This window comes from Ambystoma mexicanum, chromosome 4q (assembly GCF_040938575.1).
Source record: "Ambystoma mexicanum isolate Mex_15411 chromosome 4q, UKY_AmexF1_1, whole genome shotgun sequence".
NCBI classification, from domain to species: Eukaryota; Metazoa; Chordata; class Amphibia; order Caudata; family Ambystomatidae; genus Ambystoma; species Ambystoma mexicanum.
This window is the reverse complement of record NC_090928.1, coordinates 481,723,397-481,795,485: the sequence shown is the minus strand read 5'-3', so window position 1 is coordinate 481,795,485 and position 72,089 is coordinate 481,723,397.

Here is a 72,089-nt window from a genome sequence, read left to right as displayed (position 1 = left end):
GGTATCACCCAGTAGTCTGGTGGTACAACTGGGGAATCAGGAGCATGTATACAGCGCAAATCAGACTTCAATATGCGATGCACACTAACTCTTTGTCCATTATACATTATTCATTATGTTTAAATGTCCACTAGATGTGTCCTAATTGTTCTTTAATAGTATTCTGAAATACTCAAAGTTAAGGCCACATATGCATGCTTCTAAGGCACAGGTTGACCTGGGGAGCAAAATGAAACTCCTTGTAGCTGTTGGGTTCAAGCTAAACAGGCTCTCTTGGGCTAGCATGGACCAGAACTCCCTTTTGGTTTGAATTAACATTGGAAATTATTTCAATGTATTCCGATATAAGGCCATGCCTCATCTTGTGAAAAGAGTGCATTTTGCTTATGTTGATGACCTTTTAATCAAATCTAAAACTGTTGAAAAACATCTGCAGGAGATCTGCCATGAGTTAACCCAACTAAGAGATGCAGGCACACAGTTATCTCTCAAGAAAGCACAGTGATGTAAGGACAAAGAAAACATACTTGGGCATCAAATCACTACCAAGAGTCTTACTCCTCAAAGTTAAGGAATCAGCGCCCCTGCAGAGACACGGTGAACATAACAACCAGGCTCTCCTGGGCTAGAAGCAGGAGCTAAATAACTCCAGCTCCCCTCAATTTCGAACCCTGCTAATGGATGTTGGTACTCTGAGAACACCAACATAAAATTGCCTTTACGTTTGGGGGGAAGCAGTATGCCTGGACCAGAACAACCTTTTAGATTGAATTAACAGTGGAAATAAATTCAATGTTTTCCGACATAAGGCCATGCCTGATCTTGTGAAAAGCGTGAATTTGCCTTATGTTAATGACCTATTAATCAAATGTAAAACTGTTGAAAAACACCTGGAGGAGATCGGTCATGTGTTAACCCAACTACTAAATGCAGGCACACCGTTATCTCTCAAGAAAGCACAGTGGTGTAAGGCCAAAGTAAACTTACTTGGCCATCAAATCACTACTGAGGGTCTTACTCATCAAAAGAAGAAGATTAGGAATCTACTAGAATTGAAGAACCCCACAAAACTGCAGTCATAAAATTCATAGAGGATTATGCAGTAATCCACAACCACTGCTCCATCTTTTGAAGGAATGGGCCACGTAGCAGTGGGGGGACTCCCAAACAGGGACTGTGAAACAACTGAAAAGATGTTTCGCCCAAGCTCCATGCTTGGCTTATCCCATAAAAAATAGGAAGTTCTTCCAGGAAATAGGATTTTCCAACACCTGTTTAACAGTGGCCTTATAGCAGGAGCAAAACCAGGTCAATAAAGTGATCTCTTACGTAAGCAAATAATTGTCACCCATGGAATAGAAAGGGTGTAGAACAGCTACCATCCATTGATCCATGGGGAATTCTTGCAGAGCGACTGGATACAAACTGGGAATGTCCATAACCTAAGGATTACTTCCTGGATTCCTTCAATGCAGGGTTACCCTGTGGAAATCAGATTTGGTCAAAATAAGAAAAGAGTCCAACGGCACAATGATTAGCTGATCTAGTGGTTGTGTCCAAGACACTTGTTGAGAGGATGAAGAGTTAAAAAACAATAATATGGAGGAAGATCTAGCTTCTCATCATAAGGTATGTGACAAGAAAACTAGTCAGTGATTTCCCATAGTTTATATGGATGGCCGTTACCACCTCAAAGAAAATGAGAAAAACAATGCAAAAGTGAAAAACACACCATTTTTCGACCCCTTATATCTTTTGAAAAGTAATATGGATGTGTACGAAATTATCAGTTTTGGGGGCAGACCAGGCATCTTCTTTGGAGAATTTCGTGCTGATCTGTGGTATGACTCAAAAGCTTTTATAGATTGAATGTTCACATTTTCTATACATGTGTATGTATATACGTTTATCGTTTTTTATTTGGTTCTTTGGATATTATGAGTTGTTTTTGTATTATCACTGTTATTTGCTTACTCTAGATGGAAGTGGTGCCACTGACACTTGCCTAATACACACCCTTAAAACAAAACGCTGAAACACTGTATTAAAACCGTGTTAGTCCTGTCTTCTGCAATTCATTTCACAGACCTTCTAGTTATAGGTAGTAGGACACGTACTCTTGCATTGCTATCAGAAGGCATTAAAATCCAAGTTCAGGACGTCCAATTTGCTAGCGTGACGCACTTTAAATCTGAAATACATTTAGGCGGGGGTACATCCAGCACAATTTTAACGCATAAATATACGTGTGTGCTTCTGAAATACAAATCAATATTACATGGGGAAGTTGCTGAGAAACAGTTGCGATATCGCAGTCACATTAATCAATTCGAGCTCTGTTGACAACATACTGCCACAGCCTTCCCATTAGGCTTTACTTGTTAGCAAATCCCTCCGGCAGCAGAGCCCGCTGTCGTGCAGCCGCTGCTCAAGATGCCACTCTTGTTTAGGATGTCTGTCATTTGATTAGTCACCGCTATCCTCCATGGGCACCTGCGGCAAAGCGTATTTCTGACCCGCATGATGGCAAGCAGAGGGTTGGCAATGCGATCCTGACATTCATTTTCACTCAATCTCCTTTTTATCTTCATTGCTGAAACTCTTCAGGTTGGTCACACATGCACGATGTTGTATCGTCTTCATCCAGAAAACATTCACTGTAGTGTAACATTTCTCAAACATAGAACCAGCACATGTCTAAATCGGCGACATCAAGCTGTGAAGAAATACATGGTCAAACGTTGTGCTTTAAGGGCATTCTTTGTTTCTAATTTCATGCCACTTGGAAACAGCTTGACACAGTTTTATCTGACAGAGCACTAGACACTTAAAAATCAGTGGGCATTAGCTCCAAATATAAAAAAAAAACGTTCTGGCTAAAATACTCCAAAAAAATATCAATTTACATAGATTACCATATCTTTCTGCTGCTCCTTCATATTCAGAATAGTGTGTGGAAATGATTAGAGGAGCAATAGAAAATACTACAGGATCTCAAGCGAGCAAAGGAGCATGCACATAAAATATGAAAGACAAGACGGTATGAGTCCTTAGTAGTCTTTTGAGCAAAACTGGGCACATGTGGCTGACAGTGCTACGATGCAAGTGGCCAGATGTTTGGCAGGTAGTGCCTTGCTCAGAAATGCTACCTTTGGATTTACAAGCTCTTATGGGCTTCATATCAGTTGAACATAAGCTAGTGCCACGCCTGTCTAGATTTGCTACTCATGTCTGACATGGCCTTTCAGGCTTGAATACCAAGGCTCGACAGGTACTCACAATAATGGACGCCTGAGTGGTGAAAATTCTCTGAGTAAATGATATGATATGATTGGTTATTTATAACGCACTTAATACCCAGAGGTTTCTAAGCGCAGACCCGGGGATCGGACCTGTAGTGCTGTGTGTCATCTTGCTTCCAAGGTGAGCACGTTGCCCCAGGGCTATCCTCCCAAGACTAAATGACATTGTTGGGATCAGTGCAGAAGGTGGAGTCTTCTAATCAGGAAAGGTCCTCTATAGTATGTTCTTGCAGATGTAGTACTTTTCAAAACACAGTTCTTTCACTGGGTTACTGATTCAAGACATCTTCAAAATGAACACCCTTAAAATGGTTGTACAGGAGCCATTCTGAGAAAGGACAGACTTTTGGAAGCAGGTAAGTTATAAACTCGAAGCAGGTTCTGAATTATTCTAAAGTCATCTTGATAACCTTGACTGGACATGATGGCTATTTGAGAGGAAGAGGTTAATTTAAGATGGCATTGAAAGTCAGCATGAACTGACTTTAGAGCCCGAATGCTAACACCAGTGTAGATGGCTCAAATGGCTGAGTGGCTAATTGTGAGTTCCTAGACAACAAAACTGGCTTGTTTCTCTCTCCATGGGCTAGATTGCATATACTTTGCACCAGTGTAAGTGCAATGTTGCAGGGTATTAGCAGGAGGGCAAAGTTTGCACTAGTGCAAAACACGTTGGGCCATATTAGAAAACCTTTGCACAATGGCAAAGGCATAGTTTACCCTAGTGTTTGAACTTGGGTAATGTTTTCCCTTGTGCTTTTCCCCCATGTAAAATAGTCCGTGTTACGGTGCATACGTTTTCCAATATGGCCCCAATAAGGGATTATCTGGAAAGATTTTTGTTTGAACTGGGGGCTTTCATTTGCTAATGGTCAATTGGATGGAGATATTCTGTGTAGGCCCACCTGGTATAGGGATGGAGGTGTCTCCTGGATGTACTATGTAACATTGTCGGAGCCATTGTTCTTACTCTGTATGAAATTTGAAGTAACACCTGGTAAGGCAAGTGATCATTTGATCTTAACATCATACTTTAAGATTGGTACAAAGATGGTAGAGCAGACGTTGTGTGAAGATATTTTAATAACCTGGGAAATTGACAATCTATCATGGATTCCTAGACGTGCAGAGGCCTGTAATGTCGAGATGGCAACTTTTTGGAATTGTACTACTCTAAGCTTTGAAGGGATGGTAATTTCAGTGGATTCATATTCTAAATTTATAACTAGAAAGCTGTTGGGAATTGGCAGCAGTAAGTCTATAATGATACCATTTTATCGCTGCCATAAATATAATGAGCAAATCCAAATAAGGAAATAGAAAATTATATGCCATCTTGACATTGAAAGCAAACCCTTTGGATACCGAGATCAGAATGTGTATGATCAAAAAGGAAAAGTTAATGTACAAAACTGCTTAAGGGCTCATAGATTGGTATTGGCTCAAAAGGACGGTGAACGTATGCTCTAGGCTGTGGCAAATAATGATGGTTAGAACCTTTGGCCTCTAGTCCTACAGAAAGAATCATTGAACGATTTGGCTTGGCTAAATCCAGCTGCATCTATGGAGAGATCGTTTTGGAGATTTACATAGCAGTCATTCAGTGGATTGTAAATGGAGCTATGATGGTCCATGGAATTTGCAACTGTCTATTGAACAAAATGTATGACATAATTAACATGGCTTCAACTTCTTGAGCACCTGGGCTGAGTGGCCTATGTAACATGGTTCCAAAATCCGTTCTTCAAACATGGGCACTGCTTTTATATATCCTGTTTTCAAGCATTATTAGATTGAAGAGTATTCCATATTTGTGGGCTATTTCCATTATTGTTTCCAATCTTCAAGTAGGGAGACTTCACAAATACTTTGAGCTATCATCCAATCGCCCTTCTTGACGTTGAGTATAACATCTTTTTGGCTTGCATATTGAACTTAATAGAGTGGATTAATAAAACTATAAATAGAATCTTGAAAATTCAGATAATTTTTGGGAGGGGGGCAGGAACTGACGCCAATGGTCTGTTCAAAAATTCTTTGATCAAGCAGGCATCAAAAAAATATGCTGCTGCACTGTTTGTAGCCTCGGTGGATCTTAGCTTGGCATTTGATTTGGTGGATAGGCCTCGGCTCTGGAGCAAATTGTGTGAATGGTATTTCCTAGATTACCTGTTGGATATTCTAATCCAGATTCATTCTGATACACGAATTAAGGTTACAATTAATGTGTAAGGCAGAGTAACTGAGCCAATCAAAACTGCTAGGTGTTTGAGGCAGGGTTGTGAATAGGCCCCCTGCCTATTTAACCTATATATATGAGATTTTGTTAATTATCTGGAACCATCAGCATTTGTGCCACCAATGTTTTTAGGAGAGAAATATGGTATTGGGTTAGTTACGCGAATGACAGTGTCCTATTAAACAGAACCCAATTTGGACTCCAGAGGCTGTTGACTAGATTTTCTGAATATATTTCAATCAACAAATTGAAAGAAAACCCCTTAAAACGAATATATTTTGTTTTTTTTTTGCTGGAGACAGAATTATGCCCCCAAAGTTCAAATGGTTGCTGGGTGGGAAAGTGGTCCACTCGATGAAGTACTTGGGCTTTAATTTAGTGAGGGCATGGCAAAAAGTATTATTTTGGAAGACAAACAACATGGAGTGGGATAGCAGTTGGGTGCCCACATGTAGAACATATTTAGGAAATATTGTCAGTTTTCATTAACACCGCTATTGATATACTATAATTTAAAAGTGCTGCCAACTATGCTTTACCGGATGGAGGTAAGCTTTCAGTCTGGAAACCTGGATTGCAGAAAGATAGAAGGTAAAATATGGGGAAAGTGTGTCCCTGTAGCCATAATGCGGTAGGAACTAGGATTAATATCTATGTCTGGTATTTTTTTGTGGAAAACACTAGCTCTGTACAGGAAACCTATGACCCTATGACAGCCAGCACTCTTTTTTTTAGATTCTTTGATCTGCAGGCAAATGGAGCATAGTACTCTAGGTTGCTTTGCTGATCTTAAAAAGAAACACCTGGAGATTATGGAAGAAAGACATCTCTAGAATTTTATTGTTCAGCAATCCAGAAACTGCAAGGGATTTCTTTTAATGTTTTTGATTGGATATCGAGCTGTAATGCTCTTGTAAGGCACCTATTGATTGTATCCAGAGTTTTGCAATGAAAATTAGAATAGAGGGGCTGCTCAAGCATATATGTTGCCAAGCCCTGCTGGTAGAGCCTTACGAACTTTAATGAGGTTTAGGCTCAATCTGATTCACATACAGGAGATTCTATACATTAGAGGGCTCCGTGTGAATAATGTGTTTTAATTGTGTCAAAAGTATACAGAGTCATTAAAACACTTTCTTCTACAATGTCCTATCTTGCAGGCAAACAGAGAAGATTTTTTAAAGAAATATGTCTGAAATATGTCTATAGAGAAGGTTTTTGGTATAGAATTCGATCGGGCCAACCAAGATGACTGGTGATAAAGGTAGTGACTTTTTTGAAATGTTTAAAAGTATGTTATGATTTTTAATGTATGGGATGTTTGATGAAATCATTGTATTATGTATTTGACATGTAGATTGTAAATTGTATTTATTAATTGTGTTCTGTATGCTATGTATGTATAAGGGTTGTAACAAGCCATGAATTAGAAATATATATGTAAATATGGTCCCAATGTTTTTTGTTCTAGGGCAAATGTTAACCTTGTGCTAATACCATGCAACATTGCACTTGGACTGGTACAAAGTTTCTGAAATCTGGCCTATGTTGTTCTTTTAGGCCTTTTGAAGAATAGCTTGTAAGTTCTCTCTCGACTAGAGTAGTTGTAACACTATTGCTAGCAGCCCTTAGCACGCCTTGTGGTGGTACTAGCCACTTAGGAATCTCAGAACATCGGCTGTATTTACTAATCCAAACCCTAGTTCTGAGTTGCCTGTCAACTGCACATTCGTCATCCAAAGAGCTCATCCCTGTAATGGCTTCCATCATCTCATCTCCAGCAGCCACCACCAGAATGCACAATTGCAATCAGGCACACCAGACATACAAATAATGAAAATGACCCTTTTTTATCTGCAAGCGCTCACTCCACTCTTCTGAAGTCAATTTACTTTGCTGAATACATCATCCTTATCAACTCAGATTATAGACTTTAAAAAAAAACATGGTGGCTGCACATATGCAAAGGTAGGTTTTATTGATTGATTGATTGAATTAAGACAAATCACCTATCTCTGTGTTAATGGCAATACATTGAGGTTGTCCAGCCCTGTCAGGTATTGCCTCATTGTTATTCAGGGCGTCTCCAGTAGCATGCCACCTTCCATGAAACCAACAACCAAGAAGATATATTTCCTTTGCCCTGATCTTAGGTAAGGAATGTGCCATACCTGCATTGTAAACCATTTTTTCTTCTGCAAAGCCTCTTGGCAAGGCAGGCGAGCTAACTTAGTGTGAGGCAGCGACCACCAAGATATTAACAGTTATCGACTCATTCTTCAGCAGTGTAAACATAAATGGTAGAAACCTAAGAACTTCAGTTGTAATTGTGTTGAAATGATACCACTCTCACACTTCTAATCAATCCAAGCAGGATTTACTTCCTGCAAAATTTCACAAGTCGTTGTGGAAATTAATTAGAAACTTTTTCAAACATATAAAAAACATAAAATGGCACACGTCTGCAAAAATAAAGTTTATATAGTGTGCATAGATATAGTTTTCCATTTAAATTAAACACTCCTAAAGTTTAACGCAACCCATAGTTGGATAAATATAAATGTTTGCATAGCAATTTTAATACATCTCAGCCGCCCGGAGAGCTGTACATTGGCTCCTGGTCAAAGAAAGTATCACCTTTAAGACACTTTCTATTACACACAAGTGCACCACCAAATCCGCCCTACCATATCTGGCTCAAGGAATCTCCAAATCTCAGTCAACCAGGCCCAATAGAACCCCCTATAGCTGCAGGGTGGCTCAACCTAAAGTCAAACGTATGAAAGCCAGTGGCTCAAGTTTCCCTGTCATTGCTTCTAAGCAATGGAATGCCCTCCTGAATGCTCTAAGAGCAGAAGACTCCTATTGTGTCTTCCACAAAGCCCTCAAAACGTGGCTGTTCAATTAACTTACCACTGTCGCTCTGCAATTTACCTGTATCCTTGTTGCAACTGTTTACACAACCACTATGTAACCATTATGTAACCATGATCTATGCCCTGCTCTCACCTGGGAGCTCCATGTAACTGTTTTTTAGCGCCCTGATGCCTGAGGGCTTGTGTGCGCTTTACAAATGAAAACAAATAAACTCACAGTTACCAATGACCACTAACATGATGATTTATTCAGGCACCTTGAATCGTTATTTACAGCAAAAGTAAGATTATATTGCTTGAAGATCCAAGTTATTGTAAACATTCAGCAACGTTTCACAGTTAATTTATTTTTAATTATAATGACAGAATTTATGAGGAATTGTTTGTGTCTGATACTCTATGTGTGAGTAGCCTAGTTTCAGCGAGATGTGACTGATTACGACAGAAGTATTATAATAGGTGGTTGATTTCACTTGGTGCTGGTTGTTCAGGCAGGTTTGGTGGGTTCAACCAGTCATGCATTGCCGGTGTAGTTGAAATACCACAAGCCACTTCTCCTCCCTCCTTCTTTGCCTTTCCCCTGTTCTCCCCAGACAAGGTTTCCAGACAAGTCTGATCAATGAAAGTCTTGTCAAAACAGGTTCATCCCTGCTCGTCCAAAACCATCAAGGACCACATTGACTCCCCAGCTCCTCCTCTGGCCGATCTCTGCAACCACTCCTCTACCACTGGAGTCTTCCCTTCCCCCCTGAAGAACTCCCTTGTGCGCCCTATTCTTAAGAAACCCTCTGCCGACCCGTCTTGCCCGGCTAACTATCGCCCAATCTCCATCACTTCTTTCCTGGGCAAACTCCTGGAAAAGCTGGCCTGCCTTCCTGGCAACCCCCACACGTGGGGACTGACTGTATCCCTACAGTCCCACCACCAGCACTTGACACTGGATGTCTTTTTTCGTTTAAACTCTTTATTGGTGGTCACAGAGATATACAACACAATCACATCATTACAATTATAGTGGTATCACACTTAATCGAGGTATCAGAGTTATATAGTGTCATCATCTGAAATCATATCACACAAGTACATTCGAAAGGGTCCCCATATATCCTTGGGTCTGCTCGCCGATGGCCGTGTTAGGACAAACTGTTCCTCAACTTCATTTACATGAGTTAATTCCTTAAGGAAATGTTTCATGCTGGGTGGTCCAGCGCTCTTCCACTGTTGTAAAATGCATTTTTTAGCTACTGCACATGAAACGTTGAACAGTCTTCTGATCCTTTCAGAGCACTTGCCTATATCACCAAACAAATACTTCTGCGGGGTCAATGCCGGGGGGGATTTGTGTAATTTCTTCCAGCATCTCTGCCACCTCCCTCCAGACCTGCCACCATCAGACACCCCCAGTACATATGGAATGCCCCAGCCTCCCTCGCCTTGCATTTGAGACATTCTCCAGACACATCTGGCGTAAACTTTGCTATTCTGGCTGGACACTCGTTTGGTGAGCAAGCAGTATCTCTCCCAGGTTTGATCATCTATTGGGGTCTGTAGGTCTCTTTCCCATTTGATTTTAACCAGATTGGTTGAGGGGGAGTGTGATTGGACAGCAGTGTATAATCTTGAGATCCCCAAGTTGTCCCCGGACGTTATCATTTGTACACAAGGATGAGTAGGGGGCTCATCAGGGAAGGAAGGCCAGTGCCTCTGAAAGGCTGATCGTACGTACATGGTAGTATTGAAGCACTCTAAGTGGGCCCCTGCCTAACAGCCTTGTTTTTTCCTCCAGGGTCGCAAACCTCTCTTCAATAAATAGGTCACCCAGTTTCATCTCCTCATTGGGGTCCCAAGATTTGCGCAACCCGCTGTCATGAGTTGGTGGTATACCAGGGTAGTTCCACAGGGGAATCGCGGGGCTATAGGGAATCTCAACTCCCAATTTCTTAAATATGGCTTTCCACGCACCCACTGTGCAGCTCACTGGGTTGAATTCACATGTGTCTCTATACCAGGGGTCTCAAACCTTTACGTTAGCTAGAGCTACTTGTCTTGGAGGTCAACAGTGGAGAGCTACTAACGGGCAATATCGGAGTGGGGATATTTATAAACATCAGAATTTTTACCAATATTATTTTGGCCCAATTATTTCCTCTCTATAAACAGATGGAATAACATATGCCTTCACGATTATATTACGAACTTCAAAAACCTCTTTGTTGCATTATTATTTATTAGTAGCTGTCTCAAAAAGACAGATATTTGTTGGACTACCACACAAATATCCTGTAATTTTTGTGCCATTCTTTTGTGCTTTATGCAGGCTTTCTACATGCTAGGCACTTTTTTGTTTTCCAAATGTGCATTTCACACTTCCATAAATAAAAATAAAAAGTGATTTCCAAATTGAAAAATGCTGCTTGCATTCACTAGTTTTCATTGAAATGTTTTTTTTGTCGGACACCACACATACTCTGTTGTTTGGGTGCCCCTCTGTGTTTTAGCACAGGTTATATTTATAAAGATGTTATATGCTTGTCAAACTGGTTAATCACAAATAAATTCTTCTGTTGTACTGACAGCAGTTTTTACGAAATTAAACTGGGGCTCATGGGTGCCAACTTTTGATTTTCACTACAGGGGCAGAAATATCCCCTCCTCCGTCCTGAATATAAGCAAGCAACCAGCCCAACCCATACCCTGGCCAAACACATTTTATAGCACTTTTCTATGCTTTCAGTGCTATGCGGACGACACTCAGCTCATTTTCAGGCTACCCTCAGCCACCTCTTCTCCCTCCCGCATCTCTGACTGCCTGTCCGCCACCCACGAGTGGTGTGCCGCCAATGATCTCTGCCTTAATACCAGTAAGACAGAGATTCTCCTCATTGGAACACCTGCTCCCTCCTTTCCTGTCACTCTCTGGCCGGCCTTCCTTGGCCGTCTTCCTGCTCCCACCTATGAGGCTAAAAACCTCAGGGTCATCTTCGACTCCACACTCTCCTTCTCTCCTCACATCTCTGACATCTCTAAGAAGTCACACTACCAGCCGCACCTCCTCAGAGGTATTGTTCCTTTCCTCTCCTTCCCCCAGAAGCTCACTGTCTCCAGAGCTCTGGTTCTCTCTAGGCTGGACTATTGCAACAGCCTCTTTCTAAATCTGCCTGCTTCTACTCTCTGCCCTCTGCCCTCTGCAACTCATCCAGGACAGGACTGCGAGACTTGTCCTTGGCCTCAATCCAGGGATCGTATCTCTCCAGGACAGAAATCTCTGCACTGTCTCCCAGTGGCTGTAAGGATTAAGTTCAAAACCCTCTCTATTGTCCACAAGGCCTTCTGGGGGCTGGGGCCTCAATACCTTCAGCTCTCTTCCAAAATATCTTCCTTCTTGAGCTCTTCGCTCATCCGCCTCCAACTCCCTCAGGGTCAGTCGCTTCTCCAAGCAATGAGTTGGTGGTAAATCTCTTTCCTCGGCTGGGGCCTCCATCTGGAACAGCCTCCCTGAAACTCTAGGAGAATCATCTCTGGTTCCAGAAGCACCTCAAAACCTTTCTCTTTGCTTCTGCCTTTTCTCCTCCTCTCTGCTGGTGACTTCCTGGCCGCTACTGAAACTGCACTGGTCACCTGGCAACCCCCCCTGCTCTCAAGCCCAGGCCCCCCACCCCAGTCCACACCTGCACTGCCTTCCTGGCAACCCCCCGCACTTCTAGGGACTGTTCTTTACCCCTACATTTCTACCACTAGCACTTGACACCTGATGTCTGCACTACCCTTGTACTTGCCACCAGCTGGCCTGACGCTACTTATTATTTATTTATTATCCCATTTACTGCACTGTACCCTTCCCTCACCCTGCACTTTCCTCCTTCCCCCTTCCCATGCACTTGCGCGATCTGAATTACACCTGGCCTAGTAGTATCATTGTCTGTCTTCTCTCTGTTCCCCTTCCCTTGCCTCATTGCGCCTTGAAACACTTATGATATGATATGATACAGCATTTAGTTTTGAATATATAACATCTCAGCATTGGTCTGTCAACCTGCTGAGCTACCCTGGTAGGCTTCTACTGAACAGCGTGTCTATGGATCGCTTAATGTACTAAAAGTGGGTTTTGGAAAGAAGCCACATGAAAGAAATTGCACCATTTTAAAAATATTATTTTGAACATTTCCAGGCGAGCGGCAGTGCTACTGTGATATTTTCATTGCGTGGTCACAATGATCCTGCCCCAACCCCTCTGACATCTCTGGCAAACAAGAGCAGCTTACTTAAGCAAGACAGTGTGTGGGGGTGGGGGCGCACAAGGCCAACTCTGGTACTACAGGAGGCTTGCAGGAGCAGAAAGTGATATTGACATCTGTCAAGGAATTTACAAGCAGTTCCATGTGGCACAGCAGCCAAGCTCCCTGCCTTCAATTGGGAGGACCAGGGTTCGGATCCTGATCAAGGAAAATAGCTGCAAAACACAGCATTGAATAAATTAACTTATAGAAGTTTATTTTTCAGTGTTTCCAGCCCGGGTGACTGAAGAGGCACAGGCGAGCTACCGTGATCGACTGTTTGGCGACCTCTGCTCTGTACCGCGTAACAAACATCACAGATTGTATGTTAGTGGGATGGGTGGTGAGTTTCTCTATCTCTACGTGTGGGGATCCATTGGAGTCATAATACCAACACCTAGGGAATTGGGCTTGGGCAGTGTAGTAATATAATTCAAAATCTGGTACAGCTATGCCTCCAGTAGAATACGGCTCAGTCATCTTTTCCCATCCTATTCTAGGGGTTTTACCATTCCAAAGAAAAGTCATGGCTATTGATCTGAGCTTATTGAAAAATGGCCGGCCCGGCCATATGGGGATATTAACAAAGAAATATAGCAGTTTGGGCAATATTATCATTTTGAGGACCGCGACTCTCCCATGCAGTGAGATTGGCAGGCGGTCCCACATCAGTAGTTTAGTGCTCAGGGCTTGTAGTGCGTTTGTGATTGTCAGAGTATAAAGTGTGTTTATTTTTGGAGACCACTATTCCCAAGTATCTAATGGATTGTGCAGCCCATTTGAGTCCACACGTGTGGTCAGGGCATGTGGTTGCTAGTGTTAGAGGGAATATTTCGGACTTCCCCTTATTTATGGAGTACCCTGAGTGAGCCGTGAATTCCTGGATCTTTGCCATAATAGGCGCAATATTGTTTTCAGGCTCGCAAACGTATAGAAGGGTATCGTCCGCATATAGCGATATCAGCTAGGTGGCCCCTTTTAAGTTGATACCCCTGTTTGAGTGTCGAAGTCTAATGGCAATCGCCATCGGCTCTATTGTTAACGCAAAGAGTATGGGCGAGAACGGGCAGCCTTGCCTGGTGCCCCTTCCCAATAGGAACAGGTCACAGATGGTTTGGTTGGTCAGCACTCGGGCACCGGGATCCGTGTATAATAAATGCACATATGCAATGAAGTTGGCGCCGATGCCAAATGCCTCCAGTACCGCCAGTAGATAGGCCCATGAAACCGAATCGAAGGCCTTTCCGGCATCTAGGGATATGGCCACCACCTTCCTCCCCTGGTCAATTTGAGTCATGATGCCAAAATGTCTACGGAGATTGAGGGCCGTGGACCTAGTGGGAACAAAGCCGTTTTGGTTGAGGTGTACAAGCCTCGGGATCTCCGGCAGAAGCCTATTGGCCAACACTTTGGCGAATATTTTGGCATCAGTGTTTATCAATGAAAGCGGCCTATAGGATGATATGTCCTGCGGCGGACGTCGAGGTTTAGGGAGTACAGTTATTATGGCTTCCCTCATCGAGGGGGGGCAGTGATTTACTCTGAAGTGATTCCTCCCATACCTGTAACAGCACTGGGACTAGCTCTTCATGGAATTCTTTGTAAAATTTCGCCCCTATACCTTCGGATCCCGGAGCCTTATTTGATGCCAAGTCTTTAATCGCCTCGTTGATCTCCTCAGCCGTAACCGGCTGGTCCATGGCCAGTCGTGTCTCATCGGGAAGTGTAGGCAAACGCAGGGTTTCTAGGTATGCTTTAATTTCGGCCACTGATTTGGTATCCCTGTTACTATATAATTGCTGATAAAATTTAGTAAACTCATCATTGATCTCCTTTTCCCCTAGAAGGACCTCCGCTTGTGGTGTCTGTATGTTCGTGATCCGGTTGGGGTGTCTATCCTGTTTTAATAGATTAGACAGAGTCCTACCAGCCTTGTTCCCCTCTCTGTATCTACAGGCTCAGATCGGGGCAGCCATATACTGCACTTCCCTAGCAGCCAATTTACCAAATTATTGTAGGTGTTTCTGTATTTCAGCTAGAGTCGCCTTATCTTGAGTATGAGTGTAAGCCTCTTCTAGTTTCCTCAAGGTAAGTTCAGTTTGGGTCAGTTCAGCACGGGCTCCCCTGAGGAGTCCCACAGATTTGGACAAGAGGGTCCCCCTAATCCACACTTTGAGGGATTCCCATACCATGGAGTATCTATCAACAGAGCCTATGTTCCTTTCCAGGAATTTTGCAATTTCAATGTGCAGTCCCTCGACCACCCCCGGATCGCACAGCAGCCCACCGGGCATTCTCCATCTTTTAGCAGACCTAGGGCAGTCATGGCAATCAACCTCCAACACCATCAGGAATGATCAGACAGTGTGCGGGGCAGCATCTCACACGACTGTACCGCAGTGATAACCGTGGGGGAGACAAACCAGTAATCGATTCTGGACTGCGAATCATGCACCGACAAGTAGTATGTATAGCTCCCATCATTCGGATGAAGCACCCGCCAGGCGTCTTTGAGGGAGAGTTGAAATAGGATATTTTTCAGGGTAAGGGTAGTTTTACTAGGCTGTCTAACATCCGTACTGGACCTGTCCAATCCAGGATCAAGGGCCACATTGAAATCCCCTCCTCCCCCCATATTATGGTGGATACGTCAATACCAGTAATCATCTGGTTTATACCGGTATAGAAGGCCGGGTCATCGATATTGGGACCATACGTATTGACCAGTAGGACTTGTCGATCCGTGCCCTCCCCCCAAACAAGGACATACCTCCCAAGGGGGTCTATTTTCTGACCTGCCAGCTTGAATCCCAGACCTGGGTGTATTACGGTGAATATCCCCCTGGACTGAGATGAGTAATCTGTATAGAACCTCGACTTGCCCCAGCCAGGGAGTACATATTAATTATTGACATCCATAGCATGTGTTTCTTGTAACATGACAATCTGTGCACCATGCCTGACAATGTAATTCCCCACCTTCCTAGTTTTAGACCGATTATTTAGACCCCTAACATTCCATGTCAATAGTTTCAATTGCAGACCGCATCCCATGTTCACAAAGAATTGTACGGATAGCCACATACATCACAGTTATGTACCTCTCGTGGAGCATGTATCGTGTCATAAGCTCAGTGACCACTTGTGTAACCAACAACCTACCTCCCTCTTCCCCTTGCCAGGCCTTAGATCTGCAACATCAGACCTACTACCCGCTTCAGACGGCCAGGTTGTACAACAATAACAACCTGTCCAACTCGCTTCAACCCCCCCCCCTCATCGTCATCCCCAATCTGACGATGGTCCCTTCGTAACTTGTGGAGCATTCCAGGGGTGGACATGTTGCCTCACATGACCGACAATTCCGGCTCCCCAATACCCCACCTTAAATAAATTGTGAGGCCAACTGTAGCACTACCAGGCGCCCAGGACTGAGACAAATCAGTACAAATCTGTATCACAAAACACATATTTCAGTCAGTTGGACGGGGTCTGTTTTGAGCGGGTCTGTCTCCTCTGGGAGGAAGGGGTATAGAGGATTCTATGTATTGCAAGGCTTCAGCCGGGCTTTCGAAAAAAAAAATGCGCTCTCCCAACGTGCTGGATCCTCATTTTTGCCAGGAATATCAGGGCATACGTGATCTGGCGTGCCTTCAAAAGTTTCTTTACCGGTTCGTATGAGCGCCTGTTCGCCTGAACCGCAGTGGAGAAATCTAGATAGATGTGTATTCGACTTTCCTCAAATTGTAGCGTACCAGCTTCCCTGGCCAGCCTAAGGATCGTGTCCCTGTCTCTATAATTCAAGAGGCGAGCGATTATCATACGCGGAGGTGCCCCAGGCTTAGGGACCAGTGCCAGCATGCGATGCGCCCTCTCAACTAGGAAATGTTCTGAAAAGGCAGTAGGATCAAATAGGGATCGGAACAGGTCTTCCAATTTCTTCTCCATCTGATTTTTCCTGAAGGATTCCGCCACTCCAACTACTCGTACGTTGTTTCTTCTCGATCGGGATTCGAGGTCTTCACATTTATTCTGTAACTTACTGACCGTTTCTTTAATCCGGGATATATCTTGGCTATGGAGAGCGATAGAGTCTTCATTAACGGATATCCTATTCTCGGTTTCTGTAATTCGAGCGATCTCTTTATCAATTCTGGCCCTCATGGAGCCTATGGTTGCCACCATTTCATCCAGTTTCACATTCACTGCCAAGAACCCATTTTGTACCAGCGTTGCCAGCTTATCCTTGCGGTCTCCCAGTCCATGTTCCTCACACACATCGGGTGCCGGCTGTGTGCCCGTCGATGTAGTCTGGCTTGGAGTATTAGTATAGGTATCCATTGGACCCTTCATTTTGCCACTGGGGATCTTGGATGATTTGCCTGATCTGTGTGGCTCCCCCATATCAGCAAGAACCATATACGACTGCCTCCGGCTCTAGTGTTAATTGAGTCGGCACCACCACGTCCACCAAAACGCAGCCTGTACATGCGGAAATTAAACCCAGATATATCCGTGACTCGCTGCACTCTGAAGCGCGCCAGCGAGTGATAATAAGGATGGACTGTGCCCTTCACGTATTCAATCTGACAATGTGTTATTTTCTGCTTCTCAAGTGGACCTGTGTATGGAGTTCAGGTACTATATAGGAGTGTTCCCCAGGGGGACCCAGAGCAGGGGGGCTTAGGAACTGCCCTTTGCGTTTATTCAGTCAATCAAATGGTGCTTCTCCAGCCGTGCCATGTGGACATAGGGGATGCAATCCGTGGCCACCGAAAGCTGTGACACACTCCTCAAGTGTGCTCCACAATGTACTAGGGCTGGGAGGAACAGCAGGTCTCCAACAGTTCCACATTCGGCGGATCACGGCGTCCCAGTGCCCGGAGAGCCCTCAACGTGGCAGCAACCGCAGTTCCCCGCAGTGACACCCGCGATTCACCAGTTATACTGGTCGGGCAAGCCACGGTAAGGGTGGAGGAGCAAGGGCTAGCCAGTCCAAGTGCACATCTGAGGACCCCGCCCGCCTGATCCCGTCTACCTTATGAACCAGGTCCAGGCAGTCTAGTAGGGTGCACACGCCGCCAATCAGGTTCCGCCGTCAATCGTGTCTGAGAGGCGAGCCGGGGGGGAGAAGGAGCCCTCCCAGCACGATCGTCTGTCTCACGCAGTCCGAGACGCCGTGGCCGCTCAGCAATGAAGATCTACACGGAAGCCAAGGGCCGACGCCTCCACAGCTCTTCTTATTCTCGGCCTGATCACAACTCAGGCACGGAGCCGCCGCTACAGGCTCCTTCCACCTGTGGCCTGTTGCACATCCGTGTCCCCGGCACTCGGGTGAATGCATGCGGTACAGAACGCCGGCTCATTACTGTGCCAGGCAGCGGCCAATCTGCACACAGCCGTAAGTTAGCGAAACGGAGCCGTTTTCAACCAGGATTTTTACCCGCTGTGCCCGAGAACCAAGGCCTGCGGTAGCACAATCCCTCAGCTTCCCAGTCAGACTTGATGTGGATATATATAAGCAGGATATTTAGGTGAAGCAGGAGCCCCGGAATCAAGCGGCCATCTTGGTCATGCGCAACAGCGCCCCCCTGACACCAGATGTCTGCACTTACCCTTCTACTTGCCGCCAGCTGGCCATACGTTTACTTATTGATATTTATTCTATTATCCCATGTACTGCACTATCCCCTCCTGCCTCTCCCTTGCACTTCCCCATTTCGCTTTCCCATGCACTTGCACAATCTGAATGACACCTGGCCTAGTAAGATCACTGTCTCTGTCTTCCTGTCTTCTTTGTCTTCTGTTCCCCCACCCTTGCCTCGTCACGTCTTGAAACGCTTGTGTATAGGTGTGTTATAAAAACCATATCAATCATATCACAAACAGCCTACCGACTCTGGTGGGAACCCTCTTGGGCTTGTTTTCTTCTCTACTCCAATATCCTTCTCTGAACTCTGCCACTCTAACCCTGACCTCTCCATTGTTCACTTTAAAATCATTTTCCCTCCACCATTTACTCCTACTCTCCCATCTTCAATGACCAAGAGGAAATTCAAGCCCCTCTCTTGCCCCTTACTTTGATGATTGGAGGGGCTCTCTCCTATTTTTCTCCCTTCTACATGTCTCTTTCATTGACCATGCTTTTTCTTCCTTTCACTGTGCACTTAAGTGTGTTGGTCAAAGGAAGACATAGTCATAAGTGCCACTTATGACTATGACTTCTTTGGACCAACACAATCCTGCACAGCATTCACACATTCCCCTCACCATCCTCACCCCTGGATCACCTCTAAGAATCGTCAGACCCTTAAAACAAACATACACCATACACTTCTAATGCGGTCACAAAACGCATCCCCCATCCCTGCTCCTAACCTCTAAAAATGTCCTTTATCCTCTCACCTTTTCATTGGACTATGCTTAATACTTGCACTTCATTCACCTAATCTCCTCCCTTTTCATCCACCACCCCTTATATTTCACTTACCCCTTTATCTTTGCTTACACCTCCCAAACCAATATGTGTTGCCCCATCACTCTATGCTAATGACTTTCCCCACTAATGTTCCCCCAAATTCTCTAACATGTATGACAATCTCTATCCTTCTTTCTCCTTCTCCTCCCTTACTTCTGTACACCACCTCTCCTTACCACTTCTGAGACTACTTCTCCCCTTCCTCTCCTACAAAATTAGATTCCATCTATCTTGCTACCAACCCATCTTGTGATAGGATTGTCCTGTTTGCTCCTCAAACATTCACAGATATGACCTCAATTCCCTGCCCTCATCTCACAGAGCTCTTTAGACTCTATCTCTTTGCTGGACACTGCCCGATCTCATTTAAATTGGCAACTATTCTACTGCTTCTCAAAAAAAACTCCCTGCTGACCTAAACATCACAGCAAACAAGTGCCCAGTGTCTATCCATCGCCATTATTCAAATGGCCTTGAGCTTGTTGTCTTCGTCCTGATCACCAAGTTCTTTGATCTTAATGGCTTCTGAGATCCACTTCAATCTGGTTCCCATAGTAAACACCCCACTGAAAATTCACTCATGCATGTCCCCATATTTCTCTCTGATACTCCCCACTCCAAGCCTTCTTCTATACTTATACTTCTGCACCTCTGAACCACCTTGGATATTAACAATCACTCCCCTCTTTACTCTCCAGGATCTTCGGTTTTGCAGATCTGCTCTCACTTAGATCGCCTCTTACCGAGAGTCCTCTTGAAACATGCAAACATCTGACCCCAGCCCTCTCGTTGTCTGCGTTCTCCAAGGATCATTACTTGGTATGCTGTCCTTCAAACTATAGATGCATAACCTAAGAAGATGTATCTCTTTCTTTGGCTTTCACTCTCACCTCTTTGCTCATGACACTGATCTTTTTCTATTTTCCGATATTCACCACAGCCATTTCCGAATGGAGTGCCAACTGTAATCCACCACTGGATAGCTCGCTGCTTCCCCATGCAGAATTCATCAATAAAGTAAAGACACTTATCTTCCCCTCTCATTTCTCAATCCTGCCTGACCTTGCTCTCTCATCGATGGTTTACAACCTCAGGATCCTCTTCGATAGCGACCTTGGCTGAAACAACTTATCACTACTACTGCCTTTTTGCTGTTCTTATGAACCTTCTAAATAGTCTGAAAATGTGTCAATTTCTTACTATATGAAAACTTTAATCTCCACTTTATGCTCATCAAACTCGACTACTGCTTGTGCATTCTCCTTGACCTTCTGCTCTACTCTTTCTTCCATCGTGATTAAGCCCTTTCATGTTTTACTTGTACTCTAAACCCCTATTCAGTTTGTCCCCCACTTCTACCTACCAACACTTTGATGGCTGGTTCTCAATGCACATTTGCTATCAATGGTACTTCTCACTACCTGTCTGACTCTTTTCACCAACTAATTCCCTCTGCTCCTCCTTGGCACTCAACCTCACTGCTCCATGCCACCACTGTAACTCCTTAAGCTTCCACTCTTTCTCCCTACTTGCCTCACTTCATTCGACCCTTCTTGCCATCACAATCAAATTCCACTCAACAATGAATCTCTTCAAAGCTAGACTTAAAGATCAGTTAGTTGCTAAAGAGGGTGCTCCCTTTACACTCTCCACATTCCTCCTGATATGACACCATCCTCCAGTGCAGTTTAATAATGTAATAATATAATTTTGTATATTTGTACACTATTCCTCTTTAGATGGAAGCACTTGCCTCTAGGTTAACGATATCTGTGTAAGTCACATGTTGCTCATATTTTAATTGCACGTTTTGTTTTGTCTCTGGTCTGTTGTCTCACTTTGTTTATAACTTTGTAAACTGGTTTACTAAATGTTCTCCACATCTGAAAACATGCTGTTATATACAAAGGGAAATGTCACCCTCACTTAAAGAAATCCATCATTAAATGTGAGACCTGGAAAAACTAGCAAGCTACAGACTAATGGGCTGATTTTCTAAAATGTTGGCAATGGGACTTTCCAATCTTAAAACATTTTTTTGTAAATCAGGCCCTGATTGTTTCAACAAACTTCTGACCAGAATACTAGCAAGTAGAAATGGTAACATCACTGACAAGCACCAAACAAGCAGTTTCTGTGAAGGGAAGGAAGGGGCAATAGCACACTATGCTATAAAAGAACAATTATAAAAAACAATTATAATAAGATAATGTGTTGTTGCCTGAATGTTTGCACTAATGTAACTGGACGAAGACCCAAGGAACACTCCTAAGAGTCGATGCAGAGAAGGTATTGTATAAAATAAGCTGGCCATTCCTTTTCAAAGTGCTACAAAGAAAGACCTTCAGTGAGATATTTATATGGAGGCAGAATATACACAGGCGTAAGGTACGGTCGAAGTCAACAATTAAACAATTGTCATCAAAAATAAAAATGCTTTGTGGCATGGCACAAGATTGCAAACTGTCTCAATCTTATTCAATTTGCTTTCTGTAGAAGTAAAAGTTGCTAATGAAAGATCAGCTTGAAGATTGACTAGGTATGATGCTAGAGATCATATCTGAATATTGGGGTGTTGCTTTATTGGAAGAAGTCAATAATAATGTAGAAAAGAATGAGGTGCAAATTAGCCATTTTGAAAAGTGTGCCCTCAGAATAATCAAGTGTATGAACAGCCTATTGTTATATATTTCTTTGAGGTTGCTTGTTAATACACATACACTATATAATTAAAACCCATGAAGTGCAGTACAATTTCAAATAATGAAAGGGATAGGACACTGTTAGTCTATGAAGTATCTTATAACCCTGTTTAGCAAATCACAATAAACATGGTTAGCTATTGATAGTATGAAGCACATAGAATGTTAGGGCATGTTTTGTTTTTTTGTATGAAATGGAGATTTTTATTTGTCAAACCCGCAGAGTTGCAAAAGAGTTTTGTATTACTTTATTTGATTTGTACTGGAGATATGAATTGTTTTATTGACTTGACGTTCAATTAAACAATTGTTGATTGAATAACAATGTCAATTTTGCTGGAAACAACTGACAGGGACCAGAGTCGGGTGAAGCTACAAATTGTGACAGTTTTGATCAAGCATGTGGGCATAAACATACCTAATGATATAATGGAGACGAGGACTATGAACAGAGACTTGATGATGCAGGTGATATTTAAGGGTATCCAGCCTTTTTACTGAACATTTTTCACCATGGAATTTTTACCACAAACTTTACTGAATTTTTGCAGTGAAAATCCAGGGGGGGGGTCGTTGGGTGAGGCCGTATGTTATGGGTAGAGAGTGTAGGTATTTGAATGGGCTTGGCAGTGTGAGGGGGTCTGTGGAGTGTCTCCCTCTTCATTTGGCGACAAAGAAAAATCAGTTAAAAAGTGTAGGCAAAGATGCTCTGTGGTGACAAAAACAGCAGTAAAACCACATATAAACATCTAAGGGCATGGAAGGAAGTGTATCCCTTTAAATTAGTCTATCGGGCAACTTAACTGTGATCACGTTGATGGCACTTCTTACAATTCAATATCGTATGGCCAATATCCACTAGTGAATCCCAAAACGTAGCTTCTTGGAAATAGACAAGTTACTGACAGGATTCTTATGCAAGTACAAGAACGGAAGGAGTTTCTAAGAGGTTGGATGATTCAAGCTCAAAGAAGGGCCTTTTTCCTCCAGTCTTTTAAGAAAAAGCATGTGTGCATGATACACAAACTGCCACAATCCTCTCAGGCACCAAACACCAACATGGGTAAAATTAGAGAGGGGACAAATCGGCAATAATGTGAAGCTAATGCTGATGCAGAGATGCTAGAAAGAACCCCTTCAATCTTCAAATACCACGAGACACCCCATTAAGATGCACAAGAAGATTACATTGGGCTTTCGGAGAACAGCAGAACCCCATATAGGTGTGTGACAATTCAATTTCCGTTGGACACTTGGATGAAAGACATACACATTTTGAAGGATCTCCTAACCCCTAATGGGTTGCTGAAATCATTCTGAGAACTGCAAATATGTTTCAAAATTCCACCTTGGGAAATAAAGAGCTACGTGTTGATTTTTTAATCAAGAGGCATATGGAGATTTCAGCATCAACCTTAGTTTTTAACGAGAACTCACAGAATTCATCTATTCTTTAGAAGATGATCACAGAAAAACCAAGAACATTATCAACTGCAAAGCAACACAGAGTTACTTTCAGAAATGCAGAAGGGGCTGGTGAGTAGATCAAAACACCACTCTGAGTGCACAGAAATGAAGTAAGCTACTTATTGCCACCCCCAAAGACAATATGCAAATATAGGATGTGTACACCATGAAGAGGTTGCATATAAACTTCACTACACACCAGACAAAAAAGTTGTTACCCTTTCTGCCATCAAATAAGTTCTGGAGATGCAATGACAAATGCATTGATATGTGCTACAAGTGACTGAAGCCCCACAGGGTTGCAGCTCTGGACGAAAATCATTAAAAGAATACATCTGGTACCATCTATGGATTTAATGCCAATAATATTTGATAATGCCCTTAAAACACCTGGACAGAGCTATGTAGGTACAAGCAGTATATGCCAGATGCATGAGCTGTGGTTGTGTGGCTTTTAGCACTGCAATCATGATGTCCATTTAAAAAAAAATGATTTCCCTTAATTTCGCAAGTTTTTAGTAGAGGGAAATAACCATAGCATCCCTTTAATAATTAATGTGTATATTTTCAATCAATACACTTTGTTAAAAGGATGTACATATATATATGCAGAATCTATAATATGTATACAGAATACAAAGCAGGTATGTACTCAGACAAAAAATAACAGCATTACCCAAGGAAATAAGACCTCTCTGTTGGGGAACAAGTTTCATGCCATACAAAAAGGAGTGGCACCAGAGCGATAATACAGATTGCATATGTTGTTTTATGGTCAGCCAATAAACCAATATGTTTATGCACTTTATTAGGGAGTATGTTTGTGACGAGATATGGTGCAAATTAGGTGAATAGATGGTAGAATGTTTGGTTTAGAAAGTCTGGTGGATGGTTTGGCATGTATTACACGTGTTTAAATATATGTTTACACATGGCTATGTTTTCAACCTGCCCCTACTCTGATCTATGTTGCACAATTTATAGATTCAAAGTATGTTGATTAATATGAAATTCAAATTGATATATTAGTTCACGTGAGCGAGAATCAAGTTAATTAATTTACTGGATTATTAGCTAACCATAAAGCAACATATACAATCTGTGTTATCGCTCTGCGCCCCCCTTTTTGTTTGCTGCTTGGTGCGATTCCCACTAAGGCCCCGGTAAAAATTACACGTTTGGGACGAACTCGTTCCTTGTGTGATCTGGGCATGACTTTAAGCATGTGGGTGTAACTATCATAAATTGAAACTCTGTAAAGTGCAAACATGTTTCTTCCTTTACCATGCCAAGAAAGAAGTAGTGTCCTAATTGGTGGTCACTCCTATCCCCGGCACACAATATCTGCTGAGAAAAACGTGTACGTATACAACCTTGATTGCTTATGCGCTTAAGGTCGAAACTTGCATTTAGCCATCTACTAGCTGCCTGTGTATACTATAACTAGCTACCAGCCCATAATTGTGTATTTGTGATCGCATACCTAAGAGGCTCGCCACATTACCTGAATTATGTACTTGGAATTTATAAAGATTTTAGCCATAACCTTAATAACTTGCTCCCTCAGATCCCTTCTACCAGTGAGACATACCTTCAACTCGAAGGCTAGACCTTTGTCTCCCACGGCTGACAACATAACTCATGCTAGTATGGCTACTCCCATTCTAACCAGATCTTGACTCCTATCTCAGTCGGACCAGATCAGACCCACTTATTTCCTGCCACCTTTGTCTCTACTGGTTAAACTTACACCAGTGGACTGCACATTCGCTAGCCCAAACTTCCTAATGACCCATTCCCAATGCATTCAACTATTTGCCACTAGACCTTAGCCTAATCAACATTGCCCCCCCAGCCTCAGAAATCACAGGATCGGATCCAGGTTTGATAAAACTCCTCCTCCCATCCTACTGTGCACCATATACTGAATTCACAAACGCCACTCAAATCTAGTGCCTTACCTAACCCAGATTACATCTCTCAGTGTGCTCCACAATTACAATCCTGCCTACCTGAACATCAAGACAAGAAACTGCCAGAGATTAAAGGTGTGCTTATCAATGCCAGATCAATGGTAGCCCAGGCTACAGACATCGCTGACCTCATCATTGCTAATCAGTTAGATTTTCTAGCCATAACTGAGATCTGTCTTCACCCAGCAGCAGGACCTAACATATCCTTAGCAATTCCAGAGAATTACTCTAGCCTTAGATTGGATAGAGAAACTTCTAGAGGAGGAGGCATTGCATTCATCGGCAAAACTCAACTAGGAATAAGGATCACACAGCATCCACCATTCCTTTGTGGTAAACTCCTGTCAGTAAAACTACCACTATCAGCATCTCGTACAATTACCATGCACCTCATATACAGGCCGCCTGACCCCATTTCCACATTTGATGAAGACATAACTGCCTTACTCACTACTAATACAAAACATTTCTTGCAAAGTATAATACTTGGAGACTTCAACCGTGGTCTGAATGATCCGTATGAGGCAAATGCTACTACCCTTGCTAATATAATCTCTGAGGCAGGCCTTACCCTCAGGATCAACATGCCCACTCATATTAAAGGTTGCACTCTAGATTGGATTGCTGACCTTAATTGCATGACTACCATCACATCCATTGAACCTTTATGCATGGACTAATCACCATCTTATCTCCTTCTCTATTCAATATAACCTACAACTTAACTCTGCTTTGCAAATTGCATATCCAGCCTTATCCAGAAACAAACACAATATAACTGTAAATAACTTACTACTGCTTCTCCACCCCATTACTAACACCACAGATCTTATCTCAGACCCAGAACCAAGCCATTGGAAAAATAGCCCTGCTCAAATAATGCAAAGGGAAACCACAAGCTCACCTCAACTCCTGGTTTACTCCGGTCTTAAAGCTAGACGGAATGAAGAAGGGCATGCAGAATCCCTTTGGAAAAACAACCCTTTGATGCAGAATAAGGAAATTCTCACTATAATATTTGTTAGACATGAATTGGAAATATTCCAAACTAAAAGAGACCCCTTCAACAACAGAATTACCAAATCTAACTCTAGTACAAGGGAACTCTTTACTATCTTAAGCAAACTTGAATCTCGTGCTACTCCAATTGATACCTCATCAAAAACGAGTTGGTGCTCTAATATTCAAGATGTGTTACGTAACAAAATCGCTAACTACAAGAAAAAAATTGAAGCCAAAATAGCAAACCTCCAACCTAATGACCCACTGCTGCAAGAAGCCCCCGACATTAAAAAAAAACAGGCTAATCAATTTAAATTTGCCCCGGTCTCCATCCATGAAGTGGAGAATATAAAAGCTTAACTTAAACCCTCTAGATGCCTAAGAGATTCATGCCCAGCATCCAATATCAAAGAGGCATCTAAGGATCTAGCGCCTTTCATTACCAAGTTAATCAACTCCTCCTTAGACATGTGCATATTCCCAACTGATCCTGAAGATGCATGGGTTTTTACCATCTTAAAGAAACTGAACCTAGACTCCAGCAGTCCTACAAATTACAGACCGATAACAGTACCATTTCTCTTAAAAATATTAGACAAGGCTGCATACCTTCAGATCCAAACTTACCTAGAGGAAAACGACTTGTTAGGTCTCCGTCAATTAGGCTGCAGATCGAGACACGGTGCAGAAACCGCACTCATTGACCTAAAAAACCAAATGGATGAGATGAAGGACACAGGGGAATTAGCTATTCTTTGCTTATTAGACTTGGCGCTGCATTTGATCTGGTGGATCACAAAGTGCATTGCAATCATCTGACCTCAGCTGCCCATTTCTCAATGGAAGCCACTGCTTGGATTAAATCTTTCTTGGACAATCGCTCCATGAAAGTGTTCTCACCCACGTCATCAGCAGACCCAGTACCAGTAACATGTGGAGTACCTCAGGGCGCCTGCGTTTCCCCCTCTATGTACAATATTTTCACCAAGCCTTTGTTTGATGACCTTGATAAACTGTGTGTCTCCTACACTAACTATGCGGATGACACTCAGATTCTCATTCCCATTTCAGGTGACTACGACACAGACGCGGCACTGATTAACAAAATGTACCTTACCATACACGCCTGGATGGCCACACATGGTCTGTCTTAATGATGACAAGACAGAGCTCCTGCTTATCGGTTCACCAGACAGACTCAACAAACTCAGTAACCAATTTAAGTCATTCAACATTGATGGTTTAAACATCAAAGTCTCCAATGAGGTAACGGCTTTAGGATTTTTCCTGGACTCAGCACTTAACTTAAATAAACAAGTCAATGCAACAGCCTCAGCCACAAGCAATACATGTAAACTTATCAACGCATCTAAACCGTTTCTTTCCACTGATAGCTACATCACGCTAGCTAGAGCCCTTATTCTGTCTAAATTAGACTACTGCAATGCACTCTGTCTAGGAACCAGTAAATACAACATTTACAAACTACAAACTCTCCAAAACAATGCCCTTAGAATGGTGCTAAGCATCCCTAGAATGCAACACATTTCAAACACCAGGCGTGCCACTAAATGGAAATCCATTAAAGATAGAATCAAACTCAAATCATTATCCCTTAACCACAAGTGTCTTTCCAACCTGGCCCCCAAATATCTAATGGATACATTCACCAAACATACCTCTGAATGCCCCATCAGTACATTGAATGCCGACTGCCTCAATGTCTCAAAATTCAAACTGAAGAAAGCAGGGGTAAGCAGCTTCCCAGTCATGGCAGCCCAGCTGTGGAACTCCTTAGCTGCAACATTAAGAGCAGCTCCTTCTCACTACTCATTTAGGAAAGAAACCAAAATGTGGGTTTTCTCCCTCGATGTATAAATATTGCCACAACTACCATTCAGTATTTCATATCCTGAACGTTCTGCTTGACTGTATACATTCTTGTAAAATATCTTGTATTGCAACTCAATGCTATGTAATATAGTGGAGTTTCAGTCACATGTTAGTGACTAATGTTGTAAATAATTATTATCTGCTATGGTGTAAAATATTTTTGTAACCATGTAACATGCAATGCACCCAGATACCTCAGGGTTCGGCGTGCAATATAAATAAACACGCAAACAAACAAAACCAGCCGCTAGAGGATCTGCAGCTCCATTTTCTACTGATTGCTGTGACTGGATGACACAGTGAGGAGCAGGTGAGTTTTAGCCCGCTGCTGCATAGCAACATAGCAACTCTCTGGGTTGAGAGCAAACGCACTGGCGTCTTAACTCCAAGTGCAGTGGAGTTAACGCAGAACTGAAAGCGAGCGAGATGGACTTGCTTGGCCCAATTTAGATAATAGATTATAGGCAGCACTGATGCGGTTGACCGAGTGGTGGACAGACGAGGCATCGTGAGCTGAGGCGGAACTTCTTTGTGTCAGAGCCCGAAAATACTGCTACAAGACATTATGAGGATGGGGTGTGACTTGACGCTGAAATTGATGGCCCCCTGATTCTGCTCCTCCTGCCCGCGACATCTTTTAATTAATGCCTGCAGCATTCCTTTGACCCATTACCACATTCTTTGCTTGTCTGGTGGTTGATCTCCCTAGGTGAGTAATGTGGTGCCTTTTTCTCTGACATTTCCGGCCCCCCAAGCTTACGTGGGTCTCCTCAGCTTCAGAGCGTCAGCTGCTCTTCCAGGGAGCCGGCACAGCTGATTAGAATTTCAGCAGCCTCGTCAGGATACACCAGAGGCCTCCGGAGCCAGGCCTCTCACATACGCCATCTGCTGGACTAAAAACAATATGCACCAAAGTGGAAAAGAAATATTACAAATTGGAATTGAAGGTACTTCTTCAGCAATTACTGCTTTACGTTGCAGTGAGCATCTCTTTTATTTTATTTTTATTTTATTATTTCAGTGAAGCCGCTCATCATACTCATAGCCTCATAATGGGGCAAACTTGGCTGAAATGTCATTTTTTGACAATGCTTATAATATCACTTGAGTCATTTTCCTGGCAAATACCCCATATTCTCTGTCACTAAAACTGACTATACTAAATAAGCAAAAAGGGGAAAATAAAAAATTTAACCATCATGGCCTCAGTAAAAGGCAGGCAAAAGCAAGTGCAACCTCGCAAGGATGCCCAATCAGCCTCATCCCCTGCCACACTAAAAAGGCCTAAAAGCAAATCTCCTCTCCATCTAACTCAGTGGACCCCAGCATGGAATTATTACTCAAGGAGATCAGGTCTTTAAAGCCTTTTATTGAAACTACCAACAAAAAGCTGCAACAACTCAATGATAGATGGTGCACATTTGAAAATAGAATTGAGGAGGTGGAAAAAAAAAAGACCTCAAATCCCTCAAGGCTGATAGCATGGACACTTCTACTCCACCCTTGCCCTCTACTTCTGCCACCTGGCTCTCCACTCCGTCAAGCACATCTCACTATGGTACAGCTCAATATTTTTGCTGCTAGCATTGACTTTTTGTTTAGACACCCTTCATATAGTTTGTGGGCATGGTTGTTGTGGTTCGGGTGCCCTCCAACCTGCAGGACTCATTTTGCCCTCAACTTCACTTGGTTCATCTTTCTGTTTTTTTCCTGACACCCATCTTTTCTTCTATTTGTCTGCACTCCTCTTTTTCCTCATTTTTTTCTCTCTACTTCTCTTATTTTACTGTCATGTCATACAAATGTCAAGGTTGTTCATCTCCCCACCTTCCTTATGTATTCCCCTTATGTGTCTAGTTCTATCTTAATTGGTACATTACACAAGTAATGACATTGATATGTTTGTTTTCTCCATCATAATTCTACGACAGGTATTTCCTTTATTCAATTGCTATGTCTTACATGTATTGTTCATATTTACTAGCATCTTTTATCAATAATGTGCACATTTAAATGCATATCCTGGAATGTGAAAGGGATTAACAACACAAGTAAGCGATGTAAGGTTCCCTCTCACCTTAAAAGATTTGGTCCCTCTGTTGCTTGTATACAGGAGACCCACCTGTCCATGGTGAAATCTATGAAGCTGAAATCTTTGTGGGTCGAGGAAGTTATTGCTAGCCCTGCCCCAGAAAAAAAAATGGTGTTTCCATACTCATTAGTAAGAGCCTCCCCTACAAGATTATCAATCAAAATTCCGATAATAATGGGCGGTGGGCGTGGGTTAAACTACAGATTGGAGCTAATGTTATTTTTATTATGAATATTTATGGTCCCACCACGCCAGACCCCAATTTCTGCAACTCAGTGAAACAAAACATCTTACAATCAGACCTTATTAACCTTGTGGTATGTGATCACTTTAATAATGTCCTTGAGCCTTTTATCAATAGGAGATCCAAATGTGTCTTCCAATAAAACCCCATGATTCCCTCTCACGTCTAGATTATATTTATATCACTAAATCACTGACACACATTGTAATTGATTCTCGTATTGCCAACATTGTGCCCTCTGATCACATCCTTGTCGTTACTACCTTTGAATTTCTTAATATTAGAACACATTCCGGCAGATGGCGCTTCAATAATACAGTATTACAAGACGATCAGTTTGTTAAGTCATTTACCAGTTTTCAGCAACAGTTCTTTCTTGACAATAAGGATGACGATACCTCTACGGGTAACAATTGGGTTTACATTTAAGGTGGCACTGAGAGGACATGTTACTCAATATGTTAGCAGAAAGAAAAAAATAATACAAAAAAGTGTTAGATTAATTATTTCTGGAACTTTCCAAAACTGAGAAAATATACTATCAATCCCCCTCTCAACCTAATCTAGTCAAGTTTTATCATTGCATATGCAAATTAATAAGAAATTAATAAGAATTAATAAGAAATTGAACTAACTTCTAATACCACTCTAAAATTCAAATAAAAAATATACCAAACCTCTAACAAAGCAGGGAAGGCTCTTGCTTCCTGCAAAGAGAAAACCTTTATCTCACACATTAAGAATATTGTGGGCACTACCGTTACTAGCTCTAATGAGATTCTGGATGTCTACAAAACCTTTTACTCTCACCTTTACTCCCCAGATGTCACCATTGCTCCTGCTAACCTGCTCTCTTTCGTCTAAAACATTAAGAGAGATTCTTATCCCCAGATAGATCTTAGCAGCCTTCACTGTGAGATATCCACCCAAGAAATCATTCAGGCAGCTAAAGATCTTAAGACTGGCAAGGCACGGTGTCCGGTTAAAGGTGCAAATACAAAAGGTTCGAATGCAATAGGATCGGGTCAATAGGACCGAAAACAAAAGGTTTGAATTTTTTTAAATTATATATTTTTTTTGGGTTTCTGTTTAGGTAAAAAAAGGGGTTTTTACCACAAAAACAGGGGCTGGAGGGGAAACCCCCCCAAAAAAAAAATATGTAAAAAACAAAAAAGACATTTTGAAACTTTTGTTTTCGGTCCTTTTGATTCGGCCCTATTGTATTTCAAACCTTTTGATTCAAACCTTTAACCTATAACCGCAAAGCACCTAGCCCTGATGGGCTCTCTCCTTGGTTCTTTCATCATTTTTCTAGGATCCTATCGCCTAAACTCAAATCACTCTTTACCTATTTCGCTGACAAAAACTCCTTCTCTGGGTCTTTTGCCGAAGACACTTTGATTCTCTTCCCTAAAGCCCTAAAAGACCCTGACCCTCCTAAAAATTATTGCCCCATCTCCCTAATTAACGTTGAATGTAAGATATTCGCAGGGATACTTGCTAACAGAATTGAATACTACCTCCCCAAATGAATTAAATCAGATCAAGTCGTGTATGTAAAAGGGAGAAAAATCTCCTCAAATGCAAGACTTTTACTGGATGCCTTGCATCTTATAGTGAACGATAAAACAGAAAATCATGGCTATGCCGCCACAGCTCTCAACGCTGAAAAAGCTTTTGATCGAGTGCAATAGGACTTCTTGTTCCAATCTTTATGATGGCATGGCTGCAGAAAAGGCTTTATCTTGCCGGTCAAACTTCTATACTCCAACTCCAAATCCTCTATCTTTATTATCGGCCAATCATCATCTTTCTTTCCCCTCAAAAGAGGCACTAAACAGGGCTGCCCATTCTCTCCCATTGTATATGTTTTATCTCTTGAGCCTCTGTTACAATGTATAAGAACTAACACTCAAAATCCTGGTGTAACCTGCGGCAAACAAATGTAAAATAGCAGCATACGCCGATGACATTCTAATTCTTCTAAAAAATCCAAAAGATCATATTCCATACCTGTTTAGCCTCTGGCTATGAATTAAATAAAGATAAATCTGAGATCTTTCCTCTTAACTGATTTTGCCTCAAGCATGAAATTGATATGTTTGTCATTAAATGGTGTGACAACTTATTTAAATATTTGGGCTTACTCTTTACCTCGTCTACTAACAATACTATACAATTAAACTCTTCATCTCTTCTTCTTAAACTTAAGGAACTTAGCTCTCTCTGGTCACCATTATATCACTGTTGGAGGGGGTGTCTTGAAACTATTAAGATGATGCTATCACCCATCATTCTCTATCACCTCCAAATGCTCCCCACCCCCCTTCCCATGTCTTACTTCTCTGCCATAAACTCTGTCCTACTCAACTTCTTATGGGGCATCAGTAAAAATAAAAGAATTTCGGTAATTAAACTTAGTGCCCCCTTTGAACTTGATGGTGTCAAGTTCCTGACTTCAAACAATACCATAATGCATTCCTTATTAAACAATCATGCATCTGGTTTAATACCTCCAAATTTGAGGACCTCCCTACCTGGTTCATTCTTGAAAGGGAGCTAACCACACCCATCAGAACCCAAGATTTGATCTATATTTTTGGATCTTTCACTACTAAACTCACTAACTCAATTAAGGTGGCTGCTTCTGCCCTCGGAACAAATCTCTTCCAACCCCACTCGCTCACTGACTCTAAAATTCGTACCTTTTCTATGGAACAAAAAACATATTACATTCAACAATAGGACACTTTATACAAAGTCCTGGATTAGCAAGGGTATTAGATTAATTAATCAAATTTATCACACTACTGGCTGGGATCATACCATGATTTGAAAAAAAGGTTCTCCTTGCCCTCCTCAGACATTGGCTTCTACAATAAATTAGTTAAAGCATGCCTTAATAGTTTTCTGCACTTCACTCAGAATGAGCTCATTCCCAACCCTACAAGAATTCTTTTCATAACTTCTACTTCCAACATCAAAGTGGCTCAATTCTATAGGCACCAAAGATTTTCCTGCTGATAGATGGTCTACCCAAACCCAATGGGAAATGGACTGTGGGAAAGGGTTTGATAAGAAAACATGAAAATCACTCTGGTCTAAGGTCAAGACTGTCACCACTGCTGCCAACATTTCGCGAAATCCATTTTTCTTCCTTCACCGGGCCTTTATTACCCCAATGTGCCTCTTGAAAACCAAATTTGGAATGGATGGAAACTGCTAGAGTTGTGGCAATATCTGTGGATCCGACTGTCGTATGTTCTTTCAGTGCCCCTTTGTACATTCATTCTGGCAAGAGGTGAAGTCTCTCCTGAATATCAATTTTAAGGTTGATCCTCCCCTAACATTCTCGAACATACTCCTGGGGAGTTTAGCCGTTGAAAGTATAAAGAAATCACACCGGCCTATTGTTTATATTGTGATTGACATCAAACTAATTACTACTAACTGGAAAGACTCTTAAAACATATATGTTATTCCACCAACCCTTAACAGATGTCACATCTATAGATTGGAACACTGCATGGCAGCACGTCTCAATGCCAGATCTAAACATGATGTTAAATGATCACTTTTTACTAATTATCTCTCATGGTTCATGAATATCAAATATGTAATTACCTCAAATTAATGATTACATGTGTACAATTATATCCTGGGCCATTTCTTACTGTTTTGAGTTTCTCCCTCACCCTCCTTTGCCTCCACTCTCTGTTTATCTTTAGTGTGTCTACCCCTTGTTTGTCATCATAATCCTCATATGACAACTATGTCATTAATCTTGTTGATCCTTTATTTGTGCCATACTGTTTGTATTCTCTCTTTCAAGATGGTCCCCGCTTAATTGTATCACTTTATATTTTTCTCTTTAGCACTTCTCGTTTACAATGCACCTACTGTTACATTGATCTAATCATTTGTGTCATTTGTTATTATTAAATTATCAATAAAAATGTATAAAACAAAAACAACATAAGGAGGATAGGGAGGGATTGTCAATACCTCCCCTTCTCCTCCAGTCAAGCCTCATCACATGAGGCTTTTAAACTCAGGAACTGCATAGGTTTTTATGAGCTCTGTCAGGGGATGACTCCTGGGGTCACCTCTTGAGGTACTAGTCAATCACAGGGATTCACAAATGCATCCCCTGTGCCCAGGGAAGACCTTTCTTGGTGCCACCTACTCCTAGACTACTTGACTGGGGTCCACCTTTTTGACCCCGTCACGATCCAATAGTCTCTTGACTTTCCAGAGGGCCTGATGAAATTCTGAAATCGAGGGCCAGGATCCACAGTTTGGACAGGGCAGTCTCATCTGGCCTGTTAGGATTGCGGACCACTCCAGAAATCAAGCTGCCTTCCATGCAATTCCAGACTATAATCTGCCCTAGTTTGGACAGTGGGTGCAGGTTTACTATTCAATCTCAGTCTATAATCTGCCCTGGTTTGGACAGAGAGTGCAAGTTTATCATCATATACCTTCCGCAGGAACGGCAGTTGCCCCACCGACTTGGAAGCCTGATTTCACAGCAGGGTTTCTTCTGGGCTTTGCAGTCTGTTTAGTTGGCTGCCAGCCTGGGGAAGTGGCCCTAATGGTTGAGGGATCCTGATTGTGCACAACTTTTTGGAAAGCCTGGGAGGCTCTGTACTCTAAGCATCTAACAAGGGGAGTCTATCCTTGCATCAAACTACCCTCCCTGTCTTCAGCGACCTGGGACATCTCATGCACTTAACTTGTCTGCAGCTGTCTTGCTAATAGGCCGTCTGGTGAGGTTGTTGTGCAGTTTCTCTGTGTATTGTGCAGTTTCTCCTCTCTCTCTCTCTCTCTCTCTCTCTCTCTCTCTCTCTATGTGTCTCTCTCTTTCCTTCATCTCTCTGCCCTCTCTCTCAATGGTGCTTTCAGTCTCTCCTATTTACTCTAACTGCCAATCTATCAACTATCCCTCCTCTCTGTCGAAGCTTGGAAGAAAAATATACAAAAAAGATCTCCTGATCTCCAATTCAGGTTTGCCCATCACTGACACCTACGTCAATGCTTCTGCTAATCAGACTGTCAGATAGTCTCTGCCTCTCCCCTTACTCTTGGTCACCCATCCATAGTGGCACCATATGGGAAGTACTCTTGGCAGGTTACTTACCCTCTAAGTGCATCATTGATGTCTATCAGAATGGCACTGTCATGGCTCTCAGCCCAACCTCCTCCTTCTGGTATAGGCATCTTCCATCTCTCATCAATGTCCTCACCTCTCCTGCCACTCCTCCATCTGCCACCCCTCTTGCACCTTCTCCTCCACCGACAGTTGTACCACATCCCTGTAACCCGACTCAGAAGATCTTCAAAGGTGGCAGCCAGCTTCGCCTAGCTACCCTCAGCTCTCGCACTGCTGTTTAACACTCTTCTGATATCTGTCTCCTCCTCAAAGACTTTGAGTTTGATGTTCTCTGTCTCACTGTGACGTGATTCACTGCCATTTCTGTCACTGCTTTTGATACACTCCTCACTGAGGGCTACAATAGCCTCTCTAAGCTCAGGCCTAACTGGTCAGGAGGCAGAGTGGTGTTAATCTTCCCATAATGGGTCCCTGCTACTATCATCCCCACTCAGATCTACTCTTCTTTTGAATGCCTCATCTGCAGACTTGGTGTCTCTACTACCCTCTCACTGACTCTCGCCACCATTTATAGGACCCCTGGTCCGGTCTCCCTCAGAGTGGTCTGACCTCACCTCTTCTCTGCTTGCCTCGACCTCCAAGTGTCTCCTCCTCGTAGACTTCAATATTCACCTTTATTCTCCTGATTTGTTCGCTGGTCTCTTCCGCTGCCTCTGTGACTTTATTTCCCTCGCCTTTCATCCCTCTGGTCTGATGCACTCTTCCGAACATACCTTGGATGCTTTCATTGCTGCAGACATCTCCATCACCAACCCTCTCACTACACCTCTCTCCTGATCTGACCATGCTCTCCTGTCCACTCACCTGGACCTCCTAAATCCCCCGGCTAAGCCCCTGACTGCACTGCCAGTCTCTTTCTCTGTCATTCGACTGATGAAGCCAGTGACAGCTGCTGCTTTTGTTGCCACTTTCATTCACCCTTCCACTCTTGCCATTGGCTCCCACACTGACTATGCTCTTGCTAATCTTCATCTCTCTATCACCAACACACTGGATATTTGTGCCCCTGTCAAGAGGATCCGCATGAAATCTGCTTCCAATTGCAACACCTGGTAGGACTCTGACCTAGCCTCTCTGAAATGCAAATGCAGAGAGGCTGAGTGGAAATGGCGGGCATCAGGCGGATCCTCTGGCAGGCCTGCCACCTGCTCCAAAGGCACTACAGGCTCTTCATCCACTTGAAGAAGAGGGCCGATTTCCAACCCTGCATCTCTCGGGCCACTAACAACATGGGTGAACAGTTAAAAATCTTCAAGGAAATTTCCAATCCTACTTCAGTCTCCACTTGCCTCCTGCACTCAAGGACCCTTTGTACTTCACTGGCCTCTCACTCCTTAACCAAAACTCAGGAAATCCTGTTCTCACTCCCCTCTGCTATACTACCTCCTCCCTTCTCAGCCCTTAGTCTTCCCTTGGCCCCACTCCCTTTTCCCTTTTACTCTCCGCTTTCTTGCCCCTAGCACCAATTGAGGTCTCTGGACAAGTTATCTCTATGAAAGTCTCTTCCAAACAGGTGCTCTCCTGGTCCTGCAAAATAATCAGGGACAACGTTGCCTCACTTGTGCCAGCCTTAGCTGATTTCTACAATCACTTGTTCACCTATGGCTCCTTCATGCTACCCCTCAAGCACTCCCTTGTACATCCTCTACTCAAAAAGCCCTCTGCTGGCCCCTCCTGCCTGGCTAACTACCGCCGCTAACTAACTGAGCAACCTCCTGGAGAAGCGGACCATCTCCCAAATAATTCAACACACTGAATCTGTTGGTTGTCTCCATGACCACCAGTCTGGCTTCAGAGCACCCAAAGGCACAGAATCTGCTCTACTGAACATCCGTGAAAGCTTACTCTCAAATCTCAATTTCAACTCTCCATCTGTTCTTATCCTTCTGGATCTTTTACTTTTGCCTCTGACATGGTCAATCATGCCACCCTGACAAATCGGTTCTATAACACCCTTGGCATCACACGCCTGGCACTGGACTGGCTGACCTCGTTCCTCTCTGACCATCCTTCCCAGGTCCAACTGGGCCTTTTCTCTCCCCATCACACTCTGCACCTGTGACATCCCTCAAGGCTCTATACTCTTGCTTCATCTCTTCAACTTTTACCTTGTCCCGGTGCCCCACCTGATCTCCTTCTCTCCTCACGTCCAGTGTTATTCAGACAAGACACAGCTCTCCTTCAAGCTTCCCTCTACTTCCTTCTCTTCCTTCACTCTCACCCCTGACTGTCTATCTGCTATTCAGGCATGGTGTGCTGCCCATGATCTCTGTCTTAATTCCAGTAAGACTGAGATCCTACTCATTGGGAACTCTGATACCTCATTCCCTCCTACCCTCTGGCCACCCTCTATAGGCCCCCGCCACTCCCAATCTTGTGAGGCCAAAACCCTTAGTGTCATCTTTGATTCCTCTCTCTCTCCTCACATTGCGGACCTTGCCAAGATGCCCACTATAAGATGTACCTACTCAGAGGCATTCTTTCTTTCCTCGCCTTCCCCCAAAAATTCAATGTTTTCAGAGTTCTGGTCCTCTCTTGGCTGGACTATTGCAACAGCCTCTTCCTCAATATTCCTTTATTCACACTTTGCCCCCTCCAACTAATCCAGAATAGGACTACAAGACGTATCCTTGGCCTCAAGCCCTGGGACTGCATCTCTGCAGACCTACAATCTATACACTGACTTCCAGTTGCTGCTAGCATCAAGTCCAAGACCCTCTGCATCCTGCACAAGGCTGTTTGGGGCCTGGGACTCCCTCTTCCTAAATACCTCCTTGCTAGAGTCCTTCGGTCATCTAGCTCCATCTCTCTGCTGATCAGAAGCTTCTCTAAGTAGAGAGTGTGGGGGGGATCTCTTTTCTTCACAGGAACCTCCCTCTGGAATGGTCTCCCTGCTCTCTCAGGCTTGAGCAGGATCGCCTCAAATTCTGGAAGCTTCTCAAGACCCTCCTTTTCTCATCTTCCTTTCCTCTCCCCCTCCCCTGCTAACAGCCCGCCTGCCTCAGCAACTGGCTGCCTGGCTTTCGGTGAGGTTTACAGGGTGCCAGACCCCTGCCACCCAGTCCATCCCCCTTCACACACTTAGCATGTGGACCCTCTACCCCGGCACCCGATGTAATCCCATGAACTTGCCCTCCGGGCCTTCCCTGTGCATTTGCCTAGCCTCTGTGGCCTATTCCCCCACCCTCACTGTTGCCCCTTTCACTTGCAAACTTTACCCTGCATTACCTTTCCCACCCAAGCACTTTGCACTTCATGCTGATCAGCAGTCCCCCTCCTCCTCGCACTTCTTGTTACTGAACATGCACAATCCGAATGTCCGAGGCATAGTAGAACCATTTTTATTATTTTTCTCCCTTGGCCCCCACCCTTGTTTGCCTTCAGGCACCTTGAAACACCATGTTTTGTATAGGCACCTTACAAATGTCCAATAAATGCATAAAATTCATAATGGCATTTAGATTCTATAGGTCCTTTCAAGTGCAATACATTATCACATTGGTCATTGATTGTGGATCATGGAAGTAATTAATTCTTCATATGGAAGTGCTGTCTGAGAGTGTCTACGTGGGTTGTGGAGTGCTGCTCCGCATGATGTGATATATAAAGAGCTTAACATGTGTGTTCAGCATGTTACTTGTGACAGTTTTCTATTAATCACTGTCTGTAGTAGCAGCTACCTTAGGGTTGAAGACACTTGACCAGATAGTGAAATAATGTTTGGTCCCCCAGGGGCATCTCAATCATCCATGATGCGTCACCTATCGATCTCTGTAGATATATATGCAAACTCTTGTCCGCTGTTTATCTTATTGTACTGTGCAGATTAACCCAGTAAACATCATACAAAAGACATAGGGAGTGAGTAAATTATCACATGTTTGCTGGATCCCATTTGCTATAGCTGGGATAAGCTTCAACATTAGGCTTTATGGTTAGTTGAATGAGGAAGATATGTTCCTCACTAATCATGCAGGTGGGCCTTCTTTAAGTAGAAGCTTGTGGGGATAATAATAAGTAATATTATAGTATATTCCACTGACGAGGTCCACCATGGGATATGATTAAATGAAAGAGTTAAACAATATTTTAAACAGTCGCAGTATCAGTTCTTACCAGCGTGTTTGGTGTTGGCAATGAGGACCGCATGTGAGGACGTCATATTAGTGACATTTATTTGTCAACATCGCTGTGTTGTGCTTTGCAAACATGCACGCTATTTTATACTGTATAAGGTGTAGATACTTAGAACTTGATGGTATTCTTGGACTGGATAAATGGGTAGCTTAAGGAAAAGAATGAAATTAAGTACAAGGAGGACTAAAGAAATGCAAATTCTTGACCCCTTATTCTTAGCTCTATTTGCAACTGTCTCTTGTATATTCTGTTTGTTTTTTGTCACCATATCTTTAGGTAAAGTAAATCAGAATACATGTGATGGAGGATACTAATACTAATATGTTAAGATGAATACAATGTATTTAATCAAATATAGATCATAAGTATTTGAAAATTGGCAACTGTGGTGCACTACTTTATGTAAGTAGTCTCTTTGTCCAATAACATAAAACGTTGTGTAGTGATTTTGTTCAAGTAGTATCCAGATTATACACACATTTTTTCAATCACTCATTCTATCTATGCATGGTACAGCAATTCCTTTTACATTGAGAACAAGTATACATTCAGAGTTGATCAGAACAGACCAATGCTGCATTTGCTGGGAATACATCTAGTTACATCCGTAGTTCTCTCTTTGCATAATGTTGCAATCCTTATCCATGGAAGACAAGTTTAAATAGTCATGTTATACATGTTCTGATTGCATATACAGTTCCATATGCAGTTCTATCACTCTACATTGTACCTTCCTGATAGCAGAATTCCAAGTGATGTTCAGAGAGATCCACGGAGACCTCTTACAGCTTATGAATGTAACAATAATTGCTACCTATGGTCTGTGCATGTAGCAGTCATAATATGGTGAACATAAGATACATAGAAAATACATAAATGTGATACAGGCATAATAAACATATATTAACATTGTCTATAATATGCTCATAGATAATACATAGATGTGTATGTCATCCAGAAGTGAGTAGTCACTTCAAGAATGTGCAGTGGACATTGGAGATGATACAAATTTCTTTTAGATCATGAAGTTTTGAAACCTCCAATACAATCTGGGTTCTAGGTTGTGACAGGTATAGTTAGAATTCGAGTTGGCACATAATGTATTAAACCCTATTCATTCCAGTGGGTTCAAGTGAGTCCAACTTGTGGATTCAATACATTTTTCTGCACTTGAGGAGTTCATTATGGTTTCCTACTCTTGTTGGAATTTTAACTACTTCGAGAATTACATATTTTAGTTGGGCTATGGAGTGTCTATTTGCTACAAAATGTCAATTTTTCATATTTTTCGTTCTGATATTGGATGCATATTCATAAAGTCTTTTTTTCAATTTTCGCATGGTTTGGCCCACAGATAACTGTCCACTTGACACAAAAGACCCTAAATTACATATATGATCGCCTTTCTGAATGTTATTGCAATGAATGCAGTTTTTACATGGAGAAGTGCCATGTTTAGAAGAACTAGCAAGAATTATTTCTAAAATGGACTCATATCTTAGAACTGAAGGAACAACTAAGTACTCTATTATCTCAAGAATAACTTAAAACATTCTAGAATTCACCAATAGAAAACTTGACATGTATCAATGTGAGACTGAACAACGCAAAATCAGAACATTTAGAAGAGATACATTGGGACATTCTTGAGACATAGTTTATACTTGGCAAGAATTCTACCAACAGAACCAACTATTTATGTCTAACAGACCAAATAGACAACCTAATAATAACAGTAGAACTACAAACCCAACCAGTGACACCTCTATCAGTGGTAAAGAACAAATTACATTTAATGTAAGTATGAGCACACTGATATCAGCAACACAGACTCCTGCTGGGTCCACACAGGCTGAATCTAGCACCACCAATACATGTCCTTTTTTAGAGACAGAAAGACTTCGCGAGGAAACAAGAAAATGAAGAGGCAAGAAAAAGACATGAATCAAGTTGTTAACACCTCCAGTAAGAAATTCTCAGACCAACAATTGACTTGCTCAGCCTAAGGCTGTCATTTGTACCTATAAATAACACTAATCTATTTCATGAAGAGATTAACAGACCTAAACTCTTGAGAAAAGTTAGATTAAAAATATGTTTCAACTCTATTCCCCCTATGGAAGAAAGATCTCTTACATTTGACTACCTTGAGGTGAGACCTAAGAGCACATTCAAATCTATGATACGGAACTCACGCTCAATTTATTTGACACCAAAATGGTTAAAGATTTGAAAACCATTAAATACTTCGACATAAGGGATCATAATATGCATAAGCATAAGCTCCTTAAATGCATTTCTGAAGATTGTTCCATTGAAATCCAACCAGCAGACCAGGGGGGTCCTATCGTTATAATGGATAATAATTTTTACACCATAAATTGCCTCTGGCATCTTGAGGACTGAGATACTTACACGGTACTTGTCCATGATCCTACTGACTCTATAAAACTGAAGAATCGATCACAGAGTAGATCAAAGACTCCTTGACAAATAATCCCCTATAAGGTTGGTATGTTATGGTCTATTTTATGGTCTTCCACAAATTCATAACAACCATACACAACCACCTTTTAGACCTACAGTGACAGTGACTGAAAGTATATTCAATCCTATCGAAAGGTTCTAAGCCAAACTGTTACAAGCTAAAGTCCAGAAAACTTTGATCTCGGGAAAACCACACATTTTCTGAATGCACTGGAAGACCTTACTCTTTTTGACCCTGATTGGACTTTGCTTACCCTAGACGTACAGAGTCTTTACACTTCAATTCCACACAGTGAGCGACTGATGCCCTTGAATGGGTGTTACTATAAGAAGAATACTTTTCATCTAGAATTAGCAAAAATGATTCTTTACAACAACTACTTTAGGTTCAACAAAAGATACTATCTCCAGATATCCAGAGCATCTATGGGCTTGGCAATGTCCCCAGCCTATGCAAACATTTGTATGTTCGCTTTTGAATCACATCACATTCTTGAATTTCAAATATGGCCAAGTAAAATATCCCTATGAAAGAGATAAATCAAAGACATCTTTGGGATCTGGAGAGCCCCCAAAGATTAACTAGAGACTTTCCTTACATACCTCAATGTATGCCATCCAAGAATGAAACTCACACGTGAAGTGGGGCGCCCAGGTGACCATTTTCCTCATGTTGAAGTGACTGCGGGGCTTAAATTGAAAACATCAATTTATCGCAAACCGACAGATGTCAACAATACATTACACAGGTTTTCTATCCCCAACACCTGAAAAAATAACCACCCTATAGCTAGTACTTAAGAATAAGAATTTTCTCCAATGACAAGGATTACACTAATGCAGAAAACACGTTGAGTTATAGATTCAAAACCAGAGGTCACCCTGAATTGCTCTTAACCCTAGCCAAAATTAAGACTGCTCTAAAGACTAGAGACACCCTATTTAAACCCAAAGTAGAGAAAAGTGACCATACACTAATACATCTGATGAAATGTTCTAGGCAGATCTAGGCAGAGCACCCAAATCAACAGACTACTTAAGAAAAACTTAAAAATCACTAGACTTGAGGCACAATTATCCGAAACTTTTCTACGTACCCCCATTGTAGCATATACAGGAGGAAGGAGCTTAAGGGATAACCTAGTGAAGGCAGAAAGAACAGAACCATCTGAGCAACTGTTTGTGAACACAATGAAACTTGACACTTTTCCATGTTTAAACTGCAGTGATTGCAATAACATACAGATAGGCGATCATATAAGACATCTACGTACTGGACAGAAAATCAACCTTAAACATTATGCCACGTGTGCTTAGAGATATGTAATTTATGGTCTTGTGAGCCCATGTTGGCAGTTCTATTTGGGCCAAACCACAAGAAAAATGAAAGAAAGACTTAACATAAGTCCAATATTAGAACATAAAATGTGAAATCTAAGTTGCTAGACATTTTGTAGCAAAAAGACACTCGATATCCCAACTAAAATATGTAATTCTTGAAGTATTTAAAATTCCAAAAAGAAGAGGAAACCATAATGAACTCCTCATGCACAGAGAAATGTATTGGATCCACAAGTTGGACTCACTTGAACCCACTGGATTGAATGAGGAATTCAGCTCAACAGTGCTCCTATAATTTAATATATTATGTGCCAACTCTAATTCAAGGTATACTTGTCACCAACTACATCCCAGATTGTATGGGAGGTTTCAAAACTTCATGAGCAAAAAGACATTTGAATGTGTCACCATCTTCAATGTTTACTGCACTTTCTTGAATGTGACTATTCACTTCTGTACAACATACACATCAATGTATTGTCTATGAGCATATTATAGACAAATTTAATATATGTATATTAAACCTGTATCACATCTATGTATTATCTATGTACCTTATTTCCAACATATTATGACTGCTTCTTGCACAGGCCATATGTAGTGATTTTTCTTACATGCATAAGCTGTAGATTTCTCAATGAAACTCTCTGAACTTCACTTGGACCTCTGCTATCGAGGAGCTGCAATGTAGAATGCTAGATCAGCATTTGGAATTGTATATGTAATGAGAACATGCATAATATGAACCATTTAAACTTGTCTTCCATGAATAATGATTGCAACATTATGCAAAGAAAGATCTACTGATGTAACTAGATATATACCCAGCAATGCGGAATGTGTCTGTTCTGCTCAAATCAGGATGTATATTTGTCCTCCATGTAAATAGAATTGCTGCAACATGCATAGATATAACGAGTTATTGATAAAATGTGTGTATAATATGACCTTTACTTGAACACAATCACTAGACAACGTTTTATATAATTGAAGACGATTATAACTTACATAACGTGCTTCACCGTATGTTGCTAATTTTCTGAATACATATGGCCTCTATTTGATGAAATACATTCTATGCATCTTAGCATATTAGTATACTCGAATACATGTATTCTGATTGACCTATACCTCTAGATATGATGACAAAAAAACAAGCAGAATATGCAAGAGGCATTTGCCTAGAGAGCTGAGAACAAGGGGCCCTTGGACATACTGTCTCAAGATTCCGCCCCTTTTTCCGTCCTGCTATTAAATGAATGTCATTCTTATCCTTTAGCATCAGATTTATCCACCCTGAGAATCCCATCCAATTCCTAATATCCACACCTGATACAATATAAAGATAGAGTGCAACACAATGATGTTGACAAGTAAACGTCAAATAAACATCACTAAAGTGATTTCATCACGTGTGTTGAGACGTTTTACGCTGCTCAATAAAGAGCAGCCATTTTGACATTTCAGTGTGACGGTCCTCATTGCCAACAGTCCGCAAACACCACATTAAGAACTGATCCTGCGACTTTTTAAATCTTGTTTAACTCTTTTGATTAATCAAATCCATTGTGGATCTCCTCAGTAGAATATAGTAAATTATTACTTATTATTACCCCCACAGGCTTCTACTTAAACACTGCCCAATGTGTATGATCAGTGAGGAACTTCCTCATTCAACTACCATGGCTAGAAAAAAAAACAAAACACTTTTCTGACCTTATAATTATCTATGACTATATAACACTTTGACTGAGTTTTTCTCAGCATTCATGTATGTGCAGGGGACAGGTGTTTCAACCAATTAGGACACAACTTCTTTCTTTGTATACAGTAGCAGCTGTTTGTGCCAGAGCTGCATTTTTTTCTCCTCTGCACTCACACCCATCTCAACTCATTAAGTAATACATCTGCTGCATCTTCAACTAGTTATCCCTACAGAGGTGTGAGTATTACTATATCACGACACACTGTTCCTTTTCCCTGATCAATTGTAATGAAACTACTCTTCCCTAGGTATGTAAGAATAGCATTGTTGTAGGTAGCATGTCTGCTGGACAGCTGTATTTTACACACCTCTATAACAATATACTATCCTCTTGCACACTGTAAAAAGAAATCAAACTGTTTTAATGTGCATTTCCCCATGTCCACCCCACACAGTGCAGACAATCCTTCTGTTCCTGTGTACATTTCGACTCAAACTCTTCTTCCTTATAAGTAAAGCATATGGTTGGGCTGCATTATTACTGCCTGAGGAAGAGACCCATGTTGTCTTGAAAGCTTGCAGAGGAAAGTGTGAGTTTGCCTACTACATGTTTCATCTCTGCAAGATCGTGTGCTTTTAATACACACATCTGCACTGTTCAATTGGATAACACAGTATTTCAACCTCCCTTTGAAGCTCTGTTAGCACATGATGGAACACATTCACAGAAGTGTTGTATAATGGCGGAAACCCACTGGGAAACGTTCTGTGAATTAGGAGTGTTTCCTTTAGTTCAGTTCCAGTAGCCACTGTGTGTTTTTCCCCCGATGTGCTGAATGTTTTCTTTAAACCTACTTCACACTAGGTAATTCAGTACTACTAAGAGTGGAAAAGGAAGTACCATCAATTGTGCCACAACATATTTGCAGCAATCACTGCTGGAAATGGAACAATAATACTGTGGGATCCCTTTAGGAGGTAGGAGGGCGAGGTTGGAGTCATGGCAGACAACTAACAGGCTTTTAAAAAGTGTACAAACACAAGGCTAAAATAACAAAGATAATTTGAAATGTACAGAAATAAAATGAACTAATCTGGCAATTCATTTTAGCTAAAATAGTATGTATGATTCCTACTTTATTTTCCACATCCTGAATGGATGCCTGCCATTACAAGCACGCAGCTAACGCAAGCCTCAAATATTGCCTCTGAATTTAGAAGCACAGAGGAAGCAAATGCAGCTGGTTTCAGTCATGGTGTCACACAGCATGCACCTATATGCATGCCTCCCCTTTTTAATCACCCATCATTTGCAGCTATTAAGTCACAGTAGCTGCAGCCAACTAACCTTTACTGCATGTGGTTAAACTCAAACCAAAAGAAACTAAAAAAAAAAAAGCAAACTAGAGCACTCTGAGCTCAGAATGTCTCTGATCGGTGAGAACAGTTGCTCTCTGTGGGTGCAATGTGTTACAGTGGCTGATCAAGGGCGTGGGGCTGTTTGTTTTCCGGGTTTGAGGATCAATCGAGAAGTTTTTTGCCACATCTTGAATCAGGGAAAATCCAGCCCCATTCCAGAACTGGCGCCAAAAGCAAAATCGTCTTTCTGCAGTTGGATCCTGCACCAAGGAAAGGTAGAATAAGCACAGCAGTCCTACTTCATATAACCTAATCCCATAACTTGTACCATCGAAAATAATGGCTGTAAAGAAATAAACTTGTTTAACAGCTTCATCACAAACAATCCCCCAGTATCACAGACTTGTTAGCAAACAGAACTTACTTGCAGCTGGCCTGGCCATTAGGGGATCCAACGTCATGTAAACTGAATTTGCAGAATAAACTTTGAATGATAATTTAGTGCTCTAGGATCCTGTTGCAGATACTGAAGGCCAAACCTTAGAACCCCAGCATATAAACTGGGCTTCATTATAAGGCTTGCGCTGCCGGAATTAAGGGGGCCGGTACGGGACCGGCCCCCTTCATTCTGGCAGGGCTGATTACAAGCTTCCCATCGTGGGACCCGGATCAGACGTCTGGTCAAACCAGACGTTATTTCCGGGTCCCGCGAGGGGAAGAGGGAGGTAACAACGGGACACACATAATGTGCCCATTGTTACCTCCCTCCCCATTCCCATTGAGCCCTATGGGGGCTTAAGTGGGAAAGGGGAATGGTTCCTGCAAGGAGGACTTACCGGGTCCTCCTATGTCTGACTAACCCGGTAAGTCCCCATTGCAGGAACCCGGTAAAGGAGGCCGGTTTGGAGGCAGCCATGGAGCCTATAGCTCCATGGCTACCTCCAAACTCGTAATGAGGCCCACTGTCTATTGGCGAGTTATACACAAAACACAATTATTTCACAACCCAGTGATACTTATGTTATCCTCGTCAGTGGGAAAGGAGTTCTCCTGACCATGTGCAAACCTCTGGTCTGTCGCTCACATGCACATCTTTGAAGAAGGATTGACACAAACAAGCTAGAACGTGTTAGTAAAACATTGGGCCTCATTACGAACTTGCCAGGCCGGATACAAGGGTACCGGTAAGCTTGCCGGTACCGTTGTATCCGGACCGGCAAACTCTGAGTTGTGCTTGCGGGTGCCTTTCATTCCTCCAGGTCTGACGTGGCGGAATGAAAGGCGCCCGCGAGCACAGCATTTCGGATGCACAGGCACCAATGATAACGGTGCCTGTGCATCCGGCTTCCCCATTCCTATTGAGCCCTATGGGGCCCTGTGGGACTCAAGGGGAATGGGGAAGGATTTTTTCCGGCGCCCAGAAATGGGCAAATACCGGGTCTGGCAAGGCCGTAATGACCCGGTAATTGCCCATTTCTGGTGCCGGAAAATATGCAACTCCGGCGGCAGCCGTGCCTGCTTTACATGCACGGCTACCGCCAGGGTTGTAATGAGGCCCATTATGTAAACACGTTATACATTGTACACCTGCACAACTTCTTTACATTGTCCTAAATACCTTTACAACTTAAAAAAACATTTCGACATGTTACAAATAACACCGGGATCCATTCACCAATAAATTACAACTTTTCAAATAATTCAATAAACAAAAGTAAAATGAAGCAATCTATCGTGACTGCGTTAACACTTACAATCATGTTTTACAATTAGAATTCGTCAGTGCTAGCTCAATAGGCTCGGTATACTTTAGAGTCTTCATTTTTTCTTAAAACAACGGGTTACTTCCTACAGCCCGTTGTTGTAGCTTGTAAAAAGGTAAGCTACAAACACATACGAGTTTTGTTTCTCAATCCTCCAAAATAGACCCAAGAACATATTTTGCCTGTAGAAAAGCAACAGTCTGATAGAAAATCCTGTTTTATCAAGTGTTATTTCTTGGATACAGAAAATCTGAGTGCTCTCTGTCACAGTAGACTGGAGTACTAAAATGACATTATCGAAATGTTAAAGTTGTAGAATGAAGCATGAATGGCGTAACTGTTCTGCCAAGTCAGCTCAAAAAAGTTCACCCAGGCCCTGTGATGTTGCTCTGCACAAATAAACATAGTAATATTGATTTTTTTTTAAAGCACATGATCCACTGCCCTTCGTGTCCTACTTGGGACCCCAGAGAGTGTAGTTTGTTTATAAACATGTGTGCATGTCCGGAGAAATAAATAGTGTTTGTCTTCATCTGTGAATTGGTAGAGTGAGGTTGAAAAACATAATTTCCCACTGTCGTGCTGCGGCCAATGTCACACAGATGAACGTTTTGTGTTGTTTAAAACCTTCCACAAACCAAATGACAAATAGAAATAATGCGACAATGTGGTTGTTCTCCTGATTCATACTACTTCATTGTGAAGGGATTTGGGGACCTAAAGGTTGTCCCCAAATCATGGCTGGTTACCACGAATTTTATAGGGGCAGTTGAGAATATGTATAGGTCACTTTATCACGAGATAAGTTACCTTTCCAAGATGGCTGACCGCCACTTCTACGACCTCCCATTTGGCCCTACAACACCACGAATAATCTGATTGGTTACTCGACACTACTTGGCAGCCAACCGCAAGCCGACAGGCTTGCAGCCGGCCCACGAACCAAGGCACTCAACAAAGTCACCTTGCCTGTCTCGAGCCTGAAACTCATCTGGATCCTTGAGCCTGGAGGAGCAGGAGCTCCCTCCACCTACTGCAGGAGCAGTAGCCATCCTAAAATGCCTTCTAGCCCTGCTTGATTCAAGGTAGGCCATAAGCCTCCTCATAGCTGCTTTTTCGAATACGGCAGCGCGATCGTGTATTTTCGGCAGCACGCGGCGGATTATTTAATAATATACGTGCTTCACTGGGTGCAGCCTACTAGCCCCGCTTTCATCAGGTTTTTGCCTTCTTTTCACTTGGAGTGCATTCCTCCACCATTGGCCCCCATGAGGTCATTTACCTTTCCAAGATGGCCGACCGCCACTTCTACGACCTTGCATCCGGCCCTACAACACCACGAGTAATCTGATGGTTACCTGCCACTACTTGGCAGCCAACCGCAAGCCAGCAGGCTTGGAGCTGGCCCACGAACCAAGGCACACAACAAAGTCATCTTGCCTGTCTCGAGTCTGTCTAAGCCGTCAAGCCTAGGGCCATGACCCCTGCCTCTTCCATGACGCCCATCTACCTAACGGGGTAAGCGTGCTGTTATTCCATTATACAGCCCCTCCTTTGCAGCTGCCAACACAAGCTCTCCTCTGACTTCTACTGCACTTCTGCTCATCCCATTAACACTAAGCCTTGCCACACTCGAACTTGCCTCCCAGCCATTGCACAAACTCGCATCTCATCAAATGCCACAGCTACCTGACCTCTTCCTAGCCGCTTCTCCAAGCAACGAGTTGGGGGTAGATCTCTCTCTCCGCGGCAGGGGCCTCCCCCTGGAACAGCCTTCCTGCCTCCCTGAAACTTGAGGAGAACCATCTCCGGTTCCGGAAGCACCTCAAAACCTTCCTCTTTGCTTATGCTCTCTTCCCCCCAATCCCCAGCTAAATTCTTACTGAAACTGCACTGAATCTGCTACTGGGCCACTCTCACCGATCTCGGTCCCTGGCCCAGCCACTCTCCCCTTACACTGCCTCCCTGGCAACCCCTGCACTGCGGGACTGTCTCTGTATACCTACAGCACCCCTTCCCAGCACTTGTCTGAACTTACCTTGAACTTGCCACCAGTTGGCCCTTATTTATCTTGTTATTCTACTAGCCCTGTACTTTCCCCTCTCCCTTTCCCCTTGCACTTTCCCTTCCCATCAGCCGATGCACTTGCATGATCTGAATGACACCTGGCCTAGTAAGATCGTTGTCTGTCTTCCCTTTGTCCCCCCTCCCTGCCTCGTTGCGCCTTGAAACACTTGTGTATAGGCACATTAGAAATGCCATATCATATCATATCAGCCACCTATGTACATAAGCTTATGTATTACAAGTTGATCACATGTTCTAGAGGAAAACAACTCATTGGATTGCACCTTACTGCATTAAGTTAAATGCTAAACCCGCTGGTCTACGCATAACTGCGCTATGTAACTCCTCTACTCACTACTTCTTTATCCTGTACCACTGATCTACTGCTTCAGAATTTGTTTTGCCGCATTGTGCCTGAAATTGCCTAAACATCTCAATGCCTCACTCTTGCTCTACTAGGTAGCTATGCACCACTGCTAGATAATACTGCTGTATGACATATATGAGTGAGTACCTAGTGTCTTACTCTGTGGTCACAGTGACCCTAACAACTATACCAACAGGTATACATCAGCGCCCATATACCCAGCTGTCATTATTGTGATTAGACTATTGATACTACCTAGCCTGCATGCCCCTAGACTAGCCGAATCTGCCTATCTTGTTCAATACAGCCAAAGTAGTTTCTGCCTATTTTGTATGCCACTAGCAAAATCGAATCTGCCTATTTTGTTGCCACTAGAAAAATCGAATCTGCCTATTTTTGTATGCCACTAGCAAAGTTGAATCTACCTATTTTGTATGCCACTAGAAAAGTTGAATCTGCCTATTATGTATGCCACTAGCAAAATCGAATCTGCCTATTTTTGTATGCCACTAGCAAAGTTGAATCTGCCTATTTTGTATGCCACCAGCAAAATTGAATCTGCCTATTTTTGCATGCCACTAGCAAAGTTGAATCTGCCTATTTTGTTAAACACAGACTAAGTCGAATCTGCCTATGTCTATACACCTGCAAATGCTAACTGTGCCCGCCTGTATGCGCCCAGCCTAAAGCACTTTTGCCTATCATAGTTCTACCGCCTAGCTCACCTCGTAGTTATAACTATGCTCACCTGGCTCACTCATCATGTTCCCTTTCTGTGTCATGCACAATAACGTACCATGTAGCGGTAATAATTACATATCCTTCAGTAATGGATTAGCCAGACTTGGATGCCCAAGACACTACCCCATCCCTTGCCCCACACCTTTCCTGCCCACCCTGCCACCCTTCTCTCACAGCTGCTACTCACACCACACCGCTAAAGACAGTGCCCACTCAGATGACACCTCAGTCAACACTATCGTTGATAGACCTCTGAGCCACCCCAGACCTAACGCTCCATACTCGACAAAGGATGACTACACCAACATCAATCCTAACCTCCTCAAACATAACATACTACCAGGTTACCCTCCCTCAGTCAACCCTAACCTTACTACCTGCAACAGTAGACTAGGCACTAGACTCCACGTCACGCCCAGTAAGTCGTCTGCAACACCCAAAACTAAGGCTAACAACAAGGACACTGCCGCTAACAAACATAAGTCCCCCTCCTTAAAAGGAGCTCTACTTAATGTCAGATCCCTTGTTGCTCATCCCACAGAAATCGCTGACATCATCCTATCAGAAGATCTCGACTTCCTTGCTATAACATAAACTTGGTTAAATGAGGCAGCAGAACCCTACCGAAACCCATCTTGCCCCCGAAATATTCCATCCTGAGAGCTGACAGACCTAATGCTTGCAGAGGAGGTGTAGCTATCATATTTAAATCCTCGCTTGACCGAAGATCAGTTACCTCCCCTCCACTTAAATCATGCAAGTACCTTACTATCAAACTACAAACCACCCCCAAGAGTATGATTACCATTCAATTAATATATAGACCCCCAGGTCCTCCAGGAAGCTTTGAGGAAGACATCACCTCTCTAATAGCCGAGAACTCTAAACCCTCTGCACAAAATATCATTCTTGGAGATTTTAACCTAGGGTACAACGACCCTAACGACACCCCAGCATCCTCCCTGGCTAACGCTCTAGCTGAGTATGATTTCACCCAACTCAGTTCTCTACCTACCCATCAGAAAGGCAGAATCATTGATTGGGTTGCAGCCCTCAACTGCAATATCACCTGCAAAGCCCCCCAACCTCTCGTATGGACTGACCACTACCTCATATCACTTGACATTAACATTAACAACCCAAATCCCATTCAGTGCCCCCACGCACCAGCCTGTTTGACCAGAAATAAGTGCAACATTAATGCGGAAACCCTAATACCCTTGGTCCTCCCCATTCTAAACACGCTCCCAACCACTGCTGACCTCAACCTACTGGTCAACACTTACAACAACGCCATGACCAACGCCATTGACACCGTCACCCCACTAAAGCTGTGCAAAGGTAAACCTAGAGCTCATTCGAACTCCTGGTACACACCTGAACTCAAAATATTGAGAAAAAAGAAAGCCAAGATTGAAACTCTTTGGAAAACGATTCCATCGGCTGAAAATAAAACTAATCTCACGATTATCTCCTCCATTTACAAAAAGGAGATAATCCTTACTAAGAAGGAAGCCTATAATGTTAGAATAAACCAGGCCGGTTCCTGCACTAACAAACTTTTCACCATTCTAAAGGAATTAGAAAATCCTAACCCACCGACGGACACTCGTGTGAAAGACAAACCCTGATGCACTAGCATCCTAAACACCCTCGCCAACAAAATCACAGGGCTCCGAACCAAAATTGAGGACAAACGACAACAACTCTCTATCAGTAATTCCACCACCCCAGGAATACCACCTCCTACAAATACAAACACTGGCTTCACGTTCAAAAAGGTAACTATACCAGAAGTCCAAAACATCATAACATCCCTAAAACCTTCAAACTGCAAAGGGGACAGTTGCCCCACCCAGATCTTTAAATATGCAGCCAGAGAACTATCCCCCTTCATCTCTAAACTAATAAATCTATCCTTTTCCGTAACTTGGTACCCAACAACCTGAAACAATCATGGGTTCTCCCACTTCTAAAAAAACAATCTCTAGATCCGGCCATTCCCACTAGTTACAGACCCATCACGATGGTTCCATTTTTGCTAAAAATCCTTGATAAAGTTGCCTACCTGCAAATTCAGGATTATTTAGAGACCAACCAACTGTTAGGAATATGTCAATCTGGCTTTCGACTTCAACAACGAACAGAAACTGCCCTTGCTGACCTCAAAAGTCAGATTGATGATATTAAAGATAAAGGTAATGCCGCCTTCCTACTCCTTCTAGACCTTTCAGCTGCCTTCGACTTGGTCGACCATAAAATACTCTGCAACAACCTCTCATCTGCAGCTCACTTTTCCTCCACTGCTGTCATGTGGATACAATCCTTCTTTCTTGGCTAACAGAACCATGAGGGTTTTTTCATCAACGGCAGCAGCAGACCCTATCTCCATTACCTGTGGTGTCCCAGAAGGCTCTTGTGTTTCCCCCACTTTGTATAACATTTTTACAAAGCCTCTCTTTGACAAACTGGACCATCTGGGTGTCACCTGCACCAACTACGCAGATGACACCCAGATACACCTCACCATCTCAGGTAACTACAGTGCTGACGTCATCAGGATTAACAAAATCTTCTCCATCATTCAGGCATGGATGGCCACACATGGACTCTGCCTGAACTGAACGATGAGAAGACTGAGCTCCTTGTCGGCTCACCTAATAACCTGCAGAAACTCAGCCCTAATTACAACAACATCATCATCGACGGAAACACAATCCCCATTGTTAAAAATGTGAAAACCCTTGGCTTTTATCTCAAGGCCAATACTAACCTTTCCAAAAAACTTAATATGACTGCCTCAGCCACTGCCTAAACTGGGAAACTAATCAGGGCCTGTAGACCTTTCTTATCCACCAATAGCTGTCTCACGCTGGCTAGGGCTCACATACAATCCAAATTGGACTATTGCAATAGCCTTTACCTAGGTGCTAACCAATCTGTAATCAATGAACTACAGGTACTCCAAAACAATGAGCTGCAAGCAGCATTAAACATCCCCAGGCGAGAGCACATTTTCGGCCACCAGAATATCCTGCGAATGGCTCTTTATACAACAAAATGTTGACCTAAAAACCATATGCCTCACTTACAAAGCCTTAAACCATCTAGCCCCACCCTATCTCACCAACAAATTCACCCTTAATCGGCTACTAGAGTTACCAGATCGTCCAATACTCTATGCCTTACAGTGCCCAGATTCACCTTAAAAAGAGCTGGAGGTTCTAGCTTCACGGTCCTGGCCTCTCAACTCTGGAATACCTTACCACTTAACATCAAATTGATTGAATCCTTTCAACCCTTCAGGAAGCAAGTCATTGGATGGTTACTGGAGAAAAACAAATTCTACCATTTCTATCTCCTATGCCTGATGACACTGCCTTTACGCTAACTATAACAATGTTCATTGCAAACTGTATATACTCTACATACTGCACAAATATATATTTGGAAATTTTATATATATTGGTTTTTTTTTGTAACCTATCCAAAAGCGCCCTTTTACCTCTGGGTCTCGAGCGCTATATAAATAAAATAAACAAACAAACATGTGTTCCTTGAACTACTAGTGTCTAATTACTATATACACTTAAAGTAACCAATTTGTAACTCAAGTTGAAATATTTGAGTAAAATTCTGAATTTGAGTACACATCTGAATGTTTACAACTTTCTTTAAAGACTTTTTTTTAGAAATAATCAACACATACGATCATGAATGTCATTTGAGTGTAGCTTGGAGTAAAAATCACTACTGTCTTTCTGCTTCAAAACCTTGTGGATATTTCCCAAACCAAGTTGATTTAAACTATCTTAATATTATGCTATGGTAGCAATGTATATGGAGCTTTCAATACCTTTAGTTTTATGCTATATCATTAGTATGTTATACTGCGCCCATCACCATCAGAGTGATTGTTTGTGCCTTTTATCAGCAGGCACTTAATAACCTTCTGCAATCTCATGTTTTCAATAAAGATTGTTTAAAGTGTAAAATTGCAGTCGCTGGGGTCAAGCAGCATGTGATGTTATGACTTGTGATGTCAACTCAAGGGGGAGATGTAGGGCATTCAAAAGTATAATTTATAAAATGTTGTTCTAAGAGGAATCACCACATCTAATTAGTTTAGAAGTGAAGTAGCTTACAATTTCTTTTACAACAGAGCTTTCACTGAGCCCAAGCTTTGTAATTTCATAGATACACTGTAAAGATAAACCTGGAACAATGAAAAATATTGTTTTCACCCCCACTTAGGGGGGCATACAGAGCCGATAACAGCCTGCCAGCCAATGCTTTTTACGGCTCAGGGCCATTACATATTTTATATGGGAGATGAGCTCCACTCATATAGTGCAAGCCCGATTTCCCATAAAAAAAGATGCCCATTGCTTTAGTAAATTGAAAAGGGACTTGGTCCCTTTCCTATTTACATGGTGGCCAAGGGCGGGACAGAGCACCGGGACTGGAGCAAAGAAGCTCAGACCATAGAGGTGTGTGGGATTTCTTGCCTTCCCACAATCAAGATTGCGACACAAGGGAAAGGGCCTTGGGTGGCTGGAAAACGCAGATGGTACACACTGTTATCGCCTCCCGGGTGTGAATACTGCAAAAGCTACATTTACTAAATAATTAAGGCTAAAAATGAAGAAAGCAAAAGCATCCTGAATGTTATATGTAACTAAAAAAGATAAAATATAAAATCATCAAAACGGAAAGGAAATGACTCCTGGCTGAGATCAGTGTAGATGAGAGCAGGCAAGGAGAGCAGAGTTGGATGAAAATGGGTCTTGGAGATTTGTGGGTTTCCACCATTTGATTCCTTCATAGCAGGAAAAAGGGGAGGGCAAATGAGATGGTGATGGGTTTAGCTGGGGGTGATATGGAGAATTGCCATTGTGCTGCTAAATCAATAAGAAATCAAAAACACATTTTTGAAACTAATACATATATGTGGATAGAATTTGCTTTTAAGAAAGAAATGTAGTTATTTTTATTTTATTCATTTAAAATATATTCATTCTAATTGTTTACATTACTTTTATTGCAAAAGGAGTTACGTTTTCCTCTTCATTACTACCACTTCATTTTCAACCCGGGATATTGTTCCAGGGGATATTAAAACATAGAACCTTGGAATTGCCTCATAGTTGAATCGATTTTCTGCAGCATTTCCTAGGTCTGTTTGGCTTAATTTCATATCACATTGTTTGGTTCATAGTATAAATATTGAATAACATATCATAACATACCCATAATTCCTTTGCATACAGAAGTGCTAAAGCTGAATTTTGTTCCCCTGATACATGAATCAGTGTGCCAGTTGAAAGAGGAAACAACATCAGAGAATGTTCCTGAAATATTCTGCTTTGAGCATTGGAACAAACAAATCCCTCTAGCTTGCTTTCTCCCCCGCAATAATATAAAGTCTAGAGACCCCTACTGTTTATTCTGTTCTCTTTTCTCAGTTCATCTTTCTTCCCTTTTCTTCAGCAATGATGCCCTTAAGTGGATCTTCTTCGTTCAAGTCAAATAAAAGCGTTCACATCAAATACATGAACACGAAAATAAAGCAGAGCCCAGAACCATCCAGTTAAATGAAATCCCTTTAGATCAAACGTTGCCATTGTTGTGTTCATGCACGCTAGCCCCAAGTATCCAATAGTAAAGGAAACGGAAGAGCGCCCATTCAGATTATTGGGAGATCTTCCTTCAGACTGCTCAAGATTGATTTTGTTGTAAATCGGATTGTAAGTGCTGCAATGAGCAGCAGGACATATGGGCGAGGAGTTATTTAAATTCCAGCCCGCCAGAGCGTGCGTACACAGTTACCAGCTAACCTGTTGCAATGCATTTTGATTATGCTTAATCGTTTCTCATTTTGGGGCTGTGGTGTCTTTTTTGTCTGGATGTTATTTAATCATGTCTGCTGATAACAGGATCACAGCATGCTGTAAGAGGACAGCTGTTGGATCTTTAATGGCATTTAGCTAACACTTCTCCACTCCTTAATGTCTCCACTCGAAAAGAAGCCATCATTTTATTGACATTTTGTTGGTGACTCAGGCACAAAACAACACAGTTAGAGGCTAACACGCTTTCTCTGTTCCCTAAGCAGCACATTTAGAAGGCTACAGAAACGAAAATCTATATTTTTCACATCGAGCTTCAAATTGGAAGAAACGTCCTCGTGAAGTTCAATCTGCCCGTTGAACACCTACTTCTGTGACTAAACTCTGAAAAAATACCTTAATTCCAGTGGAAGAATAGTGCGACAAACCATTGGCCTTTTCAACTTGTGTTCTTGCAATAAGTATAGATGTCGGTGAAAGTGTGAACATGTATATACATACTGAGCTTATTATGACTTCATGTGTCCAGAGAAGGTTTCTTAAAATGGTTGCTTGTCTTGGGGGATAGCTCAGGGGCAACGTGATCGCCTAGGAAACAAGACGACACAGAGCACCACAGGTTTGATCCCGGGTCCGCTATACATATCAAATCAATACTAATGTGGCCATGACCAATAAGCACCTAAGTACAAGGGTAGAACTATCATGTGTTAATTTAACAATAGAGGGAGGTTTCTTGGGATTGATTCTAAATTATTAACCATTCCGTAATTATATAATTTATCATCATACACTATACATGGACATTGAAAAGTAACACAAACAGTATATTGTTCACGTGGAAGCAATCTGTGGGGAGGAGGAGGAACTGCAAAATATCCACCTACCTCCATCACCAGATCTTCTGTAATCACCGGGTAACACTCAGCATGAATACTTGGCACGGCCTAAAATGCCTTGGAAAATGCCCACAGCCTCTGGTGTGAATCACCAATCAAAGTTTTAGGAACCGCACCCAACCCATTCCCAAAACGCACCGATCCAACTTAGTGCTCCTCCAAAATAGATCACACTTGAACCTACACCACTCCATAGACATAAGGAGGAGCGGGCAAAAGGAGCTAAAGCAGAGCAGCGAGCCTGCCTACCTCAAGAACAGTATTCTGGCTTCTGAAACGGGAGCAGTGTGTTGCCTGCACCAGCAGTCACATTGGAGTGGAGAGAGTGGTTGAGTGGAGTTTGTTGCACGCTTCTGACATGACACAACTTGAACTGTAAGCCTCTCCGACCTGTGATTGCGAGAGTGTATCAATCAATAGGTCGGGAGTGTCAGATAAGAGGAATGGGTGCAGATAGAGCCTGCGCAATGGTCTAGGCTGTTGTAAAATGCAATGTTGGCACCTTTCTCACGTTTCAGTGGGACCACGTTGGGCATATTTAGGAGGCCTCTTAAAATTGTCTTTTTGTACTCACAGTACTGGGAGCAAGGATAACGGAGGAGAGATGCTGGAATCGTTACTTGCAGGTCATGCTTAAAGCAGTGAGCAAACCGTTGCATGAAGGCAGCCATCATGGAATGGTTGACATCAGGTAAGCAACAAGAGAAGCCAAGTCAAAATGATATTCAGAATAGTGTTTTACATCCAGGTTTACCACAACAAATAACATTTCAAGCGACATATAATCGTATGTGACACACATTTAGATGGCTGTCAGTCGAAAACGTTCTCATAAGTGAGTTATGGCAAACCTACCTGGTGATTCATACACATGCCAAGTACCAGAGGCAAAGTGACTGCTTGCCCGCCCACAGGCTTCACGCTGAAGAAAACCAATTAGGAGAAGTCTGGGAGTTCCGTGTGCCGCAAGTGCCAATGCAATAGGTGTCAAGTGGTCTTAGCATGTAATGAAAAGTGGCCCAGCTGCTCCTCAAGCAGGCCTCTTGGTTGACAAAAGCTTTTTTTTCCGCACTATTTTTTTCTGCCATGCAATGGCAGAAGTTATGATATTAGCTGCCATATACACCAAAAATAGTGCAGGAATGTAACTTTTCTCTGAAATGCCCCAGCTCTTGTTAAGTGCTAATGTTGATTCATGTACAAATGTACACGGTATGCATAATAACAAGATGCATCCCTGTGTGCAAAAGTGACTACAATGATGTGGCTTTATCACAAAAGCTCCTCCGGGATTTGTCTAAGTATTGAAAGTAGGAGAAAATAAATAATGTATTAATGTAATCGTACATCAGGTTTCATTCTGTTACCTGTAGACAACAATGAAAAATTATATGTGCTCAAAATGTCAGGCTTTACAGAACATGATTTCAGAGCTATGTTCCAGCACATTTTTAAGGAAAAACAGTGTGTATTAAGTTATGATGTTAGGTGAGAAAATCGGACAGTGGTTTGTCTGAATGACTAGCTTTGGTGGGCTTTATAAGGCTCAAAAGTAAGCAGATTTGCATGTAGAGTATTGTGCACTGAATTAAGTGGGATGATACTATGGGACTATGTACACATATGTGTAGAGCTTCAGAAATATTTGTGTATCATCTTTACAGATGTTGGAATTCTGGAAGTGTCATCTCTGTCGTATACCCATATGAAGCCAATACAAGGAGTGCTATTTAACTGAGTAATAGTAGCAGTATTCACAATGCTGTGCAGCTACTCACTCTCGCTGTGATGCGATGAAGTGTAGTCGTTGTGCCAGGTTACTGCTAGAACAGGCGTGTCCAACCAACCATCCAAGGCAACCAGCCTAGCCATTTCGTTAGTCCCCCAGTGCTGCCCTCTGAATTCTCACTCAGAGATCGCAGGGGCATCACTGTGGAAGAGGAATTCAGTTCCTGCGTGCCTAAAATCCCCTCTCATTTCCAGTTCGCTTCGTCATCCCTTTGGCAGCTTCCTAAAGGCTACTCAAGGAGTACCTAAGGGGCGAGTTTCTGCCCTCACCACGCCAGAAGTGCAGTGCATGCAGGAAGAGGAAGATCCAAAAGCGGCACAGGTAATTGGCACTGGGGCACCATTCTTCAAAAAAGCCAAGAGCCAGAGGTTCCCTGAAGGTAGATACATGCGGGGGCCACATCTATTGAGTAGCATAAACATAGTTTGGCCCATATGCTATATTATAGTTTCTTTTCTAGGCAAACCAGACATAAACTTAAATGCTCTGGCATTACAAGAGCATTTGAAGATGCACGAGGTACATGAGGACATTAACTGTACATGTGGAAGTGTACCTTATAAATTATGACTATACCTGCCATTTGAGGCTTTGACTGTCTTGGGGGGCATTAGTGAGGCCTTTGAGGAGGCTGGTCTTGGTATTTGTTTTCTGCATCTACTCATTACCTATCATGATGATCCAATGCATATTAGGAGTTGTTTGGCAATTCAGTGGTATTTCATTCTGCATTTGGCATATTATAGCATCAACTAGACATGTGTGGCTGCACCTTGCAAATGATGACCAGTACATGCAAATGAGGCATTAACAGGCTTTAGATGGAAGTTCTAAGGCATTTGAGGCTGCACGTGTCATATGATGATAACAAATGGCAATTTGTAAGGTTAAACCCTACACAGGGTTACTATGTCATGCACTTGAGACACTAACTGACATTGGATGACATTACTGATACATTTGAGGTTGCACTTGGAATGTGGAAGCAGCACCTGCTCGTATACGCCTGTGCTGTTTTGTTTTTTGCATTACACTTAGGTTAATTAACAAAATTCCCAGACCAATTTCGTCATCACTTCTTGTGATGTCATTGGTGTCAAAGTTTGTTTAACATTACTTCCTTTCAGATTTTGCTTCCCCTGACTGAACAAAACACCATCCAGCCCCACAATTTATTTATTTATGTATTTGCATTTATAGAGCGTGCATCGGCCCTTAGGCATCCTGGCGCTGTTACAATGGCACTTGCAGGTGACATAGGATAGCAAACAGTGTTTACAGAAAAAAATACACACATAAGTGTGCACATAAGAACTAAAGTAAGAATTAGTTACATGATTTGGCGTAAACCGAATTAGCGTACCTGAAAAAAACTTAGTTACAGGGTCAGAGTGATGGGAGATTTCTATGGGGGTAAGCCTTGAGAGGAGGGGGGAAGAGGCAGGCTAGTTGGACACAGTCGTTTTTAGGGATTTGCGAAAGGAGGTTAGCGAAGGTTCCACTTTGAGAGCATTGGGAAGGGCATTCCATAGTTTGGGAGCTATGAATGGGAAGCTGATATCACCCGCATTTGCTCTTTTGATGTGGGGAACGCAGAGTTGGTTGGCATGGTGACTTCTTTTCGGGCGGGTGGAAACTTCCTTGGTAATGGTATCTGCCAGGTAGGATGGGGCAGTGCAATTGATGCATTTATGTGTTAGAGTGAGTACTTTGAAGTTGATCCTGTCCTTGACCGGGAGCCAATGTGCGGTTTGCCTGGCCTGTGTGATGTGGTCCCTTTTGGGAATGCTGAGGGCGACGCGGAGTGCGTTGTTTTGTACGATTTGAAGTTTGTGCAGATTTTGGTTCGAGGTGCCGGCAAGGAGGGTGTTTCAATAGTCTAGCTTAACTCCTATCGTGGTTTGGGCAATGGAGAGGCAATTTTGGGAAGTGAGAAATGGTTTTATGGCATTTATAAGTTTAGTGTTGTGGGCAGATGCAGAGGCAATGGCGTTAACCTGGTGATTCATTGAGAGGGAAGAGTCCAGATAGACTCAAAAAGTTTTTATGGCATTGGATACAGCTATGTTGGAGTTGTCAATGGTGATGTTGTCATATTTTTTCTCCAGTGTATGGAGTATTTCTTTCGGTCCTAGGAGAATGATCTCTGTTGTGTCTCCATTTAGGCAGAGGCCATTTATTGCCATCCAAGTCTGAATGGTGGTGTAGGTTGGTAGGAGGGCAGCTGTGTCTTGATCGTAGGAACCAGTGAGGGGTAAGAGTACTTGTGTGTCATCGGCATAGTTTGTGTAGGCTATGCCGAGGAAGTTTGTCGAAGAGTGGCTTTGTGAAAAGGTTGTAAAGGGGGGGACAGTTGAAGACCCCTGAGGCACTCCGCAGTGGATGGTGGTGGGTGGAGCATTTGCATTGTTGGAGTATACTTTCATGGCTCTTCCCTCTAAAAAGGAAGTAATCCAGGTGGACGCTCCTTTTGAGAAGTGAGCTGTGTTGGAGAGGTGGGAGGTCAAGATATTGTGATCAACAAGATCAAACACAGCAGAGCGGAGAGATCAAGGAGTAGCAAGAGGGCTGGTTTGCCCTTGTCCTTGTCCATTATTTTGGTGATTTGGATTTTTAAGTCTAGGAGGGCGGTTTCTGTGCCATGGCCTTTGTGGAAGCCGGATTGTCGTTTGCCTAGGATGGCGTAGGACTCGAGGTATAATACACATTAGTTACCCAGTGAGAGACAATCTGAATGCAACAAGCATTCTGATTCGCGCTCGCCAGGTCCCTACCCAGCCGGGAATCCCTTCGTCGGGATTCCATGGCCTTTGTCCCCGGAGGGGGGCGTGGCACCCCCTCAGCCAATGAGGAGGCTCGAAGCGGGGCCATCCCCGCTCCGAGCCTCCCGGCGGCTGAGAGGCTGCCTTCGCCCCCCCCCGGGGACTCAGGTAAGTATTATTATTTTTTTTTAAATTCACTTCCCTCCCTCCCACCCGCCACCCCAACTTACCTTCTTGGCCCTGCATCCCTGGCGGGGGACGAGGGAAGCCTCCAGCCGTGTGGAGACTCGGAGCGGGGCCATCCCCGCTCTGTGCCTCCACACGGCTGGGGGCTTCCCTCATCCCCCGCCGTGACGCAGGTATGTTTTTTTTTTTTCTTTCTCCCTCTTCCCCCGTCCCCCTCCCGCTCTCCCAACCCCACTTACCTTCATTTTGATCCTTTTCGGAAGTGGACGCGCTGGGAACACTTGTGTTCCCAGCGCCTCCGCTCCCGATGGCCGCCATGGAAAGGGAAAACAGCCTCCGTTTTCCCTTTCCATGGCGGCGGCCATTTTTTTTTCTCCCGAAACGCTGCAGCCAAAGCTTTTAGTGCCCCGGTCACTGCAGGCCGGGGTACTAATAGCAATAGAAACTTGCGTCGGGGGCATTACCGACTCTGGTTCTATTGCTTAAATAATGCATGTTGTAAGAGACTGCTTTAGAAATCGGTGGTGGTGTTTGACTGGGGTGTGGGAGCCCAAGCACTTGGGTGATCAGGACATTCTCCCTTGTTTGAGACACATTGGGAGATATATTTTGTTGGGAAAGGGACAGCCACGTCCCCCCCACCGAGACACTTTAAAGTGGGGCAAGATGCATTTGAGGCACTGTGATGGGCCAAGGGGGAGGGGGAACAGTGAAAGGGATGACTTCCCATTTAACAGGACCCCATTTTGATATAACCAAATATAGTCTAACTACATGGTGTGGCCCGAGGCACGAGCGGCATCGCTATTTTGCATAGATATTAGTAATCATAGGTAGAAGGGAAGGCCTGTGTGGTAGATGTGGTATTAAATGCACTATGCCCAAATTTGCGAGACCGCAGAAATCCCTAGCCACGCATGAGCTCCCATAGGGGACGCTCACACCCCCAACGGCCACAACATCTATTTGTTGCTCCAAAAGTGTTGCAAAGATGTGTTTTCACCCAAGAGGAATGTGCCCTACAAGGCTGCGATCAGATACCGGCACCTGGTGTGCATTTTATCTCACACTGGCCACAGTATGACCTGGCTCATTCCCGGGTGATCACAAGTTATAGCCCATATAACTGACTAAACCTTAAGACCCCTGAATTCCATGGTGCCAGATGCCCTTTGACCACCACCCCCAAAGTAACAAGTCCTGAAATGTTCAAAGAGGACGGACAGGGCATATCATTGAAGCGACACTCGTGTGATTTGTATTGCGAGGTGCTGGGAGGCTTAAATTATAGTTCAAAATGAAGGTGAAGACCTTGGAGCCGGATGGCGTGGAAGGGAGAGTGAAATGTGTGTGTGAAGGTAAGAGTGCCCCAGGACCTCCTTTGTGTCCATTTTAAGGCCTGCCAAGTGAACATTATGAGTGATAAAACAAGTTGTATAGTAAGAATATAATTAATTGGTTATATGACCTTCGACGTGAGAAGAAGATGACCCCTGCAGCACCCACGTGATGTAAGACGGACGGACTGAGTTGGGACCAATAGACTTGCATCCCTTATGGGTAAAGGTGGTACATGTTTAGGCTCCATTCAATCAGCCGCACAGGTTTTTACTGTATGTTGGTGCATCACCATGACGCTGTGTACATTTACAGGTTTCTGCTTGTACTTCTTTTTGGCAGAACGTTCTTAGCAGCAGAGTTCTTTCCTGTTGTGAGATTAAAACGTGTTATCTTTACAAGATCAACTTGGGCCTTTCTTCCCCAGCGGGTTGTATTCTCTCTGGTGTGAGAATTTAGGGAAGTGCCTTCAATTTTCCCCATGAAAGACATCATCTTTTCCATACTTTGTGTTAAAATGGATCTTCAGATTCGACCCCAGGGATGGATTCTGAGAGGCCACTCTATTGTAATGAACAGGGAAAAGAAACAGATGTGTAGCCACACTCAATCCAGGTTGGGGCAGAGCAGTAAAACTCAGACTAAGGAGGGTGTGGAAGTTGTCTATGGCTACCATAAAACAGATACAGAATTCCATAATTCAAGTTAGACAGATGTACAAAAATATACAAATAGTTATTATGCCTCTGAATACACTCTTAGCAATGAAAACCTCCGCAAAAAGTATTGTTAATGGCTACTGTGATGCACATATACACATTCACTGTTTTGGGGTTCTGCTAACAGAACACCAAAACTTTACCTTCAAAACAGTTATGCAATTATAAGCAATGTTAAAGTTAAAAACAACACTTTAACTATCTGTGTATGGTAAAGGGTGCGAAGAAAAGAAAAAATAACAATTTAGAACCAGTCAGGGATAGGTTACTATATTGTTAGAAAACATTTAAAACACCCACAAGAAAATCTTGATTAAGGTCCCTAATTCTGAATAAGGTCTGAACTTCTAGAAAAAGGGGCCTAGTGCCCACAAGTCACCATTTTCACATGATTCAGTTTGCAGAGGTTTTACTCTGTGGTGCGTAAACAAGAATTGCCAAAGCCAACAGTTGCAGCTAAGTGTTCCAGAATTAGAAAAGCAAGGTAACAAAGTTCTTACAGATCCCTCTTCCAATCCCGCCACTCTAGGGGGAGCCGAGGTTGGGATCCTTAACCAGGTAACAGAGATATAGGGTTAGGGCTTTACTCCTATACAAACCCATGTTCAGGGTGTAGTAATAGGAATGCAAACTCACCCCCATACTCCCATTTCCTCAGCAACCACTTTGAGGGTTTATGAATTCGCTGAGCCCGCTAACTTACTTTGTCTGGTCTAGCAATGTCCAGCTGGCCGCATATACAGAGCTGATATGGCATTTATATTGTGCATATACATAAGTGTTTCAAGGTGCGACAAGGCATGGGAGGGGAAAAGGGGGAGGACATAGACAACGATCATACTAGGCCCAGTGACAATGAGATTGTGCAAGTGCAGGAAAGAGGGGAGGGGAAAAGTACCAGGGAAGGATGATGGGCAAGTTCCAGACATGGGATCAAAAACAACAAGTAGTGCGACCAACAGGTGGCAAGTGCAAGTGTTAAAAGTGCAGACAACAGGTGTCTAATAAGTGCAGGTAAGGGGAATGTAGGGTTGCAGATACAGACCCCAAGTGCAGAGGTTGCCAGAAGGCAGTGCAGGTGTGCAACTAGATGGGCAGGGGCCTGAGTTAAGAGGGTAACCAGTTGACCAGTGTAGTATCAGACAGGAGATCATCAGGGGATAGGACGAGAGAAGGCAGAAGCAAATAGGAAGGTATTGAGGTGCTTCCAGAACCGGAGATGGTTCTGCTCAGGTTTCAGAGAGGCAGGGAGGCTGTTCCAGAGGGAGGCGAGAGCCGAAAAAAGAGATCTGCCCCCAACTCGTTGCTTGGAGAAGCGACTGACCCTCAAGGAGTTGGAGGTAGAGGAGCGAAGAGCTTGAGTAAGAAGATATTTCTGAAGAGAGATTTTGAGGTATTTTGGTCCCAGGCCCCAAAAGGCCTTGTGGACAATGCAGAGAGTCTTGAACTTGTTTCTGGCAGCCACTGGGAGCCAATGGAGAGATTTCAGGGCTGAAGAGATATGCTCACTTGGCTTGATGCCAAGAACATGTCTCGCAGTCCTGTTCTGAATGAGTTGTAAAGGACGGATGGTAGAGGCAGGCAGATTTAAAAAGAGGCTGTTGCAATAGTCCAGCCTAGAGAGAACCAGAGCTCTGGATAGAGTGAACATCTGGAGGAAGGTGATGGAAGGAAGAATACCTCTGAGAAGGTGCATGGGATAACAGTAAGATAAATAAAGACAATACATAAAAGTATGGCCAGCTGGTGGCAAGTGCAAGGGTAAGTGCAAACATCAGGTGTCAAGTGCAGGTAGGTGGGGTGTAGGCATACAGAAACAGTATCCAAGTGCAAAGGTTGCCAGGGGGGCAGTGCAGGTCTGCAACTGGCGGGGAGGGGACCTGGGCCAGATATCAGAGGTTAGCCAGGTAACCAGTGCAGTTTCAGTTTCAGCCAGAAGATCAGCAGGGGAAAGAAGGAGACAAAGCAGAAGCAAAGAGGAAGGTCTTGAGGTGGTTCCAGAAACTGAAATGTTTATCCTCAAGTTTCAGAGAGGCATGGAGGCTGTTCCAGAGGGAAGCCCCAGCAGAAGAAAGATATCTACCACCAACTTGTTGCTTGGAGAAGAGACTGACCCTGGGGGAGTTGGAGTTGGATGAGCGAAGAGCTCGAGAAGGAAGGTGTTTAGGAAGAGAGAGTTGAAGGTGTTGAGTCCCCAGACCCCAGAAGGCCCTGTGGACAATGCAGAGGGTTGTGAACTTAATCCTCACCACCACTGGAAGCCAGTGCAGAGATTTCAGTCCTGGAGAGATACGATCGGGCAGAGAGTAAAGGCAGGCAGATTTAGAAAGAGGCTGTTGCAGTAGCACAGCCTAGAGAGAACCTGAGCTCTGGAGACAGTGAGCTTCTGGGGGAAGGAGAGGAAAGGAAGAGCAGCCCCGAGGAGGTGCACCTGGTAGTTTGACTTCTTAGAGACATCAGAGATGTGAGGAGAGAAGGAGAGTGTGGAGTCAAAGATGACCCTGAGTTCTTAGCCTCACAAGTAGGAGCAGGAAGAGGGCCAGGAGTGGCTGGCCAGAGAGAGTAAGGGAAGGCAGGTACAGGTGTGCCAATGAGGAGGATCTCCATCTTACTGGCATTAAGGCAGAGATCATTGGTGGCACACCACTCCTGGATTGCAGACAGGCAATCTGGGATGAGAGAGGGAGAAGAGTCGGCAGAGGGGAGCCTCAAAGCGAGCTGAGTGTCATACGCATAGCACTTAAAGTTGGAGCAGAGAGCGTCAATGCAGTGGGCGAGAGGTGCCAGGTATTGGTTGAACAGCCAGGGAGAAAGGTTAGACCCCTGGTGAACACCACAGGTAGAGAGTGAGTTTGAGGAGAGGAAGGATCCAAGTTGGACGTGGTAGTGGCGGTCAGAGAGGAGAGGTTCAGAACAGAATACCAGTAAGGAAAGAATGGCTAACCGCATGGAAGCCGAAGGGATTGGAAAGGTGGATAAGGACAAAATTCAGAGCTGTAACTGGCCAGTACAATCAGGCATGGACCGGCTAGCTTTCAGACGTGCTGAGCCGCGGGGCGTGTCTGTTTTCAAGGAAGCAACAGGTATATCTGGGAGATTAAACCGTGAGTTTCCCAGTGGTGTCGGCCATGTTGGAAGTACAGTGGATGCAATACTACGTTGTTTGAGAGTTGTCCAGAAGGGGCAGAATCAGTGATTCATGACTGCATGCCCCCTTCTAAACCTCGATCCCCCAGGTTTGCCTGGGTGAGGTAGATGGAACCCACGCATCAGAATGGGGGGTTTCATGTTGGACACAGGTTCCCATGTTCGTTCACTGGGTGGATGACCTTTCCATTCCACCAAGTATTGAAGACAACCTCTCCTATATCTTGAATCACATATCCTGGAGACCTCGAATTCAATCTGATCATTGACGAGAACAGGGGGAGGTCAAGGAGCTGTCCTGGTTGACATGAGGTAGGGTTTAAGTAAGGATGAATGGAAAACAGGATGGATTCTCTTCCAGGATTCTGGTAATTGGAGTTAAAAGGCCACAGGATGGATGATTTCCTTCACTGTGAATGGGCCGTAGAAGCAAGGGGCTAGTTTATTTGGCCTTAGATGTCTGGGTAAAAGTCGAGAAGAAAGCCAGACTTTGTCACTGATGGCATAGATAGGGCCAGGTCTCCTTTTGGCATCTGCATGTTTCTTAACGTGCATCCTGGCCTCTTCTAGATGTCCCTTTACATCCTTATGTATAGTGACTGATCGAGCTATCCAGGAATCAACTGAAGGAACCAGGGTGAAATGAGGCAGGAGTGTAAGCAGAACAGAAGGATGGAATCCTTGATTGCAAAATAAGGGACTTGTCTTGATTGCAGAGTGGTCGGAATTGTTGTAAGCAAATTCGGTTACTGGAATCAACACTGACCAGTCATCCTGGACTTTTGATGCAAAACATCATAAATACTGCTCAAGGGTTTGGTTCACCCGTTCAGTAATGCCATTGCTCTGAGGATGGTATCCTGAAGATAATTCCCGTTGAATACCCAATAGCTGGCATAGGTGCTTCCAGAACCGGGAAACATATTGGGGTTCACGATCTGAGATGTATTTGGATGGAAGACCATGTAGTCGGAATATGTGGTTCAGGAATATCCCTGCCATTTCTTGAGCCGAAGGTAAATTGATCAGGGGAGTGAAATGGGCCATGTGGAAAAACAGATCGATGGTAACAATAATAGTGCTAAAACCCTTGGAAGGAGCGAGATCGACGATAAAGTCAGTGGCTATCACCTCCTGGGGTCGTTACGGCAGAGTAGGTTGATGGAGCAATCTGGCTGGTTTCCTATTATCTGATTTGTTTTGACTGCAGACTGCACATGCTTGTATATATGATCTTACATCATTGATCATCCTAGGCCACCAAAGGTTTCTCTGGATGATCTGAAGAGTAGCCTTAATACCTCGATGCCCAGAATGGAATGTGTCATGACAGAGATTTGTTATCTTGGTTTTTAAGATCTGTGTAGAAACAGACAATCTTTTGTCCTTAAAAAGATAACCGTCCTTGGCAAACACGGACCATTGATTGGTTTTGGAGTATTCGTTCCAGAGGTCCGAGGTCGGGTTCTCAGCCCATATGTTGTCCAATAAAGAGTTTGCCTGGGCTATGAATACCGTGTCTGGAATAATCTTGGGAAAGGTGCAAGCTTCTTCCAGTAAATAATCAGGATGTCTGGATAATGCATCAGAAATTATATTAGATGTCCCAGGTACGTGCTGAATGTGGAACTGGTATTGGGCGAAGAAAAAGGCCCAACGAGCTTGACGACTAGTCCTACATTGCATTGATTGCAGGACCAGTAGGTTCCAATGGTCAGTTTGTACCAGTACTGGGAACTTAGCACTCAAGAGGAGATGATGCCATTCTGTGAAGGCTTGTCGAATGGTGAGTAGTTCTTTCTCCAGGACCGAATAGTGTGTTTCACTGGGATTCAACGTCCAGGACAAGTAAGCAATGGGGTGTTGTTGATTATCCTTGGATTCCTGCTTTAATACTGTCCCAATCACATACTCTGAGGCATCTGTTTCCACCAGGAAGGGTTTGGTTGTTTCAGGCTGAGCCAAGATGGGTCCTTGAGTTAACTTTAAGTTTTAGCTCTTGGAAGGCAGATTCCTGATCAGTAGACCAGTGAAATGTAGTGTCTTTCTTTAGCAAGGAAACAATCGGTTGTACAATGGAGGAAAATGTAGGAATTAATTTTCTATAGAAATTAGCAAGTCCCAGGAATGATGGGATTTGTTTAACTTAGTTAGGAGCAGGCCAGGAAAGAATAGATTCAACCATGGCTGGATCCATTGCTACTCCTTGAGGATTTAGTACAAATCCCAGTTAACGCACTGTAGAGAGATGAAAGATGCACTTCTCAGGTTTGGCCAGCAGCTGGTTCTCCTGCAAATGTTGTAAGACCAAGGTAACGTGTTCCTGATGCAAGACCGGGTCGTTTGAATAAATCAATATGTCATCCAAGTAGACGATAACAAAAAAGAATAACATGTCATAGAAGACTCGATCCATAAAGCGCTGGAATACCGCTGGGGCATTAGCGAGACCAAATGGCATGATCAGATATTCAAGTGTCCAAAGGGTGTTCTGAAGGCCGTCTTCCACTCATCGCCCTCTTTTATGAGGATCAGATGGTAGGCACCCGCAAATCTAGATTGGTGAAGATCACAGCACCACGTACAGCTTCGAATATGTGAGAAATGAGTGGTAACGGATAACTGTCCTTGAGGGTACACTGATTAAGACCCCTGTAGTTCAGACATGGTCAGAGCTAAGTATTCTCATAAGGCTATTTTCTCAGGTTCTGAAAGTCGATAGCACAGTCCTGAGGTCGATGGGGAGGTAGGGACTGGACAATGGCTGTTGAAAACACATCTGAGAATTGTTAGTAATTTTCATGTACCTAAGTGATGTTGGAGACAGTGATGAGTTGTTGTTCAGGGATTTTGTTTTCTGTGGATAGGGTTTGTAAACTTTTCCAGGATAGATAATGTGAAAGGCAAAATTCTGATCCTAAGAACAATGATCCAGCAGCCCAGTTGATGTACAGGTTATGTCTTTGAAGCCAGGGCATGCCCAGAATGATTGGGTAATGAGCTGCTTTTATTATATCTATTGTTGCAGTTCCTGGTGATTGTGTATAGAAAACAAAAGTTCTGTGGTTTGTTGAGTTATGGGTCCTGATGATAACAGCTTCCCATCTATTCCTTCGACCGCCTGGATGACACCATTGAATTCTCTCAGGATCTCGTGCTTCAAGGCCCACTCATGGTCCAGGAAGATACCCATGGCACCACAATCCACCAGGACGGAATGGTTTTCTTTGTTGGCGGTTGACAGGAATACCTGTACTATCATCAGGGAGTTCTTCGGATTAGGACCAAAGGAAAGAGAAGAGTCTGAGCATGGACCAGTCTCCTGAAGCTGGGCTCCATTCAAGATCGGGAGCTGGCATTTCCCGAACGCTGTGGAGGGGCCATTGGGAAGTTTCTTACCAGGTGTTTGTCAGAGGCACAATACATATAGAGTCCAGTGTTGACCTGACGAGTCCTTTTATGAGAAGAGAAAGGCCCCCATAAGGAGCCTAGCTGCATGGGTTCATGTTCCGAGGAGTTAGAGGTTCCAGGCTCTTGGGGCTAGGGTATTCCAAAGAGATAGGACAACATATCTTGACTTCCTTGCTGAAATTCCAAAAGTTTATCTTGGGTGTTAGGGAGAATTCTCTGTTTAGGCTGAATTTCCTAACCTAGTGAGTCCCCCAGTAGCTTTGCTGGATTTCTGGAGTTTTTTTTTTCATCCTTCCAAGAGTGAGAC